Raw genomic sequence first — 72,089 nt, forward strand, 5'->3', positions numbered from 1 at the left:
TACCCGGTTTGGCTCAGTGGATAGAGAGCCGGCCTGTAGACTGAAGGGTCCCAGGTTTGATTCTGGCCAAGGGCACATGCCTGGGTTGCAAGCTTGATCCCCAGTAGGGGGCATGCAGGAGGCAGCCGATCAATAATACTCTCTCATCATTGATGTTTCTATCTCTCTATCCCTCTCCCTTCCTCACTGAAATCAATAAAAATATATTTTTAAAAAATATCCTCCCATACAATCAAGCCATTTCATACATCACCACAGCCACCATGCTGGTCTTAGTTCTTCGCATCTTGTATCTGGACCACCGTGATGGCTGCCTCCTTTGGCTCTCACCTGTCTCCTTTTGCTCCTCTGTAGCCATTCTCCATTCAGCAGCCATAGCAATCTCAAAACACAAATCTTATCATGTCTCTGCCCTGCTTCACATCTTCAATATTGTCTCCCAGTGTCTCATATAAAGAACAAACTCCCTAAGAGGAACTCTAAGGCTCTGAAGAGCACTGCCCCTTACCAATTCAGGGAAGTGACTTACCTTCCCTCTGTCTCAGTTTCCTCTTCTGTAAAATGAAAGAGCACATACCTTATGAGACATACCTGATGAAACAATCAATGAATTAATGCATATGTAGTCCTTAGTGTGGTGCCTGGAACATAGTAAATCTCAAGAAAAAAAAACATTTGATATTATCAATATTATTATTATAAATATTTCTACCTTACACTGCCTTCCTGCTTACTCTCCTCACCCAGACACGCTGGCCTTTTTTACTGTCCTTGACAATGCTATGTCTCCACCTGACACCTGGCCTTAGCACATATTTAGCATATACCTGTCAGATCTTCTACCTCATTGCCAAGTTACCTCCCACTCAACTTGCAGATTTCAGCTGAAGTGTCACCTCTTCAGAGGAGCCTTCCAGACTAGAATTAGACTTCCCATCATCACAACATGTTCTCTTTGTTACATTTACCACTCTCGTGATTTATACTTGTTTTTGAGTGATTATTAACATGTGCCCTGTTGACTAAGCCTCATGTCTAGTTTCTTGCCATTTATCCCCAATGCCTAGCACAGTGACCCACATTAACCCCCAAAGAATACTTGCTGCACATGTAAGTGAACACTCTGTCCATCCAGCTAACAACCTCTAGCCAATCTCCTCTAAATCCCCCTCAGGTCCATGGTGCTGAAATTACCACCAAGATGAGTAGGAAGAACCACTTAGGTGGAGTGAGCAACTCTGCTCTGTTCCAAGCAACAGGGAAGTGAATGTTCTCCGTTCTGTTCTGTCTCTCTGGGCAACCCATTCCAGAGGCATTAAAACCATCTATCATGCTGTTTATCACAACACATCCAGATGCTCTGAGCAATAAAGCCATTCACAATACAGTCATCCTATTTCGGGAAAATGCTCCCAGTCGAGCCTTCCCAGGGGATCTTTCAGAAGAGGAGAAACACCCATCTGTCTGGAAAGGGGCCTGCTGTCTGCAGAGCTCCCTCTCTGTGCAGTGGCATATGTCGTGGGACCTGCCTTCGGAGCCTGCAGGTAGCAGACCCTGAAGTGAAGCCTTGTCCAATCAAGCTGACAGCAAGTTCTGCATTTGTTCAGGGTATTAGAAAATGCTAGGCTTGAGTTGATTTTCAAGGAGAGTCTCCTGTTCAAAATAAAGAGGGTTTTGTAGGGTTTTTTCTTCTGCAGTCAAATAAAATCAAACTTTGCAGAGAAGTTTTCTGCTGGGAACAAAATCAAGGTCCAGAAAGAAAAGAGGCTTTAGCCTCCTGGATCAATGAGCCAAACCTAACAAGATGAAATGTACTAGAAATTACTTTAAGGTTCTCCACTTGGGTCCAGAAAGCCAGTTGATAGCAATGCAAGGGGATGGGATGAGCCTTGGCAACAGCCAGTGTGACAAAGATTGGAGGTTTTAGTTGACTCTCTGCTCAATAGGAGTCATCAGTGGGATGTGGCTGCCAAGGAGCTTAGCAGCATTAATGGAAAGATAGGACCTAGTTAGACAGAGATGACTGTCAGACTCTCTCTGTTCTGGTCATAGCACACCCAAATGCTGCTCTGGGTACAGAGCACAGAACATAATTTTTATAGAATATGATCAAGATGAACAGCATTGCAAGATGAACAGCATTTCCAGGAAGATTCACACAACAGATCACAGTGTAGGGGTCAAGGAACCAGGGCCATTTGGCCTAAAGAGCTGGTGCCAAGAAGGGACCAGCTAGCATTCAAACACTTCTGACAGGTGGGGAAGAAACTAGACATTCTGTGCAGCCCCAAGTGATTCCCCTAGAACCTGAGGGGAAATACAGAGTGAAGCAGATTTGGCTCAACATGTCAGTGTTGGCACTGCTTTGTCTTTTCTTGTTTAAATTTCATGACTAACACATGTACATTGTCAAAGAAAAATCCAAGCAATACATATATATTGCAAATATAAAGGTCCTCCTTTAACTTTTTAACTTTCCCACAAACCTGTATTTTACTGTCCCTCCCATGAGGAGTCATATTTAAGTTTAGTACGCACCCTGTCAAGCCCTTTGGAAATGCACAACACACACACACACACACACACACACACACACACACACACACCACAGTTTGAGTTTGGGGTTCTTCCATTATCACTGAGACCATACTTTACTCATTGGGGAAGGTTTGTGGGCCTCAGAGTTATGGGACATGGGGGGAGGGGGAGGGGCTGCCTCCAGAAGGAGTGAGACCCCCTCCACTAGAGATGTTCAGGGTTCTTATAGAGGGAACTCGAGCTTTCGTTAGAGCAGCGGTTCTCAACATGTGGGTTGCGAACAATGAAAATACATCCTGCATATCAGATATTTACATTACGATTCAAAACAGTAGCAAAATTAGTTATGAAGTAGCAACAAAAATAATTTTATGGTTGGGGGTCACCACAACATAAGGAACTGTATTAAAGGATCGCGGCATTAGGAAGGTTGAGAACCACTGCGCTAGAGTCTTCATTCTTTCAAACATTAGCTTGAAGAAGACACACAGAGGGTATTTTCTTAAAATTCAGATTCCCAGTCCCAAATCCAGATAACCTGACAAACTGGATTTTGGGGCCATGAATCCGCATTTTTCACAAACACCCCAGGTCACTCTAACACAAATGGCCAATGGACCACACATTAGAAAATACAGGAACAGATGATTAGGCCATTTGACTTTGGGGCCCTCAACTTGGATGGATCAAATTGGAAAGCCCTTCTCCTAAGGAATAGTCTGCAGTGTGGAGACTACCATGATGTCCCTTTATCTAACTGGCTAACTCTCTTTGCCTGACTTTCCCAGGTCCCCTGGACCCAGTGCTATGTTGTCACCTCATTCTGGAAAGTTAATTGATTCTTCCAGAGGGCTCAGCATGGAGTAAACACCTAGCCCTTAAAGCTGAGTAAAGAGCACACCAAATTGGATCTGTAGTCCCCCACCCCCACCTCAGGGCCTGTTTTGAGAAAGTCAGGACCCTGCCCTGTCCCAGGTGCCTTGAGAACAGCAGAGCATACTGGCACCCAATGGAGGGCAAGGCCCCCAGGAGGCATCCATCATCTCATGTGCCTTTTGATTCTCCACAAACCCTGGAAGCGGAGTTTGGACATGTGTTGGAGAGTCTTAACAGTCACAATGACTGGGGACGATACTATCATTCAGTAAATGAGGCCAGGGATGTTAAACACCCTACAATTTGAGAGAGAACCACACAAAGAAAAAAGTGTTCCATGGCCCAAAGTACCAAAATGACTTAACCCTCCTCCCCCCATACACACACACCCATGCACACCACCATCTAATGTCAATGTGAGCTGTATTCCTTGATTTTTGTCTCCTGCTCTAAGACAATAGGATCCAGAGGATGTCAGAAATAAAAGGAGCCAAGACCCCTGCAGAAACATAGACAAAGTGCATGGCCAGCAGCAAGGTCTCAGGCCATCCCCAGCTAATCCAGTCTCCAGACCTGAGAAATCCCCTCCTGACCAGACAGATATTTTCTACCAGGGTTTCAGCTCCTAATGAGGAACTGCCCTCAGAGCAAAGGCTGCTTGTTTCCCAGCTCTCTCTCCGGAGGGCTTGTGCACAAAGAGGCTTGTTCTCACCTCAAGGTGCTCTTGGCTGGTTCACCAGGAGTGCTTTGCACAGCAGGACCATGTCCTCAACTGGTCGAGGCTATTTGCTTTGTCAACTGACAAGTGTCATTTATCATTTGAGACAGAGATTGGATATTGGGGCCTCTGGCTGGTGAACGCTGTTGAAGTTTTTCAGGATGGCTTAGCAAAAACTTGGCAAACCGAAATGTTTTTTTGAGCTGTAGATTTAAAGGCACAGTCCTCCTCTATAGAAAAATATCAGCCAGGTTTTTTTTTGAGATGGTTAAATCCTACAATTCAGTTCAAAAACATGTAGCCCTTAACTCATGCCCTGTCTCCTCTTTGGGTGCTTTTCCAGGACTTTTTCTCACCTCTCCTGGTACTTTATAGGGGATGGAAGTCAAGCCTTTTCCTTCTTCTGATCCCCCACAGCACCTAGGACAGTACTGGAATCATCCCCTACACATTGCTAAGACTGATTGTAAACTGACCATTACTTAACATGCCTCTAGTTTCCTTATCTGGCTCACTCATTCTGTTCCAGTCCTGTAAATTGTCTTCCCTACACCAACTTGTAGCACAGGACATAATCTAAGACCTCCCTCAAGATGGCTTTTCTTGAGTTAATCCTGATCTTTCTCTTAATTTGTATTTCCCTGGATTTAAAAGCAGAACCAGCTTAGAAAGATGTCTTTGCTTATGTTCTGTGTATATTGTTTTTTCAACTAGCCTACTGTTTACTTCAGCGTGGACACCACTTTTTCTACTGCATTTTTATCCCCAATTGAAATGTCTGCCATGCTAGGTTTACAACAGGTGCTGATCAATTAATGAAAGAACAAAGGAATGAATTAATGAGTGCTTTGTTTTTATAAGTACAATCTTGAATAAAACTGCACTTTATAGTCTAGAGTGCATTTAAGGACTTTTAATGTAGATTATCTATCACCTAAAGCCACAACACAGTGAGAGTGTTTTCTCGATTTATAGGTGAGGAAATACCCAGACAGGCTACATCTTCCCCAAGATCATAGACCATGCAATCAACAAAGCCAGAACTCAAACTCAGGTGTTCCAATTCTAAATCCAATCATCTTCCCACACAAACAATCCATCTTAGTGATCCATGTTAATCTCGAATGAGTCTGATTTTGACATTTTCTCTTATAACCAAATTCATGAGGGTCAAAAAATACAACTTTAGCTACATTGCAGACTGTCTTTATTAATAATGCTTTGAGTGACTAATTTAGAGTTTATTACTTTGAGCCATGAACAACAAACAACCGCATATATAATTCATTATTTAGAAGAGTAGATTATGCTCTTGCCTAATTAGTATTTTAAGATTTGTTTACACTTTCACAGACTTTTCAATACTGACTCCTCCCTGGGGCTTTCCAAGTCTTTGCACATTATGGTTACTGTTCTTGCCTCTGAGGATTTTAGAGCTCTCTATACTTTAATTCATTGACATAATCTTCCTGGGACAGGAACACAGTAAAATAATAGCTAACATTTATTGAGCACTTACATTTTGCCAGGCATTGTGAAAACCACTCTACAGGCCTTATCTTATTTCATTTTCACAAAAATCTATGAGGAGAGTAGTGCTAATATCCCCCTTAAAGAAGAGGAAACCAAGTCTCCAATATGATAAGTAACATTCTCAAGGTTATCTAATTCAGTAAATGCAGAACTGGGACTCTAATTCAGAGTTGTTTGACCCAAAGCCCTAATTAGTAGCCACTTTATAGTAATAACTGTAACTGGAATCCAGGGACCTGGAGTCTACATAAGCCTCCGCCACTAACTGCATGACTTCAGGGAGCATGGAGGTCACAGAAAGGATGACATTGGAGCTTGGAGGTGAGTGGGCCTTTGTAGCCAAGGAAAACACAACCTAAGCAGACAATAGAGCATTTTCAAAGGCATGAAAGGTGAAAGTGCTCAGGCTGACCAAATCATGGAGGCTCTACAAAGGTATACCCTTAGGTGGCAACAAGAGATCAGTAACATAAATAGGGGGCCTTCTAAAATGTTTTTTGAATATGTTTGGAAGGCATGGAGAAACCAAAGAGGCATGAAAAACCCTCAAGAGTGACCAAATCTGATAAGCCCCCCAATTACCTGGTAGCACCAGGCTTCAATGTCCCAGAGGCAGAGTGGTGTGACCTGGTGACTTGAGTTCCATAGTGTAGAGGCCACGTTCTTTAGAAAAATAGGTCCATGTCAATGTCTTATCTGCTCCTGGTAATGGCATCCTTCTTTGTTTGGGGAATTCTTTCTCCCCTGTTATATTTTGATTGAGCTGTCAGTGTGACAGTGTGCCCCCTGACTACCAGTGTGGCCAAGTGCTCCAAGGAGGCCAATCACAGCCCTTCTCTGGGAATCTGAATCTTTGACAAGAAGGGGAGCCAAGAGGTAACCATTGCCACCAACAATCAAACTCTAGAGCATTGGCTCAATTGCTAAGGCACCAGAACTACCCGGGTCAGGTCACAATTATAAAGCTCATTAGAGACTTGGCGCCCAGAGCTACTACTCTTTGCAAGCTACCTGAAACCTTCCAATAATGCATTTTTGCTTAAGCTAGTTAAAATCTATTGCATGCAGCCAAATAATTCTGATACTCACTGATAGAGAAGATGGGGGCCTATGAATGTCCTGTGTGGTCTTAGGCTAGTCCCAGGTCAAGCCCAAGATGGCCACCATCTGGAAAGCAGTATCTGGGCAGTCCAATAATCGCTAGACTCCAAGAGAACTCTCTTAGAAACGCTTCTGTATCAGAAAATCCTAGCACCACAACATCTGGAACCAGGTACAATCTTGTCCACTATATTTTATTCCAATAAGGATGAGGTAGAAACAGTGACTTCCTCCCACACACAGGGGCAGTCTTCACTGCATCTTTATTCTCTCCATCCCCCTCCCCCACACTCCATCCAAGCACTACAGCTAAAGATAAGAGCTCAAAATGCCTTTTCCTGAAAGTCTGTAAGATTAAAGAAAGTCCTATATTATACCAATCCTTATAATCCTACAAGGTTATAATTATAACCATTTTATCCAAAATAAAACTAAGGCAAAGAAACAATCCACTGAGTAGTTTGCACAGCTGGTAGTCCCCAAGGTCCATCTGGGCTCTTTTTCTTCATGTATCAAACACATCTTTGTACCTCCTCAGCCTCCCCTGCCTCCCAGACCCTCACCCTCTTATTTCACCCCAGCCCCTACCTTGGCCAACCAGTTTCCCAAAGCCTGCTTGGTTCTTCCACCCAAGGCCAACCAGTCACATACACTGTGTCAGGGGTCTTCAAGACCACCCACAGGTCAACGATTCACTAGGATGCCTCACTGGACTCCAGCATATAGTCACACTCATGGTTATGAGTCTGGACAGCAAATGGATACAAAGCCCAGTCAGCAAAGGGAAAAGGTACATGGCGAGAAGCCCAGGGGAGACCAGGTCCAAGTTTCCAAGAGTCCTCTCCCTATGAGGTCCCACAAGACTCTAGCAAAGATTTGTGATAATAACCCACAATGGGTGTGACAATAATCCGCAATGGGTGTGACATTAGCCCACAATGAGTGTGACAATAACCTACAATGGGTTGTGATAGTAACCCATGGAGGAGGGGTCAGGTCACAATTATAAAGCTCATTAGAGACTTGGTGCCCAGAATTTGAACAGGCACCTACCATGTATGTATCCTCTGCCAGCACATCCCAAAACTCCAGATTCCCAGAAGGAAAACAACTGATCAGTATAAACTGCATCACTTGCACAAAAATGTTTAAGCACAGTGATGGGAACCCTCCTAAAATCTAAATTTCTAGATGACAACCAAGGGCCAACCTTGTGAGCAGGCCTTTTTAAGAATAGTAGCCTCAAGCCTGCTATATTTACTGCATATACATGACTTGGAAGGAATATCATACCACAGAGCCTGAGCTCTGAGTTCCTCAGTGGTTTGCAAGAGGGTCAAATAAAACAAACCATAAATACAGGGAAGTTCCCATGGGGCTTAACCTTGACCAATGGTAGTAGGAGTAGGAGGATAAATCCCATTCTCTTTCTCCTCCCAAGGACTGTTCTGAGGCATGGGCTTCTCTGTTGGGTCTCTCTAAAGACATCCTGCATGGCTGAGCAGGTACACCTGCTGAGCAAGTGACTACAGTTATTTCATTTTGTTTGTTTGTTGTTACTGTGTACACACATGCACACATATGCCATCATGAAGCAGGGCCAGCACAGTAACGCATCACCCTGAGTGGCTTCCCATCCTTCCCTGTCTCCTTTCTCTTTTCCTGCACTTTCATCGTCCTGGAATTGCACCTCCCAAGTAACACATTAGCACTGAAGCCTTGTCTCAGGCTCTGATATTTTTGGAAACTCTGCCTAGGACAACACACTCTGCTGGAAGTATATTGGCACAAAGCCGGTTTAGTTTTATCTTACTTGGGGATGGGTCACTCAAATAGGGAGAAATGGTCTGGAATCACACCCTAAAGAAAGGTATGTTTATTCTCTAGAACAGAGATTTTCAACTGGTGTGCGGCAAGAATTTTTAAAACATGCAAGACCTGACTACTTAGTCAGGGGCACTGACCTCTTTCCCCTTAGATTGTCAAATTTTAAAAAATGATAATAGCCAACACAACAATAGCTGTCCAGTGTGAATGAATCAAAATTATGCCTACTTTTTGTCAGATCAGTAAAAAATAGAATATATTTTTTCGTGTGCCACAGAATTTTAGTAATTAGTTTATGTGTGTCATGAGATGAAAAAGATTGAAAATCGCTGTTCTAGAGGGATTGGCTAGCCATTCATTTATAAAAGAAATTACCGAACACCAATAAAACTCAAAGCTCTGTAGTGGCCCTGGGGAATGACAGTAAGTTGGGTAGGCAGGGCCCTGCCCCTGAGGATCACACAGACATGTGGAGAGAGAGTTGACTAAGCAATTACCAAAAACTGGGCAAGTGCTATGGTAAAGACCAGGGTGCCACAGGAACACGGGATAGGAGACCTAACTTGGCTCAAATGAGTACATAAGCCTCGAGGAGCCAATGTAGCTGAAGTTAGGAGATGGTAAATGAGTAGGAATTAGCCAAGGGCGGGGTGAGGGAGAGGAAAAAGCTCATGGGGAATATCTGGGCTGGAGACATGAATTTAGAGTCTTCTCCGTATATAAGTAATAGGAGCCAGGGGAGTGGTTGAGAAGGTGCAGAGAAAAGTGTATCTGGCACTGATAAGGCACTTAGCGATCTCTCCCTCTTCTGAAACCCAAGGAACTCGGAACTGCCACAAACTTCTCCAAGTCCATGACATTTTTCTGGCACCTCACCTGTGAGGTAACATTTCATCTGCATGAGTCTTGTGTCTGCACCAGGTTATGGTGACCTTGAAAACAAAAGGAGCAAGAGCCTTGTGTAGCCCTGGAAAGAAGATAAGGTCGAGTGTTTGTCTAATTGCTCTCCTGAAAGGGAAGAACGTCTTAAGACTTGAGAGTTTATCTTAAACTTCTGCATTTTGCCTAAAAACAAACAAACAAACAAAAACAAAACAAAAAAACAGGAAACCAGCGATATGAAAAATTTCCCAATGTGCTAAGGTGTATCATACTGTGTACTTGCCCTGTAATTGTTCTGTCTTCTATGAAGCCACAGGAAGGCAGGGCCTGGTCTATCTTGTTTGCTCTTATATCCTAGCGTTATGCACAGGCCCCGGCACACAGAAAGTACTCCAGACACGTTTTTTGAACAAAGGATTAATAAAAGCTAGTTCAGTTCAGGCAGAACTCAAAGCTAGGAAGCACATCTTCTGACCCTTCTCTGTGTTCTACCCGTCAGCACAAGTCTCGCTTCCCCATCTCCCGCTGAACCGGACCCAGCTTTGGGAGGCTGATAATTCTCTTGTTGGAGCCCCAGGCACAGAGTCTGCCCCTGGCAACTCTGAGTGTCAGAAGTATGTTGAGAAAGTGCTTTAGTTCAAGCACAACATCCAGCTCAGCCTGAAAACTCTGCTAGCACTATTGATTTGTAGGGGGTTTTGAAATGGAATGAGTGGCTGATTTTCTCCAAATGGCACATTTCATTCATGATGCATGATTGTAATCGTCGCTGCCTGAAGCCTGCAGTCCCCGGCTCGGCGAAAAAAGAAAAATGAAAAAAAAAAAAAAAAAAAAAAAGAAATGGCTATTTTCTGGAGTGAATACACTGAAAGGGCAAGAAATCCATATTCATTTTCTTGCCTCTCGGCTGGACTCTATATTTCGCAGGCAGGTGGAACAAAAATCTTTAAATATCATGCTGATCCAGGAAACGTTTGGCAATATTTAAAGAGCTCTGTGCGCCTGCCTGGTGCCCCTCCCGTCCGCAGGCCCCTGTCACCGGGCAGGACAGCCATGGTTGCGGCTGCAGTGAGCAGGGCGCCTGACCGGGGTTCACATTAGCTGGCGCGTGACCTTTACAAAGTACTGTGGTTTATAGGAATGTTGAATTTTTCAGCAGCTAGGGAGGACCGGCACTAGTGGGAAGGGAGGAATGGGAAATGATTCCAGGCTATTTAAGCCTCCAAGGGGAGAAATGAACTCAGCTTCGACTTTAATTATGTCCCCTGCCTTCTGAGACGCAGAAGGAAGACAATGGGCTGATAACATTAATAACGATTCTCCTGTCCTCACCCGCGATAAATAACTTTAAGAAGGTCTTCAGAGTATCATTTAGGTTCTTCTCCTCCCTCCTCCGGCACTGCTTTCCTTTTTCCTCAGCAGATGGTTGGAAATCTCGGGGCTCCCGGTGCCTTGACCTCCTGCAGATGCCAGGCTGGGATGGAGCACGCGAGGAGCGCTGGGAAAAGAAAAGAAAGAACCTTAATGCGCCATAGCAGGGCGAGCCATGGAGTGGCCCGCTAACTGCTTTTTTATGATTGTCACTTACCGGCTCTGATTTACCCACATTAAAGAGTTGTGTCGGCAATTGTAGTGGGCCTCAAAGGGAGACTGATGCAAGAGAGAGCAATGTATTACTGGAAGCCAGGTCAAACGGGCGATGAATGGGCCATTATGGGTGGGGGCAAACTGCCACCCATAGAGAGGCCGTAACAAACCAGACATTGATACATCATTTTCTGAGATCCTCCAACGGGCCATTAGGGCTCCCTAATGAGATTGTCATGCATTTCTCTTTATGTAGCTATTAAAGCCCTGTCTACATCTGCTGGAGTTTCCCGGGGAGTGGTCTGAGGGGGCAGCAAGGGGGACCGTACTCAAATTTTTCCATTTTCTGCAATCCATCTGATACGCCAAAGAAGGCTGGGCAAGGCTCCACCGCAGCAGACAGACCTTCCGCGGGAAGCAAAGGACAGGAAGTGGCTTGGGTTTGGAGGCATGTGTGTGTGTGTGGGGGGGGGGGGGGGAGGGGGGGGTCAGCAGAAGCCTTCACAAAGTCTGCTCCTGATCAAAGGGTTTGCTTGGAATGGCCAACAAAATGCCGCTTGTCTCATCACTTCTTTCTCGCCCCAGATGGCGAAATAACATGCTCTGTGATTCTCTTTCACTCAAAATCCCTGGACATCAATGTGTGGGTGGTAACACAGCCAATTCCATTTAATGCTGCTCAACTCAGACACAAATACTTCATTTTTTTCTCTGTAGGATGGGAGGAGGAAATACTGGAAAGCAAAGGCCCAGACACCTCTCTGATTCGCTGCCATATAGGCTGTGGGTTTGGCCATTCCAGGGCCTGTGAGGCTGTTGGGGGGGGGGGGGGGGCGAGACAGCATTGCACATAGATCTTAATTATGCTGCCACTCAAGACCTCTGCTAAAGAACACTCTACTGCCCCAGCCCATATAAACTCGTTTCCTGAGAAGCCATCGCCAAAGGCCCTGCTGGAGACTCTGCCATGACTCAGCCATTGTGTGCTCCCAGTTCAGCTCTGAGATGTGTGAAATCTGCTGTCAGCGCCTCAGAAGCAGGTCTCAATGTATACAACTGGCTGGGTTCAAAATTAAAAAGCACTTGTTTTTATGATTTTCCCAAGAACCACCACCACCAAAGGGCACATTTAAATGTAAGCAGGGTGACTTGGGATTGGTACTAAAACATCTCCAAAGGAGGGTTTGCGATGAATGTATCAGGTATCTGAAAGTACACGTGATGGCCGAGGAAGCCCCATTGCAGTGGGTGAATACATTTTCGTGCACAATGCTTCACTGTCTGGTTTGTTTTAGAAAAGCAAAAGCCCCTTTTCCCTTTTTTTCAGACCAAATGCAACACAATAGAGCAAAGCCACATGAATCTATTATGTCTTATAGGGCTTTTAGCAGGACTATGACTGTTTAACCAGGCAGTGACACGAGAAGAATTACTATTAGACACTCCAGCTGAAAGTAGAGATTTTATTGATTCCTCACACTGGCCTGCCTTTTTATCTTTGATTGAGTGGCTTTCATGAATCCAAAAAGGTAACACTCTTGCATTGAAAGCAGCAGCAGGCAGTCCAACCCGAGCTGAAACCATCTGTCAGTCCAAAAGAAAGATGAAGGTACTTCCCAAAGTAGCATCTATCTGGGCTCCTCTTCCCACAGGGCCATCCATTGCCAGTCGAGTGCAGGACCCAGCCCTTCTGCTGTACAGCTCCTCAAGACAGCTCATCTTGACAGACAGTTTACAGAAGAGATAAGCAAAATCCACCTTCGTATAATTAGGACACTAATTGCACCCCGAGACAGAGTAATTATGTCCCCCTTTTTAGGAAAGTACTTAGTTCAGCACATTCCTATTCTCTGGGTTTTTGTGATCATTATTTTTTATTGTTTCGGAGGTCTCATTTGGAAAACAATTGGATTTGTCTCTCTGTTTACTAAATATCAGACATGATGTACAAACATCATTCAATTAGGTGTTCTGCAAGGAGCCCGCTCTACTTCTCCCTATTTTAAACAGGACTCATTTGCATTCATGGGAAAATTAGAATGCAGAAAAGCGCATAAGCAATGTGCAGGTTTACACTTCAGTGAATATTCATAAAGTACCGATTCTCCTTGCAACCATTTCCCTGCAAATGGCCCTCCCACTATGTATGCTGTGTTTGTCATTCAGGGGCTTTTTCATTTGTTTTAAAGTGCCAGGTTGGAGACAACGCAAATTCATTCGGGCAGACCCTGCAAAAGCCAGAATTGAAAGGAAATGGTATTTGTGTTTCATGCCACAACAGAGCACGCTGGGAATTCTTGCAATTGACGATGCTGCCTCCCTGTGCAGGTATGAGGGAAATAATCCAAAGTGACAAATGTATCGGGCCAAGGCTGGAGGAGAGACGAACTCTTGTTCTGCAACACATGCTCTGATCTCCCAGCATCTGCCAGGGGAAGGTCCTCCGTGCACAGTGCTCTAGGACTAGGGTCTCCAGCATGCCTTCCCAGCTGTGTCTTCTCCAAGGTTAGGTCTCCAGGGATAGCATCACCTGGATAATTCAGACTTTGTAAATAAAAATCCACTTTTGCCTGCATTGTGTTGCTCAGATAATCTATAAGGTAATTGCAGAATCTACCTCCAAATCAAATAATCCACTTGGTGAAATGCAAGGAATCAATAGGAAAGAGAGAATAGGTAAAATTAAAGATAGAGGCTGTATCTGAATCATCTGTATCTGGGAATGCAGAACACTTTTACACTGGAGCTCTGCTTCCAATCCCTCCATGTCTGCACTTCAGGTGAGGAATCAGTCAGGTGAGCAGCAGGATTGAGGCAGAGACAGCCTGTGGGACAGAGGAAGGAGGGCCTCAGACAGACAGCAGGGCCCTAAGTCCTGGGAACACAGACCCTCCTCCTCCCGCTTCCTCCCAGAAGGAGGTTACTAATCAAAAGCTTCTACAGATATGACTGGTGTTGGTGCTTACAGCTTAGTCCCTGCCCAAAAGGAATTAAAAGCAGGAGAGGAAAAAATATAGCCATAAAAATCAGAGTGGGAAGAAGCCACAGGACCTGACAGCACTAGGTGGTGAGATGCCATGAGCTTCTGCCTGACCACCTCTTGGCACTCACGGCCTTTGTAATTCAAGAGGGTATAACCATGCACAGCTTTCATGATCTGAGGTCAATGACCCAGCTCCCTCCATGGGGGAAATAGAAATTTATATGTTTCGTTGACCCCAAATTGTCAATCAGCCAACCAGATTTCCATCTTGGGGGTAGACATTTGTAGGACCCCCAAATGCCCCACTACAAAATCCCTAAAGAGAAAACCACTTCCTGTGATGGCTATTACCAATGGACAGAGGCCATCTTTTCTCAGAGTATCATGCTGCACCATGCAGACTTCCCAAACTAGCAACCCCAGAGGTGTAGAAGCTCCCTGAGTTGCCCAGTACCACACTTAGAGTTGGCAAATGGTGGAGGAGAGGAAAGGAGGAGAGAGGAACCATAGACATAGAAATACAAGCCATAGAGAGAAACCCACATACTCAGAACCCTCCAGACTCAAACGTGGATGAGAACATGAGAAGATGGGTGGAGTCACCCCACAGAGCTCTCAGATGCCACCAGAGAGTAGGCGGTTGTAAGGCTCTTTTGGGAAAAAGGGCCCGTAGATATTTTCTATAAACCATTGTTTTTCCTTCCAAACTAACCAGGAGGAATTAGTTGGCATTGGTATAGCTGGATCCTGCAGGCAGGGAGGTTTGCCCAATGTCACAGAGCTCTGTTCCCATGACTTCTCAAGAGCTTAGTGATCAGCCTACTCTCCTCCTCATTCCAGCTGGAACCCACCTCCCCTTGCCTTGAACTTCTGCAGTCTTCTCAGTCCTAGTGCCTGTTTTTTCCCTGCTCCTGCTTCCCTGCTGCTGAACAGGGCTGGAAAAGCAAAGTCTAAACGGTAAAGGCTGTGTTTGTTATTCCTTCTTAAAATCCCTGAAGTGGCTGATCCAAAAGTCTTGCCTCTCTTGTCCCCAAATCCACTCCCAACACCCTTTCTTCCTGAACATGGCCTCACTTCCTACGTTATCAAGAGACCATCTGACTCCTTTCTGCTGCAAAATCCCTCTTCTTTCTCATCCCTCTCCCAGGGAGGAAGTGCCCTTTCTTGCAGAGGCTATCCCTTTACCTCCTCATTTGCTTACATTTTCAACTTCCCAGTCTCTAGCAGCACCCCCATTCAGCCTCCAAAAGGCTAGGTCACCCAGCTTCTCACTCAGGTCCTCTTCTTTTATTCCTCCCTTTCCTTCCCTTCCAAGCATATTGAAAGAGGCATCAACATTTCTACTGCTCCACCACCCAATTCTCTTTTATTCCTTACTAGTGGCCCAGTGCAAGAAATCGTGCACAGAGAGGGGGTTCCCTCAGCCCAGCCTGCACCCTCTCCAATCAGGGACCCCTTAGGTGATGTTTGACTGCCGGCTTAGGCCCGATCCCGGTGGTGGTGAGATCAGGCCAGCAGGGGAGGGCAGTTGGGGGCAACCAGGCCTGCAGGGGAGGGCCTAAACCAGCAGTCAGACATCGCTCTCACAATCTGGGACCGCTGGCTCCTAATCGCTCACCTGCCTGCCTGATCACCCCTAACTGCCTCTGCCTGACTGCCTGATTGCCCCTAACCCCTCTGCCTGCCTGCCTGATCACCCTAACTGCCCTCCCCTGCCAGCCTGGTTGCCCCCAACTGCCCTCCCCTGCTGGTCTGGTTGCCCCCAACTGCCCTCCCCTGCTGGCCTGATCTTGCCCCCAACTGCCCTCCTCTGCCGGCCAATTTGGTTCTGATTGGTCAGTTTCTATGCCAGTCAGCGTCAAAAGCTCCACCTCCTAAGCAGCCATTGGCTCCTCACAGTTCACCCAGACTTGGTTCTGATTGGTCAGTTTCTGTGCCAGTCAGTGTCTCTGGGCCTATCAACGGTGCCTGATCAGAAAGGTAGGGCTGACCAGCAGCCCCCCCACCCCCTGGGTGGAGGCCTGGGCAGAAAGAGAGAGGCAAGTCCTGATCAACAGCTACCATGGAGGCTACAGATCAGGCCCTGCTTCACTCTTCAGGCCTCTCTCGGGGGCTGATTCGCAGCCCCCTCAGTAGTCAGTGCTGGGTCACCCTGCCTGCAGCCACAGCAGACGGTTCTGGGTCACCATGGCAACCCAGCACTAACTGCAGAACTGAGTTCCAGTTGGAGCCTCCACTAACCGACCCAGGGTTTTTATATATTAGGATTACCTGGTTACCTTCCTCATCTCACAAGGTTAAGGAATGATATTCCAAATACCATAGGAAAGACCTTTCCTGCATCATCATTCCCCTGAACTCCATGCAACATTTGACCCATTGACCACACTCCCCATCTTCAAACTTACTTGGTTTTTCTGCTATTTCACCATCCTGGGTATTCAACCACTCTCTGACTGCTCCTTTTTGATTGCTTTTCACTGGTTTCTCTCCCTCACTACCTAAATCGGAGAGCTCCCCACCCAAGGTCCACCCACCACCCTCTTCTTTACCCAGGCTCATTATTTCACCTCCTCACAGAAGACCTATAATCTGACTATGAACCCGGACCACAGCCCCAGATTTATATTTTCAGCTGCCTTTGGCTACTAGTAGAATATCTAGAATGAAAGATATTCTAGCCAAATATACTCAAAATGGCATGCATGGTGGGTGGGAAGAGATCAACCAAAGAACTTGTATACATATATGCATAACCCATGGACACAGATGAAGGCCTGGGCGGGGCGGGGGGGGGCGGGGGAGGAACGCTAGAAGGAGTCAATGCGGAAAAAAGGGGACATGTGTAATATTTTCAATGATAAAGATTTTTTTAAAATATATTTTATTGATTTTTTACAGAGAGGAAGGGAGAGAGATAGAGAGTCAGAAACATCGATGAGAGAGAAACATCGATCAGCTGCCTCCAGCACATCTCCCACTGGGGATGTGCCCGCAACCCAGGTACATGCCCTTGACCGGAATCGAACCTGGGACCCTTCAGTCCGCAGGCCGACGCTCTATCCACTGAGCCAAACCGGTTTTGGCTAAAGATTTTTTTAATGAAATACAATCTAAAAAGAAAAAAGACATCCATGCAGGCAGCACACTAAGCGCTGAAAATATAAAGATTAGTAAGATCCAGTCCTTTTCCTCAAGGCCTTCATAATCTAGTGGAATAGAGAGACATATAATCAGGTCATAGTGAAACAATGAGAAAATGCAGAAAGGTAGGCACAGAAGATTATGCATTGAAGAGAAGTACTTAAAAGGAAAACCCAACCGAGACTGGGGAGGAGGGAGACTGGGAGCCTTTTGGAAAGATAGGATGCCTAAATTGAGTACTGAAAAATAAGTACAAAGGGATGAGTATGTGAAATTCTGAGAACTTAAGATAGCAGAAGTTATTGATATTATCGTATTGTTTGATTGGATGTTGGCAGTAATAGAAAGGAGAAGTCAAGCATGACACCCAAGATTTTAGCATCACCATTCTCCCAGGTACACAGTGCTCAAATCCTAAGTGAAATAAGCCAGTCGGAGAAAGACAAGTATCACATGATCTCACTCATATGTGGAATCTAATGAACAAAACAAACTGACAAACAAAATAAATTTAGAGACATGGAAGCATGAAATAGACTGATGAATCTCAGGGGTAGGGATTGGCAGGAAAAGATTAACCCAAGAACTTATATGCATATATGCACAACCCATTTACACAGACAATAGTGCAATGAAGGCCTGGGGTGGGGGGAGGGGTAAATGGTGGGGGGGGGGGGGGTAAAAGAAGACATCTGTAACACTTTCAATAATAAAGATAAAATTTAAAATAATGGAAAGAAAGATAAGAAAGAAAGAAAGAAAGAAAGAAAGAAAGAAAGAAAGAAAGAAAGAAAGAAAGAAAGGTCTCACAGCCATGTTGACTTCTTACTCCTATCCCTTTCAACCAATAGTCTAGTTCAGAAAAGTATACTCTCATTCCTGTTGTCTCTAAATCCATCCGTAGTTTCCTTTCTCACTGCCATCCTCCTAACTCAAGCTGCCATTGTGTCTTTGCCTATCTTTCACTCCACAACATCTTAACCCTGCTCTCTTGCCTCAGTAGCCTTCCTGAGCAGCTCTCATTCCCTTTTATTCTTTAACCCTTCATCAGAAATCTTTAGTGCATCCCTTTCACTCCTTGTCAATCCAGGCCCTCTACAATCTGGCCCTAACCATTCATTCCTCCCTCTCTCTCTCTCTCCTCTCCTCTCCTCTTCTCTTCTCTCCTCTCCTCTCCTCTCCTCTCCTCTCCTCTCCTCTCCTCTCCTCTCCTCTCCTCTTCTCTTCTCTTCTCTTCTCTTCTCTTCTCTTCTCTTCCCTTCCCTTCCCTTCCCTTCCCTTCCCTTCCCTTCCCTTCCCTTCCCTTCCCTTCCCTTCCCTTCCCTTCCCTTCCCTTCTCTTCTCTTCTCTTCTCTCTCTCTCTCTCTCTCTCTCTCTCTCTCTCTCTCTCTCCCTCTCTCCAAACTGTTTGTTCTATTTATTCTCTCCTGAACACTCTCCATATTCTCCCATCAATGTGTTTCTGCTTATACACCAGTGGGCCTAGAATTTGTCTTCAACACATAACCCTGCCTAAAATAGCCTGTTCGTGTCGCAGAATAATATGGATGACATCATATGCCATTTCAGTAAAAACAGCTCCCCCTACTTTATTTGTATAAATAGATCCATGTGTTTGTATAGAATAGAACGAGATGTGGAAAGATATTAAGAGCTGACATGCAACAAGTGCTTACTCTTCTAAGCACTGAGTTAACAATCCTTTGAAGTGAGCAGCCTTTTCCCCATTTTAAAAATGAGTAAACCAACTCAAAGGTCACTGACTTGCCAAACATGATGCAGGGAATAAGTGAAAGAGCCAGCATGTGCACCCAGGCCCTGAACTCCCAACCACTGTGCTTCTCACGAGGAAGAAGGGCGGCTGGGTCATGGGAGAGATCTTTCCTTTTTGACTTTATGCCCTTCTGTGTTCAAAAAATGAATATAGAAGGGAAGCATGTGTTATTTTTATAATTGGAGGAAAGTAGGAAGCAGGGAGAGAGGGAAGAAAGGAGGGAGGGAAGGAAGGAAAGAAAGAAGAGAGGAATGAAGGAGAGATAAGAAGATAGAATAAAGGGGAGAAGGGAGGAGGAAGAGAAGGAAAAAGGAGTATATGTGTTTCCCACGCTGCTGTAGCAAATTACCACAAATTTAGTGGCTTAAATAACGCAAATGTATTACAGTTCTGGAGATCAGAAGTCCAAGTCTGCAGGGCTGCATTCATCCTGAAGGCTGTGAGAAGAAGAATCCCTTTCCTTGCCTTTCCAGCTTCTGGAGGCTGCCTGTGTGCCGTGGCTGCGGCCTCATCCACTGCAAAGTCAGCTGCATAGGATCTTCAAATCTCTCTCTCCCTGACCTCTAGCCTCTCTCCTATAAAGTTGCTAGGAATTCTATTTAGGGCTCACCTCGATAACCCAAGATAATCTCCCCATCTCAAGATCCTTAACTTAATAACATCTGCAAAGTTTCTTTTGCTATAAGAGGTAATCTAGTAGTCCTAGATTCTGGGGATTAAGACAAGGGCATTGGTGGGGGTTGGGGGTAATTATTCTGTCTATAGGGAAGGCAGGTAAGAGGGCAGGAAGAGATTATATCCAGACTTCAGGACTCCTGCTCCTTCACATTTGTCCTGATTATTCAACCGGATATTCTCTCTCTGACTTTAAACCCCAGCTGTTCTTTGCTGCTGGGCTCTTGTGGTTCTTAGAGAAGCTAGAAGGTAAGCTCCTTGCGGCAGGAACCATCCCCTACTTGTCTTTGCCTCTGCAGCCACTCACAGTGCCTCGGGCCTAGCACGAGCTCCACAGTATTTGTGGGACTGGATTGAATTGTTGAAAGCACAGCTTCCCTGCCTGGGCCTGCCCTTGTGGCCTCGGCTGACAGCCTCAAGATTAACTGCCTAATGAATAAAGTTGCTGAGCCTGGCCCAGCTGTGCCTTTCAGAGTGTGTTTGGGTTTGCTTTGCCAAGTGTAGATTATTGCCCCTGTCACTTGCTTTTCAAGAACCCAAGCTGCCAAGCGGAGGCGGGCAGAACCCCATGATTGGAGTTGCAGCTGCCCAGGCAGCCAGCGAGATGGGGCTTCAGCTCACCTGCCTTTGAGTGACATGAAACTTAATGCTGGCCTCCACGGCTGCCACCTGCAAGGCTGCAGGAGCCTGAGGCAGGGCTGCAGCAGCAATCACCTGGGTGGTTTCCAAGGGCCTCTTCCCACCCCCGCACCCCCCACCCCCCCCCCCGCACCTCCACCCCCCCGCACCCCCACCCCCCCCGCACCCCTACCCCCACACCCCCACCCCCGCACCCCCCACCCTCGAACCCCCCACACCCCCGCACCCCCACCCCCGCACCCCCCACCCCCCCGCACCCCTACCCCCACACCCCCCACCCTTGAACTCCCCACCACCGCCCCCCCACACTCCCCACCCACGCACTCCCCCACCCCCGCACTCCCCACCCTCGCACCCCCCACCCCCGCACCCCCACCCCCGCACCCCCCACCCCCGCACCCCATCCCCGCACTCCCCACCCCCGCACTCCCCACCCTCGCACCCCCCACCCCTGTTTAGCTGGAGCTGGAGGTATTTTAATAAAGATGTGACTATGCAGGCTCACAGGTTGTTTGATGTCTTTTTATTTTTGAGTCAAGAATATACATAATTTTAGAAACATTAAATCGAATGTGACTGTGAGCCCTCAGACCAGGAGCCTCACCATCACCTGAGGCCACAATGGTCTGGTGAGAGGTGCCCTAGAATCCAGCCCATAATGAGTCCCAGGGAGGAGCTCCAAGGCAGGCACTGAGGCAGCGGGCCAACGCGACTGCCTTCTTTGGATGGGGCTATATGGAAAGCCCTACAGCATCCAGGACAACCTGACCAGGAAGCCCAGTATAAACCATGTGACCCAGGGCACAGTGCCCAGGAGAGTCACAGAAAGGCTGGCAGTGGCTCCTGGCTCTGAACCCACAGCAGTTCTTGTCCACACTTCCTCCCTCTGCCCTCTGGCAGCCTCTATCCTTGACACACATACGCGTGCGCACACCCCCCACCAAGGGTCTCTCTCTCTCTCTCTCTCTCTCTCTCTCTCTCTCTCTCTCTCTCTCTCTTCTTCCCCTCCAACAACACATCCCCCCAACATCAGCAAGAAACCCAAGTGAAATAAAGAGAGTGAAAAGAAAACCAGATCTGGGAGCAATGGCATGGCAAAACAGCCTTGTGTGTTTGTGGATTATCCACGCATTCATTCAGCAATTAGGCATCGAGGACCTACAATGAGCATGAGCTGTTCTGGGTGCTGGGAAACAACAGTGTGTAAACTTTTGTCCCCATGGAGGGGAGACAGAAACAAACAAATAGGTAAACTAGATAGCACGTAAGACAGCAATGGGTACTAAAGAAAAACATGAAGCAAAGAAGGTGGGTAAGTGTGGAGGGAGTTGCCATTTTAGCTGGCTGTGGCCGGGTACAGGTAAGGCTGCACTGACTAACCTAATTCTAAGGGTCAGAATCAATGTGAACCCGTTTCACTTTTGAGATTCCTGAGTCCCACTGGTCCCAAGATTTTGCCTTTCTTCCCAGTTTTACGCCTGCTCCACCGTACTCCAAAGTTCAGTAACTAATGAAGTTCAGTAACTACAACCTGTACTATTTGTAGAACAGCCCTGCCCTCCCACCTGTCCTGAGAATGAGTCCCAAACCCAGAGAAGCCAGGTGGTAGCTAGAATCTCCCCTTCTCCCTTCCTCCTCCTCCCCTCCCCCCTACTTGAACAACCCACTGCAAGCCCAAAGCAAGGCAGAGGTCAATGCCTGAAGATGTTCACCACAATATTGAAAACCAGCAGACAATTAATGTCCTGTAAGGGGAGGACGGATGCTTAAGTAAACCAGGCATCCGCTCAAAGAACTATGAAGTCACCGTTTTATATTGTTACAGGGTTTCTCAACCTCAGCTCTATTGACATTTTGGGCCAGATAATTCTCTGTGGCAGAGGCTGTCCTGGACACTGTGGGATGTTTAACAGCATCCCCGACTTCTACTCACCAGATGCCAATGGTGCCACCCCCTACTTGTGAAAACCAAAATGTCTCCAGACCCGGTCAAACATCTCCTGCAGGGCAAAACCACCCCCAGCTGAGTCACTGCATTATCAGCGTGAAGGCTATGTCAAAATATTTTTAAATATATATAAAATTGCAACATTATAACAAAGTCTTTCTCCCTAATGCATGAATTTATTGCTATAGTAAAGAAAAACTAAACAAAAACTCCACACACACAAACATACACAAGAAGACCTCTAAACTGTCATAATAATCCCTATGATAACTATGACATAACAGCCTGAAAATAGTTTAATGTGTTGGGGTAGCAAGATTGTGGGTAATTTTTTTCTACGTCGTTATTTTACTGTCGTATGGAATTATAAAGAACAGCAACTACATTTTTTAAGTCTCTCTGCAATAACTCTCTCCGATGGCCACAGGGATGGAGATCCACGTGTTTGCCGAGCACCTGTGGGATTTTGTCAATGATGGAAGAATTCAGAGCAGGAAAGTCTGCCCTCATGGCTCCAGGGCAGCTCCCTCCTCCAAAAGAACCACTTACCAGGCAGCAGGGGGCGTGGGGGTGGGGGGGGGACTCAGGATTTAGCTAGACAAAGCAGAAATAAATGACACTACCATCAGAAAGACAGACCTCCAGGTGTGACTCTAAAGGTGACTCTTCCAAAGTCTGGAACTTTGGGACTCTATTTAAGGAATTGCACCTCTCCCCTGGACTTTCTGACCAAATTTAATGTGTTTTCCAAGGAGGCACCTCAGTGCCCACGCTGTAACTGACCCAGCGTTCACAAGTTACCTCTTTCCTGTATACGCGGCAGCACAATTGGTTCTGGTCTGGAACAATTCAAAAGGCTTCACTAATGAATGGGGATAACAAAAAGGGAAAGCGCAAAGCATACGGAAAATCTAGGTCATCTCTCCTACAAAATACTGCTCACTCCTCTTCACTTAGCAGGGCACCATAACACGCGCCTCCTTTCTGTCTCTCCTCCATCATGACAGGCACCATCCCCAACATCCACCGCAGAAGGGCCTACTCCTAAGCATTCATCGACGTTATCATTCTTCAGATTCTAGACAAAAAGTGCTCTCCGCCATCATGGTGGGGTTCCTGACTAAGAATCTATCTCTTTTAACATTAAGAGTCATCAGGAATGACCTCACTACAGATGAAGACCATGCCTACCCAGAAGGAGACCCCCTGACGTTGTGGGCCATGTCAGAATACCACACAGCACAACGGTGGCATTCCACAAGAGATGCACACACAGTAACAGTGCGCCTGCTCTGCAGCAACCTGGAAAGCAACCTCACGGTATCCCTATGTACATGGCCCATCAATTTCTATCATGTTCTCTGGCATTTTACAAAAGTCTTAACTCTCATCCAACACAGCACCTGGCAGAAATAACTTCAATGGATTGGCAGGGAATTGGTACAAGGAGGCAGGACAAGGTGGAGCAGTGCAAGACAGTTCATTTTGCCTATAGATAGCTTGAGTTCAAATCCCACCGTTTGTTAATTACCTAACTCTGAGAAAAATGTAAATCTGTTTCTTGATCTATAAATTGCAGGTTGGAATGGTGATGATGATGATAATGATGGTGATGATGGTAGTGGTGGTAATAGTGATGATAATGATGATAAGATAGTTGTAAGGAATTGTTAAAATAAATTATGAAAAGCCCCTAGCTTATAGTAAAGCACTCAAATACCACCATAATTACATAACTGCAACTTCAGAGCCAGTCCTTCCGTTAACTTGTTGTGTGATCTCATTTTAGTCACTGGTCTTTTCTGCACCTAAGTAGTTCCCTACCTAAGAAATAAAGTGGCAATCCTTATTGCTTTGAGTTGACATAAAGAAAATTTTATTACAATTATATTTAGACTCTCCACAATGAGCTCATAAATCTCACCACCTAATTGTCACTCTGAGGAGCCCTGCAGAAGGCCAACAGTCCGGGTTGGTAACAGTGCTCTAGTTAGACACACAAAGCTCATATTAAGAGCCATCAAAGTTTAGCCAGAGAAGAAATACAAACTGAAGCATAAACAATATGTTGATTTGTCTTCCAAATAAAAAGAGTCTTCTGATATAACAGTCAGAACAACCCCCTTATTCAATAGAGGCTCAGTATGTTTTACGGCCATGGTTGATCATGTACACAGCTGCCCTTAGTGTCTCCATAACATCACCCAGCACCCAGCACCCTATGATCAATGGGCCTTTGGACCCTCCTTCTGTCAGAGGGACAAGTTCTGGGGCAAGCACCAAAGCCGCATAGTTGTACAGGTAGAATGCACAATAGAGTTGGTTACTCTAGCTGTGGGTAAGCGCCCAGGATTGCCTCAGATCCCTTCCTGTCTTGGCCTTATAAATAAATGCTGAATGGTTTTAATCTAAGGTTTCCCCCTGGATGCACACAAAAGCTAACGTGTGCTGCTTCTGTTCTCTGTTTCTCAGTTCCCTTTATTGCTATGGATGAGTTAAGTTACACCTGTATCATGTCACACAACCCTGTGAGTTAGTCAGGTCAGGTGACGCCTGTTGTGCGTTTGGATGCCGAGAGAGGGGCCATGGCGAAGGTAAGGCCACACTCCAGCAGCACACTTCCCCTCCACTGTGACTGAAGGACAGCAGATGCTGCTTCAGTTTCCCCCAGGCAAGCAGAAGCTCTGGATAACATGTAGTGCCAAGAGACAGGGCCCCTTCTGCTCAAGGCTCTGTAATCACTATAACACCATTGAGAGTTCACAGATGATTTTGCAATCCTTCGTTTCAGCTTCTCCTCACAACTTTGGACTTGCCTTCCTCTCTATCAAAATACTGTGTGGACCATCTCTCACCCTCGACCTAAGTCACCACGGCCTTCTATACTCACCTCTACCACTGGTCTCCACGGACTTTGTCATCAATGTCACCTTCAAAACCCCTGATTACACCTAGAGAGGTGTTTGATGGAATAACTGGGGACTAAAGCCTAGCAAAATTGACACATAAAACTGACCATTGCAGGAGACCATATAATTCACCATCCAAGCTGGGATTTTCTTGAAAGTGAAAGGGAGAGATGTCCATAATTATGCCAGGACAAGCAGCAACTGAGATAGTCATAGGCAAATTGGACCTATGGTCAGCATATCCATGGGATGCCTAAATCTGCCTTTTAAATGTCCCCCTCTGCCTTAACAAGGCTCAGGAAACCACCAAATATTTTCCCAAATGGCGGAAAACATTGAAGCCATTATATGTGAGCTAGCAGACTTGGAAGGGTCTCAAGCTCATGACCAGGGAGGCTGCAGCAGAAAGCAGAAGATCAAAGGCCTGGGAGGGATTTCTAACACCTCAGATAGTACCAGCTCCTGTCTAGCTTCTTCCCAATTGATGTGACCTAAATGGCTCTCAGCATTAGCAATGACCTCTATATAACTAGGAGAAAGCAGCATAGGGGAGTGATTCAGGAAATGGGGTCTGGAGTCATATTTCCTCAGTTCAAATTACTTACTGTGTGACATTGGCAAGTTACATAAGCTCTCTGTGCCTTGGTTTCCTTACCTGAAAAATGGGGATGATGAGTTACACATTAAGGTGTTAGAGCAGTTCTCAGGAATGTTAACTGTCACCACCATTACATCTACCAGACACATGTAGTGCTCATCCTGCCTCCTTCAGCAGCATTTGACCCTGCTAATCACAAGCTCCTTTTTGAAACACACTCATCTCCTGGCTCACATAAAACAGCGCTGTCCTGCCGAGACCGGTTTGGCTCAGTGGATAGAGCGTCGGCCTGCGGACTGAGGGGTCCCAGGTTCGATTCCGGTCAAGGGCATGTACCTGGGTTGCGGGCACATCCCCAGTGGAGGGTGTGCAGGAGGCAGCTGATTGATGTTTCTCTCTCATCAATGTTTCTAACTCTCTATCTCTCTCCCTTCCTCTCTGTAAAAAATAAATAAAAATAAATAAAAAATAAATAAAAAAACAGTGCTGTCCTGACTTTCTTCCTCTCTCTCTGGTCACTTCCTTTCAAGCCACACTTCCTTCTCAAGCAATCTCATCCACAAACATGTATTCAGTAACCATAGCCTGACTCTCAAATTTATATTTCCAGGTGAGGCCTTACTTCCAAGCTTCAGATCCATGTTTCCACCTGCTTACTCAACACAGTCTCTTGGATGTCTCAAAAGTCCTTAAATTCCACATGTCTAAGACTGATCTTCTGATCTTCTCCCCTAAAAATCCTAGGCTCTCTCCATCGTTCTCCATCTCAGAGAATGCCACCATCATCCATCCCCTCCACTAATCAGAAACGAAGGCTGCAGTCCTCTCCATCACCCCTCCATCGAATCAACCTCCTACTTCACTCAGTTTCACCTCCTAAGTGACATGCAAGAGATTTCACATGTATTTATTCTCATTCTCCCCACTACCACTGACCTAGCCCAATATTCTGCTGTGACTATTCCAATGCCTGTGACTAGTCTCTCCACATCCACTCTGACTCATTTGTAGGCCTTACACACACACACACACACCCCTCTACACACATGTGCACACACACACACACACACATGCACACACCTAAACGCATACATATCCATGCATATGTATACACATATGTACATACCAGCACCCATACTCATAAGTGCACATACCTAAACACATACATATGCATGCACATGAATACACATGTGCACACATGCATGCATACACCAACTTTAAACATCTCATTGCTATTAGGATAAACACCAAATCCTTATTATGGCCTACAAATCCCTGCCTGCTCTGGTTCCTGCCTAATTTTCCAGCCTGCCCTCCTCCCATTCTCCCTTTAATCTCTCAGCTCCAGTCATGTTGGCATTTTTTCATCCCCTTTACTGAAATGCACTATGGACCCCACCACCCCAGGATCTTTGCACATGCTATTTTATCTACTCTTACCTATGATATCTTTCTGATCCGAGTTCAAATTTCTTTTCCTTGGGAAACCCTTCCTTAAACATTTTCCCACTCCAGCTTCTCTCCGCCCTTTCATATAGGCCAATTCCCCTGCTGTGCTCTCTCATAGAACCATACTGTTGGCCCTTAGGGAGTGCAATCACACATTCATTAATGTGATGACTTGACTGTCTCCCTCATTTGGAATGTAAACTGTATGACAGCAGGGGCCATGTCTCGCTTTGCATTCTGAGCACTTAGCACAATGCCTGCCACATAACAGGTGAATAAACGAATGCATTAAAAGGAATGAATGAATGAATCCCAACATGCAGGTCCCAGCCACTGCCATTTCAGACTGAGGAAACTGAGCTGGATGTGAGGAGAAGTGACTTGCCAATGTGCACACAGCTAGTAAGTAGCAAAGCCAAGACTTGAACCTGTTCTTCTGATGTCAAGTCAAATACATCTTTGTCACTACACAGAGTAATACTTTTCTGAGAGGCTGGTGGTATATACCTAGTAGTGGGGAAATAAAACCCTGAGAGAGCTTTTTCTCTCTGAAAATAAAAGTTCTACACTTGGGCACTGAATTTGTATCAATACACTCAACATAAAAGAATTTTCTTCTAAGAGGCAGTAATAAAGGCTCAAAGGATTCTTTCACTCAACAGTAATGTCTCCTTTCCTGACTTAAAAATAGCCCCTCTCCTTGACAGGTTGGAGTATGTTTCTCTGTACTCTCTTGCTTCATTTCCCTCAAAGCTTTATCTGAAAGCGGAGCTCCTCCATTAACTTCAAAAGGAACTTTGAGCTTCCATTAGCCACAGGAAGCAGGAACACAATGAAAAATGGGTGCTTGGTCCTGTAACCAGCACAGGCTAGCAGGAGAGCTCTGTGGGTAGGACAGACATTGAACTGCCTTGGGCAGCGTGGCAACTCTGAAGGGAAAATGACACGAGAGTTACTGTAGGTCTCATCCAGAAGGTAATGGGGTGATTTCCCGGCCACTGTCTCCTAGAAATGGAAAGGGGCGGGGCTTATTTGTAGAAATAGCAGATCATCTGGTAGCATAGATCATTATAAGTGTGTACAAAGAACAATGGTAAAGAGACCATCATTCCAGTCCTGGCTCCACCACTAAACCTTGAGTGGTGTTGGATAACCTGTTCTGTTCTTGAGATGTTAGTTTTCTCTTTGGTTAAATGAGGGAGTTGGGATAGGATGGCCTCTAAGACTCCTAATATATAAAACTAATATCTACCCTCATGTAGTGAGTTAGAAGTATCACTTCTTTCGGCTTCAGAAAAGGATATTAATATTGAAATGAATTGTGAATTATTAAGAATTGAATTATTTTCATTGCTTCTGCGTGAGTTGGAAACTTTCTAAAACTATCACAGATCTTAATATTTCACATTTATGGAAAATTGGGAAATATGAAACATATACATCAAACTCTGATATTTTTTCCAACTTTCCTCCCAGAAAAAGAACTTAGGAGAACAAAGATATGAAAAACATGAAGAATCACCTTCCGGGTGGACAGACAACAGGGCAGCGTGGATGCTGATACTGACCAGTCAGTCCTCAAAGGGATGATCCCTTCCAGACTCCTGGGCCAGGAAACAATTTGTCTGTGGGTCAAAAGCCTTCAGGCTTTGGGTCCCACTGACCCACATTTCTGTAAAATACTCTGGTAGATTGTAAATCACTTGCCATTAGGGACCACGTATTACTCCGATTTGCATCCCTATCAGAAGACTGCCTTACAAAGGAAGTTGAGCTCAGTATATTGTTCATACTGTCACCAAAGTAATATTTCTGAACACAAACTTTATCATGGCACTTCTTGACATAAAACCCTGTCATGGCCCCCACCCCTCCCAGGAGAGAGTACATGGGTATACATACTTTGTACCCATTTCACAACTTCCCTAAATGAAAAGAATCACTTAGAGAATTGTTACCAAAAAATATCCCCCCAAATATGACCAGATTCTCTCTCTGAGTGAGAATCTCCAGGGAAAAGGCCTGGAGATCTGTTTGTGCTTACTGTTTTAAAATTTGTTTTCTTAATAAATCCTCCACTCTTCAACATGGCTTTTTCATCATCAGGAAAACTAGAGACTGTCCCCTAGAGAAATGAGGATAAAGATACTGTTTGCAACATCATTTTTCATAGCATAAAACTGGAAATAACCAATATCACTATCAATAAGCAAACAGATAAATAAAATACTGTATTCATAAAATGGGATTCAATGCAACAGTTAAAATAAATGAATTGGTCTATCAACATGGATAGAGCCAAAAACAACACTGAGGGGAGAGAAAAGCAAGATATAGAATGATGTATGGTAGCATAATACTGATGTGTGTAAAATGTGCTTTAAATTATCTAAAAGGATAAATACAAATGAACAATCACTGCCTCAGGGGAGGGGTGTAGAGAAGAGTATTAGGCAAAAGGTACTGATTTAAATGTATCTATAGTGTTTGATTTCTTTTTTTTTTAAGATTAAAATATGGTTAAATGCTAATGTTTGTTTATTTGTTTGTGTTTTTTTAGAGAGAGGAAGAGGAAGGGAAAGGGAGAGAGAGAAACATCCATGTGAGAGTACAACATCAATCAGCTGCCTCCTGCACACCCCCAACCAGGGATCGAGCCCACAACCCCAGGCTCTTGCGCATGGGATAACACCCAACCGAGCCACACCAGCCAGAGCAATGCTAATGATTTTTAATTCCAGGTGGTAAAAATACACATATGGATGTTTATTAAATTATTCTTCATACTTTTTTAATTCTCAAAATTAAAAACAAAATACGAACTCTTTAACTTGACATAGAAACTCTCTGTGATTTGATGCTTGCCCTGTATCATCTACCCCCTTTTTCCTGTGTACACCCTCCATATTCCAGCCATACCAAAACACTTCCTCTCCCCCTACACCAGTGATGGCGAACCTATGAATTCATTTTTTTTGGTTGATTTTTCTTTGTTAAATGGCATTTAAATATATAAAATAAATATCAAAAATATAAACCTTTGTTTTACTGTGGTTGCAAATATCAAAAAATGTCTATATGTGACACGGCACCAGAGTTAAGTTAGGGTTTTTCAAAATGCTGACACGTGGAGCTCAAAAGGTTCGCCATCACTGCCCCGTACACAGTGGTGTGAACAGCTCCTGTGACTTTGCACGCAAGGTTCCCTTTGCCTGCCCTGCATCCCTAGAGCCCCACATCTGCTGGCGGTCTTCTTCATCCACCCATGCCAGGTCTCCTGCCTCCAGCCCTAGGAAGTACTCTCCATCCTGTTCAAACAGAGGCAGGTGCTCTTTTCTATGCTCCAGCACAGAGCTTATGCTCTGAATGTCCAGCATCTAACCCAGTGCATAGCAGACAGCCTGTGCATTGTAAATCCTAGGGATGAATAAAAAATAGATGAAATAGGACTTCCAGCCAGTTTCCTACAAGCAAGACTCATCTGCATAGATACATATTAAATGCCACTTAAAAGAAACAAGCCATTTCAGGGGCACATCACTCTCCCTCAGCTCTGTGCAACAGGCAAGAAAAAGGTAAGTGGAGGCTCAGGTGGCCATCCCACAATATACAAAAGGCTTGGAAAGGAAAGCTGAGAATAACTGCACCATTTCCACCAAGCACTGAGGTAATGAGCTTAAATTATAGCTGAAAAGATACTGATTAGATATTGATAAGAACTTAATGAGAACAATATACTGCAGTAGGAAAAAGCATGGATTGGGAGTCGAACAGACCTGGTAATAAATACCAACCCCCCTGCTCAATGACTATTTAACTCTGGGCACATTATTTCATCTCCCAAAGCCTCAGTGTCCTCATTTCCAGGATGGACACAATAACACCTGCCTTACATGCTACTGTGAGCATTTCAAAGGCAGAAAATGTGAAGCCCTTGACACATAGTAGTTATTTCCCCTGAATCATGATAGGACTGTAATAGGAAATCCCTCTCTCTTGCAACTCTTGAGGTTAGGTCACACACAGTCGTTTAGTAGAAATAATAGCTTGAAGGTGGAGGATGGATCCTAGAAACCCCACAGGGGCCTTTGATCCTTCCTCTATTATGTCATAAAGCCCCAAGAGCTACCCGCGAAAAGGGCTTTAAAATCCCTCCCTGGGGGTCAGAGTATTCAGAACAATGAGGTCACGATTTGAGGCCCCTGTTACTTTGTGGACCAGGTAGGTATTCTGCAGTGGTGTTTGTCTTTCATCTCTTTAAGAAGATGCCATTTGTGATCCTGATAGCAGCCTAGGCTAAACTGTTTAGCATTTTCATTTTAAAAGGTGATACTTAAATTGTCTTTTAAAACTTTCTTTGCAAAAGGTGATAGTTAAACTGTCTTCCTTCAGCCCTAACATCAACACCTCCCCTGTTCCGCCCTGATAATAGGCTCTGGGATTGTGCTCAAATTGCCTTTCGCCTGCTCTTCTCCCAGTTGGTGACAGAAATGAGGACCTGCTCAAGACTCGGAGATTCTTTTCTCTTCCAAACCATTCATGCTCAGATCCTGACCTGATTCTAGCAGCCCCCATTTATAATAAGATCCGTCTTTGCTCTAGCCTACTCTAAATGGAGAATATATTTTTGGACAATGAGATTAGAATTCATACCCAATTTGAAAATCACATAAGCTAGGATCAAGAGGGCCAGCAGGGCTAGAACCCTAAGGCTGGGTGTAAATCCCACAGTGTCCCCCACACCATCCCACCTCCCTCCTGCCCTCTGCTCATCCCTTCTCCCTCTCCCCTCTCTCCACTTATCCCTAGTAGAATGACAAAGGGAAGTATTTCCCAGAACTCCCAACAATATGTTCCATAATTAATACAGCTCTTCCCCCATGGAGTCATGGCTATATTTACACTTGGCTTCTCAAGGAGCAACAGAGAAGGTGGTTATTTCCTTCATAGGATGTGACAGGGTTCAGCACATAATGAACAAAATGTCATAATAGCTTGATAAATGCACTTTGTAAAATACATGAACAAGTAATTTTTAAAAACTCTAAATGAAGATTCAATTCCAAAGGGAAGAATGCCTTGGATTTGTTGAGATATATATATATATTTGGACTATATCTATATATATATAATTTCAAAATTCAATTGAATAATATGGCTTTCCCCAGCAGTACTTGCACATATTAATTCTCATTTCAAGGCAACATGTTTATTTTAGTTCCAACCTACTTTTTCAATGGTGGGTAATTAGGGAAACTAAAAGTGCATATCTTATTGCTTAATTTAGAGTCTACCACTGTGTTTCTAGGCCTTTCTTGGGATGTGTTTTAATGACACAGAATAAAGAAAGATTTTTATTCAAATTTAACTGCTTGAGAATAGCAGTGAATAAAAGTCAGGTTATATATATTCTGGTTTTTAAAAGAAACCTCATACTATTATTTTAAACACCAGCTTTTGAACATGCAAGCTCAGCTCTTGTGTAATAAATAGCACCAGAAGTTCTCTGAGCTCCCAACACCATTGTTCTGGTCATTTCTCTGAAATCCAGGCACTTGTCACATGATCTGCACTTGCATCACCAATAAAAATTGTGTTGGGTGGCCATCTGGGAAGCCACAATCTTTATGGAGTGTCTCTCTACCTAAAGAGAGGTAAGAATCCACATCAGGGACAAGAACAACTGTACAGAATCACAAACTCCTAATGTTGGCAAAAATTTGGAGCACTTCTACCCCATAAAAATACAATGAAAGCCCCATATGTAATCTTACACTTCCTAGTAACCACATTTTTTAATCATGAAATTAATTTTGACAATAGACTTTATTTGACCCAATTTTTGCAAAAAATGACTTTAATGTGTAATTAATACAAAAAATATTAATGAAATAGTTTAGAGTATTTTTTATACTATTTTCAAAATCTGATGAGTATTTCACATTTACTGACATCTCCATTTGACTGCTAAATTTTCAATGGGTGCAGTGAAATGCAGTCCTACAAAACAATGGAGTGTGTTTAACAGAAAGAATATTTTACACTGCTTTGGGGTTTTTTTTTGGAGAGGGGATTTGGTTTTTGGTTTGGGGGTGTTTTTTTTACTGCTTTGGTTTTTTAATTTAATTTTTCCCTCCAGGTTTATTATGGCATAATTGGCAAATAAAATTGTGTGAATTTAAAGTATACAGTGTGATGGTTTGCTATACACTCATACACACACACACATTGAGAAGTGATTACCATGATCAGGTTAGTTAACTCATCCCTCAACTCACATGGTTACCTTTTTTGTATGTGTGTGAGAACGCTTGAAATCCATTCTCTCAGCAAATTTCATGTATACAATACAGTATTATTAACTACTAGAGGCCCAGTGCACAAAATTCGTGCACTTAGGGGGTGAGGGGAGGTCCCTCAGCCCGGCCTGCACCCTCTCAGTCCAGGAGCCCTCAGGGGGATGTCCGACTGCCTCTCCCGCCACTGCTGCTGTGCTTGCTGGCCGTGAGCCTGGCTTCTGGCTGAGCAGCATTCCCCCTGTGGGAATGCACTGACAACCAGGGGGCAGCTCCTGCATTGAGCTTCTGCCCCTGGTGGTCAGTGTACATAATAGCCATCGGTCATTCTGTCATTCAGTCAATTTGTATATTATCCTTTTATTATATAGGATATCATCATGATGTACATTATATCCTCAGGACTTATCCATCTTATAATTGAAAATTTGTACCCTTTAACCAACATCTCCCCATTTTCCCTATGTCCTAAACTCCGCAACCACCATTTTACTCTGCATCTATAAGTTCAACATTTTTGTTTTTTAGATTTTCATTTATAAGTGATACAATAATGGCTTTTCTCTGTCTGGCTTATTCGCTTAGCATAATACCCTCCTGGTTTATCCATGTTGTAAAGGATGTCCCAAAATTCACACAAGAAGTAATTTTGATAGGAAACACAGGTTTACAATTAAAAATTGTAAATTTTTTATTGATTCATAAAGCATATAGTATAGGGTTATGTATGGAATAGCATATCAGCTAAATGGCCTCCACAGCTTTGCTGGCACATATGCACACTTTTGTTGAAATTTCCCATGACTGTTTTGCAAAAATGTGGCTGAATTTCGTTGATACAGCACTCAATTTCCTCCTTCAAGGCATGGGTGGTCATGGGCTTGTTGGCATAAACCTTAGACTTCAAAAAACCCCAAAGAAAAAAGTCCAATGGCATTAAATCGCATGATCTGGTCAGCCAATTCTGATCACCAAAACGGGAAATTACACGACCAGGAAATGACTCATGCAGTAATTGAATTGTTTCTCGGGCTGTATGGCATGTGGCACCGTCTTGTTGAAACCACATGTCATCCACATCCATATCTTGCAATTTAGGCACAAAAAACTGGATTATCATGTCATGATAGCAAGCACCATTAACTGTTATTGCCTGAGCAGCCGCATTTTCGAAGAAGAATGGTCCAATGATGCCTCCAGCCCAAAATCTGCACCAAACAGTGACACATTGTGGATATTTTGCCCTATATGCTATTCCATACATAACCCTATACTATATACTTTATGAATCAATAAAAAAATTACAATTTTTAATTATAAACCTGTGCTTTCTATCAAAATTACTTCTTGCGTGAATTTTGGGACACCCTTTAGCAAATGGCAACATTTTCTTAATGGCTGAACAATACCCCATTATATATGTGATGGATAAAAGAAGATGTGATATAATACACCATCTTCTTTATCCATTCACTCATCGTTGTTTCCATATTTTGGCTGTTGTGAATAATTCTGCAATGAACATGGGAGTGCAGATATCTCTTCAAGACACTGATTTTGTTTCCTTTGTATATGTAGCTTTAATTAAAATTTAAATTAGTTGCACTAGCCACATTTCTAGTACTCAGCAGCCACATGTGTCCAGGCTACCATATTGTACAGTACAACCCTTGAGGCCTTATAATCCAGGGCAACGGGGTGCAAGAATCTTGACCAAAGCATCACCAGGCTCTGACCCTACCACCAAGGAAACCCCTATTCCTCCTGCAAAATGGCCTAGTCAGTGTCAGCTCAGGTGACCAGGAAGCTCTTCCTATGTTGAGCTGAAAACTGCTGCCCTGTCATTTCCATCTTCAGATCCTAGTTTTGTTTGCCACGAAGTCTGTTCCCTGCCTGGGGGTGATGGAAAAGCCCGCAGTAGCCTTTAGAGGCCAGACAGGCCCGGCTGAGGGGCCTCCCTATGGCATCTGCCTGGCCAAAGGGCACTGAGCCCTTTAAGAGGAGTCAGGCTTTTAAGAAAGCCTCTTTCCTGCCTCTCTGCCTTGATCAGACAGAGGGGAGGGGACACAAGAAGAGCAGATAATAGAGGTTTTTCCCTGAGGCAAAGTGGCCCTGCTCCTTCTCTCTCAGCCATAAACCCAGCTGCGGAGCATGAGCCTGGAATGCTGGCTAAGGGCCCGCATGAAAGCCCTGCGCACCCACCGCACCTGCGGTTTTCAGAGGACGCGCGCTTTTGGAGGAAAGACAGCAGAGCAGCGTAAAACAGCGAAACTTGAATACATAGACAGTATAAATATCCGTTTTGCGTAAAGGGGGTGAAATGCTGTCATCATGGACGCCTTACCCCATCTCATATCAGCGCGCTCAGCCCGTTCTCACCCCCGCCCCATAACTCATTGTAAGAACTCAGCATGTGTCCTAGATTTCCCTCTGAACTTACATAATCCAGCACAGCTCTTCTTATCACACCCACGAAGCTGAGACTTGTCATGGTTTGTTTTACAAAACTGAGATTTTCTTATGCACACTTTCCTGCATCTTGCTTTTCTCACCTCACTCTTCCATCACATGGAGGCGCCGAGCCTTCTCTGGGTCTCACGCTGAGCCCCCTTCTGCCCCCACAATCTTGGAGGGCTGGCGGGAGACCAGGGGCAAGAGAGCTGGTATGTGCCCCCGCCAGCCTCATGCACACGCGCACACGCCCGCACGCCTGGGGGTCTGTACAGTCCCTGCCACCAAGGTGGGCCTGGCTTGCTTGGCAAAGCGGAGTTGAGGCCACAAGGGGTCCCCAGGCCTCCAGGCGGCTGAGGGGTTCTGCCAGCGTCAGCCTGGCTGCCTCCGTGAACCCGTGGAGGAGAAAGAGCGCACTCCTTTCCGCACCTGTGCGCCCTGCACCCGCGCGCCCTGCACCCGCACCCGCAGGACCCTCACCTTCCGTGTCCTGCGCTGTGAACACGCAGGCACGTTCTTCTCACCCGCAAGGTGGGGGGAGCATCGAGGAAATTGAGCCGCAAGCCCATAATTGGAAACCTGACAGGCTTGCAGGTGTGAATGGCGCTCGCTACAGCAGGTGTGCCAAGAAGAAAGAAACAATTATGCAGCGACCCGGGGAGGAGGGCTCTGTAGCTCTGGAAGCCTTCAACCCCTACCCACCCGTTCCTCTGCTCATGTCCCTTCTCCCACCCCTGCCCTCCGCCTCAGACCCAGGCTGGGTGATGCCCCAAGGACCCAGATCTGTCCTTCAGCACCATTTGTCCTCAGGAAAGGAGTGGGAACCAGGCTACCCAAAATGCTTCATGCGGCAATGCCTGGGGTACCACCGGAAATGGCGGGGAAACGTTTCCTTCATCCATTTTTAATTGCTGCCGATTGTAATGACACTTTTCGGAAAATAAATACTTAACCACCTTCCCTTAGATTTTTCAGGCCCAAGGAGGATAGTGATGTAAAGCTTTCAGTTAATAGCTTAGTTTATTCTGGTGTCATTTCTTTTATTTCCTTTCAGTTTGTTATTTATGGTTTAAATTTTTTGCACCCCAGTGCTTGGCCTGCTTTCCTCGGGAGGATAATTAAGAAAAAGAATGTAGATATTCAGGCATTTTTTTCACCATTGGGCTGGAGGCAGTAGAAATGTTTAGTGGGAGAGAGGGAAATGGGAGAGAAAGGAGCAAACACTATTGCAGTCAAAACCAAAGCCCCAGAATAAAATCTCATAAATCCCCTATTTGCATTAAGGTGTATTCTTGGCACTTGAGACAGCACAACCTATTATTCCAACACTCAGTAGGTTCCGTTAGGCAAATATCTAAATGACAGGACTCTTGTATGTGGACAAATTATCCATAGAGCTCGTCTGTGACCAAACGGTCCTATAACTGAAATGGGACCGGGATTCTCCAAAGTGTGTGTGCCCTACCACTGACCCAATCCTGTTACACGTCTGTGGGCCTGTAAGACCAATGGGATCAGGAATGAGGGCCAAAATAAAAATGGAAAAAACGCTGCTCCTGTTACATAAAGAAGTTAGTGTTTAATTGGACAGGGGTCATGAATTGCAGCCTTCTAAATAAAATAGAGGGGTGGAAATAATAAAACTTTCTCCATGAGTGACTCTTCCTACCCTTGAAGACAATGATAATGAAACTGACAAATATACCTTGGAGGCCGCCTTCAAGAACCCAATCGATTTATTTAATAATTTAGGAATCACTTCCAGCCATCTCTCCCATTAAATCTAAGGGCCATTGTATTCTCTATTTCCTTGGTTCCTTTCCCTTCTCTTAGTTATGCCTCACTGGCTTTAATAAATAAGTAATAGGAAGGAAAAACACTTATCTGGAGTGCCTCGTCTTTGCTTTCACCCTGCAGGGCTCTCTGATTCCTTTCTACCTGTAAATAAATAGAGTCGGCACAATCTTTCCTCCCCCAGAGGCTGGGGCAGCAGGGTTGGACTCAAGTGTGGTCTCGGCAGCCCAGAGCCCAGGGCACTGTTGGAGCCCAAAGAAGAACTGCAGAATAAATAACAGGTGAAGACAAGCTCGGCGCGGCAAGGGCTCATTCCGAAGGCAGAGCGTGTGCGGCCAGTGACTTTCCAGCTAGTAAATGGCAAGAAACCACAGTGACTAGTAGGGGAATTCTGAAAGCATCAAAGTAAACTGTGATCATTTGTAGTTTATTGCTCAAAAGCGAGGGCTGCTGAACCCAGCCGCAGCTATATTTCCTCCTGATGCTTTGAAGGAAATGGGAAAGAGATTGCTATTATACTAGTACAGTAGAGTAGGTCTCAGAAAGCAAACATGCTGATGGGGCAGAATTGGGGAGCCACTCAGCCACAGTCCCTCCACTTTCCCACTCGGGCAAGCATACGTCCCCTCACCATGAGGCCTCAGGGGCCTTGGCCCCCTAAACCACTGCCCATCTGGAACAGGCGAGGCCTTGCTCCCCGAGGAATCACCCAAATGATGGCACAGATACCCCAACTGGCCATTGACCGAGCAAATCCATCCACCATCAACACCCTCAGCCTCTAGGACAGCAGTTCTCAACCTTGACTGCACATTAGAATCACCTGGGAATCTTCTTAAAATCCTGATTTCTGGGCCTCATCCTCTAGAAATTCTGTTTCTTTGTTATGGGGTGGGGCCACAACATTAGTAACAAAGAAACAGAATTTCCAGAGGATGCCGGGAGCCGGTCCATGCTTGCTGTTTCAAGGGACCTGGCATATATGGCATACTGTTCTTAATATGTTTGCTCACCTTCTAGGCACTATGTGTTTTAACCAAGGTCTCTGAGAAAGGTTGTTTCCCCAGGTAGGGATTTTCCCCTGAAGTTAGGGAGGGAATAAAACCTCTTAACTAAGTGCCAGGTGGGTAATTAATCACTTTAACTACGAACAATCATGCTTAAGCTACATAATCTTTACTCCCTGGAATGGAGATAAGAAACGCCCTAACCTTTGAAATAGAGATTGATAGGATTGGAATCAACTGGTATAAATACAGATGTAAGAAGACAGAAGGAAGAGAGACAGAAATTGGCACAGAACCTACGCAGAACGTTCTCTAGAGACAGAAGAACTTCGCTGGAGAGAACATGGCAAAAGATCCTGGACAGAAACTGGCCTCAGAACCTAGAGACAGAACCTAGCGAGAGAACATGGCAAAAGATCCTGGACTGAACCTGACTACAGAAATTGGCAAGAGAACCTGACTAGAACCTGGTGACTGAACCTGGCTAGAGAACCTGGACAGAACCTGGCTGGAGAACCTAGCTAGGGAACATGGCTACAGAACCTGGCTGGAGAACCTGGAGAACCTAGCAAGAGAACATGGACACAGAACCTGGCTGGAGATCCTAAGCAGAACCTCTCTGGAGATCCAGACCAGAACTTGGCTGGAGAACCTGGCTGGAGAACCTAGCAGGAGAGCATGGACACGGAACCTGGCTGGGGCTCCGGACCAGAACTTCGCTGGAGATCCTAACCAGAACTTCACTGGAGATCCTGACCAGAACTTGGCTAGAGATCCTGGCTAGGCTGCTGATCAACTGAACGCTGTCTCCGTGTCATTCCTTCTTCACCGACTCCGTCCACACCTTTGGGGACCCCTGGACCCGCTGGGGTTGGACCCCAGCATACATGGCTACAGAACCTGGCTGAAGAACCTGGAGAACCTAGCAAGAGAACATGCACACAGAACCTGGCTGGAGATCCTAAGCAGAACCTCTCTGGAGATCCAGACCAGAACTTGGCTGGAGATCCTGGCTAGGCTGCTGATCAACTGAATGCTGTCTCCGTGTCCTTCCTTCTTCGCCGACTCCATCTACACCTTTGGGAACCCCTGGACCTTCTGGGGTTGGACCCCGGCAAGAGGATGAGGCCCAGAAATCAGGATTTTAAAAAGATTCCCAGGTGATTCTAATGTGCAGCCAAGGTTGAGAACCACTGCTCTAGGACAAAACCCAAGCCTGTAGGCATGGCCAGCATCCATTCCCCAGTTTCTGGCTGAGTCCCCACAAGTCGCCTCTCAGAGCCGCTCTTCCCACACCAGCTACATCTACTATCTGCAGGTCCTTCTCCAGACTGCTGCAGGGCTCCTCCCGATTGGAAAGCCTGTCCCTCTACACTTCTCCTACCACACCTCACCCCCTCTGATAGGCTAAATTTTTTTTCTTTCCCTGTAAGACGTGGTTTAGGCCCATAGCCAGTTTGGCTCAGTGGATAGAGTGTTGGTCTGTGGACTGAAGGGTCCCAGATTCAATTCCGGTAAAGGGCACATGCCGGGGTTACAGTCTTGATAACCAGTAGGGGGCATGCAGGAGGCAGCCAATCACCGATTCTCTCTCATCATTGATGTTTCTATCTCTTCCTCTCTCTCTTCCTCTCTGAAATCAATAAAAATATATATTTGTTTAAAAAAAGACGTGGTTTAGGCCTAACCTCCACACACACCCAGGAATTTCCTCACGCTGCATTCTTATCAATCATCACCTGATAATGTAATTATTTACATGCTTTCTTGGTTTTGTATTCCCAGCTCTAGCATATGCCCTGCACACACAGTAGGTGCTTAACAAAGGTGTGTTAACTAAATGCTGAGGGAAGGTGAGTGGGCTCACTGCTGCTAGAGGGAAAGAGAAGGAAAGAGGGGGCTGAAGCGCTCTGTCTCCCCTGGAAACCAGTGTGCGACTGTCACCCAGCTGCCATTGTGAAGGTAATTGCGCCCTGCCAGAGAAGCACAGGCACTGAGCCACGTAGCAACTTCTCTCCTTCCACAAATTAATGATGATTCCGGTGTTAATTCCATAAATAATTCATGAAGTCAAATATAAGGTGTCTCTCAGCCCTCACCACGCATACTGTGCAGCTTCATTCACAGGAGAAATTTAACACAAACCTGGAAGTCTCTTTGGTTTGCAGGAAGTCCTGACATGGCTAAACACACGTTAAATTTAGCCAAATGCCCTTTGTTACATAAATACTCACTGGGTACCTGTCCATGCTAGGCGTGAGGCTGCGTGAAACTGAATAAAGAACACAGCCTCTGTAATAAAGGACACAGTCTCTCCCCTACAGTCAAATGGAAGAAGCAAGGAAACATCACAGAGTGTTAAGCACTAAATAGACAACAAAGTGAGGCTGTGCAGCATAGTCGGTCAGTCTCTGTTCTCTGAACTCAAGCAGACCTGGGTTCTAACCCCAATTCCTCAGTGTGTAAACTGAAAGCAATTCATCTCTCTCTAAGCCTTGGTCTCCTCATTTTTTAAGTGGGCATGATGACAATAATAGTATCAATCTCACGGGGTTGACCTACAGAAGGAAAGCAATTAATGATAGAGAGTAACATTAATATTGTGATATATAATTCTAGAGGCCCAGTGCACAAAATTTGTGCACTCGGGGGGGGGGAGGTCCTCCATTAGCCTGGTCTGCACCCTCTCCCAGTCCGGGAGCCCTCAGGGAATGTCCATCAGACATCCTTAGTGCTGCTGCAGAGGGTGGAGAAGCTCCCACCACCATCGCTGTGCTCGCCAGCCATGAGCCCAGCTTCTGGCTGAGCGGCCCTCCCTCTGTGGGAGTGCACTGACCACCAGAGGGCAGCTCCTGTGTTGAGTGGGATGGGGCCAAAACCACTCTCTGACATCCCCCGAGGGGTCCCGGATTGTGAGAGGGTGCCGGCCAGGCCAAGGACCCCACTGGTGCACGATCAGGGCTGGGGAAGGATGCAGGAGGTTGGCCAACCAGGGAGGGACTGTGGGAGGGCCCCAGGCATGTCGGGCCCATCTTGCTCAGTCCAGATTGGCTGGACCCCAGCAGCAAGCTAACCTACCGGTCAGAGCATCTGCCCCCTGGTGGTCAGTGCACATCATAGCGAGCAGTTGAGGGGCCTTAGCATATCATTAGCATATTATGATTTGATGGATTGATGGACAACCGGACACTTAGCATATTAGGCTTTTATTACATAGAACTAGAGGCCCGGTGCACAAAAATTTGTGCACTCGGGGGTAGGGGGTCCCTCATCCCGGCCTGTGCCCTTTCACAGTCTGGAACCCCTCGGGGGTGACCACTGGCTGGCTTAGGCCTGCTCCCCGGGGGATTGGGCCTAAGATGGCAGTCAGATATCCCTCTGGCAGCCTGGCAGCCCTCGGAGGATGTCCACGTGCCAGCGGGGAGCAGGCCTAAGCTGCAGTCAGACATCCTTAGTGCTGCTGAGGAGGCAGGAGAGGCTCCCACCACCACTGCTGTACTGGCAGACGTCAGTCTGGCTTGTGGCTGAGCAGAGCTCCCCCCTGTGAGAGTGCACTGACCACCAGAGGCAGCTCCTGCATTGAGCATCTGCCCCCTGGTGGTCAGTGTGTGTCATAGTGACCAGTCATTCCCAGTCTTTCTGCTGTTAGGGTCAGTTTGCATATTACCCTTTTACTATATAGGATAGAGGCCTGGTGCATGGGAGGGGGCTGGCTGGTTTTCTCTGAAGGGTTTCCCAGATCAGGGTGGGGGTCCTGCTTGGGTGCCTGGCCAGTCTGGGTGAGGGGCTGAGGGCCGTTTTCAGGCTGGCGGGCGACTGAAGCTACCAACCTCTTTTTTTTTTCTTTTTTTTTTATTCTGGGATTTATTTACCTTCTATAGCTGTCACTAGAGCTGAGACCCAGCTCCAGCTCTGATGCTGTGACTGGCTGAAAGCAGGTATCTGGGTTTGCTTAGCTTTTATAATTGAAACATTGTTGCATCCAGAGCTCAGAGCTGGGCCGCAGCAGGCGGGGAACCTTGGCTTCCTCCATCACTGGAGCAAGCAGTCCTCATGTTCGCTTCAGCTGCGTGGCTGCCGGCCGCCATCTTTGTTGGCAGTTAATTTGCATATCCTGCTGATTAGCCAATGGGAAGCATAGTGGAGGTATGGTTAATTACCATGTTTGTCTATTATTAGATAGGATACTCAGAGAAGACTTCTTGGAGAAAATGAGTTTCAAAGGAGGTGCAGGGGAGGGTGTAAGACTGAGGTCCTCAAACTTTTTAAACAGGGGGCCAGTTCACTGTTCCTCAGACCGTTGGAGGGCCGGACTATAGTTTAAAAAAAAAAACTATGAACAAATTCCTATGCACACTGCACATATCTTATTTTGAAGTAAAAAAACAAAACTTCAAAAAAAAAAAAAAAAGGCTCTCCTAACTTAAAAAAAAAAAAAGGCCCTACTAACTGGAAAAAAAAAAAAATAGACCTCCTAACTTCAAAAAAAATAAATCCTAACTTGTTCTTACTTCGGTCCTCAGGCAGAAGCAGGCTCTGCACAGGCAAGCTCGTGACTCGTCCAATCACACCCAAGACTGAGAGAAGGAGTCGAGAGGCAGAGAGAAGGAGGGGAGTCTGAGAGTGCTGCGCACATTCCACACATGCGCACTGCGGGCCCTGGACGAGTCGGCTGCTAAGCAACAGGCAGCGGCGGCAAAAACAACCGGCGGGCCGGATAAATGTTTTTGGCGGGCCGCATGTGGCCCACGGGCCATAGTTTGAGGACCCCTGGTGTAAGAGATGTGCAGAAAACCAGCTACATAGTTTGCAGGGCCCAAAGCAAAGTGAAAATACAGGTCCCCCTTGTTCAGAAAGTATTAAGACTCTTAAGACAGTGACAACAGAGCTTTAAAGCAGGTGCAGAGTTCTTGTGAGCAAAGGGTGCTGGGCAGCTGCACAGGTCCTAAGCCCATGAAGCTGGCCCTGGGAAGAGGCATGTTCCCCACAACCCCCAACACACAAGGATACTTGGGCTGCAGCAGTAGTGGTTTTGGCTTCCAAGGGACTGAAGCTCAAACCCTCTGTATGAGTGGAAGGAGTATCTGACTAACTACAGCCTCAGAAGTGACCTTGTAGGGAGCAAAATGCTCTTGGCTGCTCTATTGGGTTGTGCACACAGGTAAGTGACATCATTGCTCCCTCCACTCCTCCAATACTGTAGACAAGCAAGAATATGCATGAGGCTACTTTCCCAGGACCCTTACCTGGCCTGGCATTCCTGAAAGACATCCATGGGATTCCCAGGGTCTGAGAAGCAAGAGTCCTGGTTACCAGCCCAAGCCCTATTCAGGGCAAGTCATCTCACATTTCTGCAGACCTGAGTTGCTCACCTGTGAATTGCAGAGAATAGACTTACTGAGCTCCAGGGTCCCTTCTGGATAGAATATTCTATGTTCCTGTGCAATAGCAGCTGGAGGAAGAAAATAAAAGTCTGCAAAGCCAGAGTAAAGTAATAATAATTTTAAAACAAGCTATATACCTGCTGACTTTTTAATATCTCATTTCTGGTCTGGAAAAAAAAAACATATTATGCAAAATAAAATGCTCTTGAAAACTCTCATAACATCCCCGTGTGCGTTTCATTTAGCAGCTGTGATATACTTCATGTCATTAGGCTTTGTGTAATAGGGGCTCTGAAGCCCAATCACTGATGACGCTCTATTTAGACCACTCAGCCTGGGGAGCATCTATTTCCTGCACATCACCAGCAGGTTTTATTGCTCAGAACATTTGCATGAAGTCAAACAATTATCCCCAGAAGGTGGATCGTTTGCTCCTGCTTTTCCTCACCCGAAGCTGCCATCGTTGAGCCCCTTTCTTAGAATCATCTCCCTGACTCACAACTGAAACCGTCCACTGACCAACACACTCCAGAAACTCGGGCAGACCCCAAAGCCTGCCAGGACCCAGGGCCCTTCCTCCTGGAAACTCACCTAAGGAATTTAGCAGCTTAGAACATTGGTTCTCAGACCGTAGAATGCATGGCAATGACCTGGAGGACATGTTAGACACAATTGCTGGTGGGGCCTCAGTATCCGCAGTCCTGACAAATCCCCAGAGATGTTGATGCTACTAAGTTCCAGGACCATGCTTGGAGAGCCACTCCATTTGAGAGTCAGAAGTGCCCCCTTATCTTGGGCAGATATATTCTAAGACCCCTGGTGGATGCCTGAAACTGCAGAGAGCATTATATGTATTGTTTTTCCTATATAAAGTTTAGTTTACAAATTAGGCACGGTAAGAGATTAACAATAACTAATAATAAAATGAAACAATGATAAAATATGCTGAATGAAAGTATGGGAATATGATCTCTCAAAATATCTTATTTTACTGTACTCACCTTTTTACTGGACGGAAACATTATACACCCTCTCTTTGGCATATCCAAATTGTCAGCATCACTACTCTTGTGTTTTGGAGCTATTATTATGTAAAGTAAGAGTTGTGGCGACACTGTGACAGCAGATCTGATAACCTAGCGGCCTACTAACAGGAGGGAGCCTCTACAGCACGGATGTGCTGGACAAAGGGATGATTCACACCCCCTGCGGGATGGAGCGGGATGGAGCAGGACTGCTCAAGATTTCATCAAACTACTCAGAACAGCGCACACTTCATAAATTATACTCAGAGAGTTACACCCATCCATGCCGCCTCGTCCAGACCTACGGAGCCTGATGTGCTTGTCCTATCCAGGTCTGAATAGAGGCTGCATACCTTATGAATTGTTTATCTCTAGAATTTTCCATTTAATAGTTTCAGACTGTTGTTGACTACAGCTGACTGAACCCGAGGAAAGTGAAACCTCAAATAAGTGGAGACTGCAGTAAAAATAAAAAAATAAAAAATAGCAAGTTTCTAGTTGACTGAAATTTCTAAAATAAGATCAGGTGAAAGTTCTCATCTACATAATGAATGGAGGAAGAGGCAGTCAGAAATTCTCAAAGGTTGGGCCTACTCTTAAGGGGAAGTCAGTGTCTCCTGACTATATTTCAGCCTCTGCATGGAGAGATGGGTGTTTTCCTGGTGGCCATTCATTTATGGATATTTGGTTGGAGGTAGGAGGGCCGCTCGGTGAAGAGAGCTAAGTACTCGCAGCTCACAGAAAGTGCTCAGACGGCTCTGGGAAGAGGCCTCACTCTCAGCCTCAGGTAGAAACACTTTCCCAAGGTCCATCTGCTCCCCAAATCCTTGAGCAGCATCAGGGTCACCTAAAAGCTTGTTGGAAATGCGGAATCTTAGACCCCCACCCCAGACCTCCGGAACCAGAATCTACATTTTTAATAAATTTCCTAGCAGTGTCTATGCACATTAAGGTTTGAGAGGCCCTTTCCTAAGGAACATGGGGGTGGGAAGAAACACCTCTGGCACAAAGGAGACCGATTGCCAAGGGGAACTGCCTTCTCCTGTGAGCCTGAGCTGGAGTCGAACTTGGAGAGAGGGAGGTGGACGGGAGAGAACATGCTCATGTAGTAACACCCATCCATGGGGCCTAGTCTAAACCTACAGCAGCCTGATGTTCTTGTCCTGTCCAGGCCTGAAGAGGGGCTGCAAATGCAGATGCAGGAGTGTAGCATGTGGTCAGTGCATGAATCGGATGATGACTCCTTTTCCGCCTTCTGAAGGGAGCCCTCCTTCCTAAAGGCTTTCATCTTCAAAACCGAAAACACTGAGGGGGCCAAGCAGAAGTATTAGCAGGCCGGGCTCTGTCTGCAGGGCTGCCCTGCCCTGAAGTAATAATAGTATTGGCTAACAGGTATGGGCCACCTACTCCATGCCAGGCACTGTTATCATTACCCCCATTTTTCACTTGGGAAAACAAAGACAAAGGCAACTCAAGTGACTTGCCCCCTAATTTATGCAGCTAATAGAGAGCAGAGCTGGGGTTTGGATCCAGGCAGGGTGGTCACACAGCTGCACCAGAGGCTCCTGCTGGGAAGGCCGCTGCTGTGGATAGCGAGTGGCCTCTCTCCTAAAGGCAGGGAGAGCAGGTTCTCCTGGAAGAAAGGTGGTCCCAGTTAGGAAAGCATATAATTTATCACCCACACTAGGATGTATTTCAGAATTAAAAGGGGCACTTATTAGTAACTATGCTGGGACAATAGGTGTAAATCCAGACAGTCCCCAGCTAGCCAGGTGTCTTAGAGGACCCATTGTAGGTCATTCTGATGAGAGTAAGGCTGACAGACGCCTTTGCCACGCTGATACAGACAGCGATAAACAGGGAGACACAGGAGCTGAAAGGGAGGACGGGTAAACCCTGCCTGAGAACCAAATCATCTAATTAGTGATGATGGGTGTTTTTTCCTCCATTTCTACCTGTTGTTTTTTTTTAATTGTCCTCAAACTCCAGTTAAATGTGGCCCTCGCACTTCTCACCACCCCACCCCACCCCCCAATAGTTAAGTAGAACTAACCAAGAAGGAGAACAGAGTATGAAGCAAGGTTCCGTCTTCCCTTTCTCCCCCCATGGAAACTCTTCCAATTGCTATCATCCTTGGAGGGTCGGGTCTTAGTGGGAGAAACTTTACCTAAAACCACAATTCCTCCTGAAAGTCTCTATAGCAAGGTCCTCATCCAGGAATCTATGACTCTAGACTCAAATACCTTGATCATTTTCAAAAAGCTCTCACATGCCTCTCTTTTCGCTCTCACAACAGCACAGAAGCTGGGTTACACTGTCCAATTCTATGTGGAGGCTTCACAAGAGCAGCGTCAGCAACCATTGCTGAAATTGAACCTGATGAAAAGCTGGGCTGATTGGGCTGGGTCCGTTAACTAGGAATCACTACCATCTCCTTCCTTTAGGAACTCCCACGGTGTCCACTGGTGGTTCTTCTTGAGCAAATAAAATGTTTGAGGAAGCCTTTTTGTTTTGTGTGGAACTGGCTTTAGGCAGCAGGTCCACACACGTGAGCAGTCCCTGGGTGGTGCCTAGTCCTGCCTCATCTTTCTCCCTATGCAGCCGCCAGCAGATGTCCTGCCCAGGGCAGCCCCAGCCCTCCAGATGGCTCGGGGAGTCTGACTGCCATTGTTAGTGCCGAGAGTGCATTCCAAAAGAGGAGAGCAAATCAGCCAGGAGAGAAGATAACTCTTCTCTCTGACGAGCCACCTACTGCCTGTGTTTAGCACGGTTGAGCATCCCAAGATGCCATTTTGCCATCTGTGTCTGAGGGAGATGACGGGAAGCCCCTTCTCGCTCCAAGAACATATGGAAGCCATTAACAAGTGTGCTCTTGCCACTCAGTGGGCCAACCCTCAAGAAAAGACATTAGCCTCAAAGACTAGTAAGTCTGACAAGACCAAGTATTGGTCTAATGTGTGGCACATTAGAACTCATTCTCTGCTGAGAAACCTGTGCATTGGAGGGACCACTTTGGAAATCTGTACATCATCATCTAGGAAAGTTGAAGATGCCCACTTCCTGTGACCATGCAATCACACTCTGAGGAACATGCCCTACAGAAATGCACGCCCACATGTGCCAGAATGCATAGAATAGAATGTTCAAGGGTAGCATGGCCCACAATTACCACAAACACAAAACAACCCAAATGCCCATCAGCAGTAGGGTGAATAAGTAAGTTGTGGTAAAGGCAATTACTGCCTTTACCATTGTTGTTATACAGCAATGAAAATGAGTCATCATAATCTTGAGCAAAAACAATGTGAAAGACAAAAGAGCATGCAAAATATGATTCCATGTTGATGATGTTCAAAATCATTAAAATATCAAAAACATCCACCACCACCCTATTGTTTTAGGATGCATTTGAGGGTGGTAAACATTAACATAAAGCAAGGAAATTATTATCAAAATTCAGTATAGTGTGAATATATCTGAGGGAAGGAAGGATTTGTGATGGGTGGGAGGGGTTGGGAGTCATACATGAGGCACGGGCAATATTCTATTCCTTGGCTTGAGGGCGGTGGCTACATATGATTTTACTTATATGTATGCTTTGAATTTTTCAGTTGATATGTTATACTTCATACACACACACACACACACACACACACACAAAACCTTAAAAATAAAAAGGGGTCTCTCCCCAAGCCTGATGGCAGCTGCCCCCTACTGGAACCAAGGCGCAGATGGGGTGTATTTGGTGGATGAGAGAAGGGGAGGAGCATGAAAGGAACACAAGGACTCTGGCCTCAGAAGAGTTGAACCCACATCTCTTTGAGAATTTTTCTAAATTTTATTCATGAGTTGTTAACCACTTTGTCTAGCAAATCAGTTTATCCCAATAACCTCTATGGATGTGGCAGATGGTGCCAAAGACAACCCCCTAAATGCAGCCGAGTCTGTTTGCTCACCCTCTGCTCAGGCAAGAGTGCAGTGCCCAGGCCTCAAAGAGTCTGAGATGGAGAGGAAAGGAGGGCAGGGAAGGTTGTGTCAGCAGCAGTGGAACCTGTGGGAATGGATATAAACATGGCCTTGACACAAAAAGCAGCCCAGAACTGAGCCTTTTCGGAGAAAGCCCTGCAAATGCACACAAATATTGAAGCCTGGGAAACCTGAACTGCTAAAGATAATCCATGGATCAAGAGCCAGGGGGGTGCAGGAGGGAAAAGCATGGAGAACATGAATTGGTATGAAAATCCAGCAAGTAATTGTGTGAGAGTAAGGATAAGAGCCAAGAGACAAGAACTCTTAGCTCCCCCATGTCGTCAATAGCCCCATCTGGTCCTTCCACTGCAGGAGAGAGAGTCTGCAAATCAGAGTCTTTTCAAGGCCCTGACAATTCCTCTGAAAAGGAAAAGCCAGAGCAGACGTTTTCAGCAGCTTAAGTCCCGACTGGGACAGGAAGGAAATGAGAAAGCAACAAGGAGATGTAGTTCTATTCTTTAATATTTGGTGAAATGCTAATGGGAGTATTCATTAAGCAGGTTAAAATGTGGTTTTCCTCTGTTGTCTCATGTTAGTCACAACCCAATTTGTACAAGTGAACACTTGTAGAGTCCTTGGGTCTGTGCTTTAAAATGCTATTTTGCATCTCTTACCTTTTTTAATCCGAAGACAGTTAAACCTCCATAAACTAACAAAGGCCTCCCCACAGTTCCTGAAAGACTGAATCAAGGACTTTTGAAGCCATCTCTAATTCATTGATTTGAAAGGGTTACCCCCAAGTATAATGACATTCCCAAGCCCAAAGTTTCAGGAAGCTATTCGGATTCAAAAATGACTGATAGCCCGGCCTGCATGGCTCAGTAGTTGAGCATCAACCTACAAACCAGGAGGTCACAGTTTGATTCCCGGTCAGGGTGGTTCAGGGCACAAGCCCAGGTTACAGGCTTGATCTCCAGTATGGGATCTCTCTCTCCCTCTCCCTTTCTCTCTGAAATCAATAATATATATTTTAATGACTTACAGCCCTGGTCAGTTTTGCTCAGTGGATAGAGCATTGGCCTGCTGACTGAAGGGTCCTGGGTTCAATTCTGGTCAATGGTGCATGCCTCAGTTGCAAGGTTGATCCCCGCCCTAGACAGGGCATGTGTGGGAGGAAGCCAGTCAATGTGTCTCTCTCATCAATGTTTCTCTCTGTGTGTCTCTCCCCTTCTCTTTCCCTCTCTTAAAAAAAAAAAATCAATGGAAAAATATATGAGGATTAACAAAACAAAAAAAAATGACCTCTACGAAATAGATTAAACATAACTCTTCATTAATTCACCAAATATTTATTAAGTGCTGACTCAATGCCAGGCCTACAGCTGGACTCTGTCACTCACTGTGGAGTTTACTGTCTTGTGGGGAGGGAGGGTGATGAGAACAGTGTGATTGGGGTGGCCAAGGCTCTGAAGCAGGCAGTGCAGGGCACTGTGGGAGCACATGTAAGGGGCTTTTCCCCAGGCTTCGGGCATCAAGGAAAGCTGCTCAGAGGGGGATATACAAACCAAGATGTAGGGGGATGAGCAGAAGTTGGCCAGGTAAATGGCTAAGGAGAGCAGTGTCCTAAATGAAAGGAACACACGTGAAAAGGCTCAGAAGGAGGCAAAAGATGGGGTACCTATGGTGTGGAATGTGGACCTGAGGGATGGCAAGGAATGAGGTCCAGGAAGCAGGAGGCATCCGATTGTGAGAAATCGTAAAGGCCATGTGAAGGAGTCAAACGTCGTAGCTCATGGGGAATCTCTGAAGGGTTGTGAGCAGATGTCTAGATTAGAATAATGACGTTGGCTACTGAGTAGAGCCTAGATTAGAGGAAAACAAAAGACAAGCATCAGCAAGGTGAGCTGGGTAGCCGCCTCAGTATCCTGATATGGGATGACTGTGAGCCAAACCAGGAAGTAAGGGTGGTTTGGAGATACCTGGGTGGGTCTGAGGAAAAACTGTTGGTTTCTGGAACAAGAAGGACCTGCACCTATTACATAACTTTTCTTCAGAACAGAAATGAAACACAGCAGAAGACAGCATTAATTTCCAGTGTGAGCAATTGATCATTTTCTTATAAGTGTGCTTGTCCGCCTACTATGGTCCATTAGGCGTGGACCAATGCTAGGGATTCAGCAATGCCAATGCAAGATGCTCAGCAATCATGCCATCATGGTGACATCTCAGCCTAACAGGCAAGGATGCTGAAGTGAAACTGATCTGGGTTCAAATTCTACTCCACTCATCTTCTATGTAACCAAGGACAAAACATTTAATCTCTCTGAACTCATTTTCCTAGTTATAAAGTGGGAGAGCAGTACCTCCCTTCTAGGCTTGTTGGGAAAAATTAAATGAGATAATGTATGTAAAGAATCTAGCTCAGGCCCAGCTGGGTGTGGGTCAGCAGTTGAGCAAGGACCCCAGGAGCCAAGGAGTCACTGGTTCGATTCCGGGTCAGGGCATATGCCTGGGTTACGGCCTTGATCCCCAAGAGTCAGCTGATGGATGATTCTCTCTCATCATTGATGTTTCTATCTCTCTCTCCCTCTCCCTTCCTCTCTGAAATCAATAAAAATTAGAAAACAAACAAACAAACAAAAGAATCTAGCTCAGGTCAGGCACAAAAGAGTTGTTTCATAAATGCACCTATGTGGGGGAGAAACCAAGATGGCGGCATAGGTAAACACCTAAAATTGCTGCCTCGCACAACCACTTCAAAAATACAACTAAAAGACAAAACGGACATCATCCAGAACCACAGGAAGGCTGGCTGAGTGGAAATTCTACAACTAGAAAGAAAGAGAAAAGCACACTGAGACTCAGAGGAGGTGCAGAAGTAAAGTGCAGAGGTATGGAGGCGCACTCAGAAAGGGCTGGCAACTGAGGATGCAGTTGTCTTTTTCAGTCGGGAGGGAGTCCCAAGCTCCCGACTACTCTGAACTCCAGTTCCAGGCGAGTCTCTGGGGACCCAGACTCATATGGGGAGAAACTGGACTGTCTGGCAGCAGGCAGAACTTGAGGGCGGCTTTCTCTCAGAGGTGCTTGCAGCGGTTACCATGAGACACTGAGACACTGGGACTCTTAGGTCAGGGCTGAGGATCAGCCATAGCTGTTTGCTCCACCCTGTTGATTCCCTGAGACCCCGCCCCAACCAAGCTGTACGCAGAGGCTTTTGCATATGAATGGCCTGGCCCTTTGCAATCTAAAATTACCTAACAAACTGCAGCTGGGTCAGAGAGACCCAGAACATCCAAAAGAAGGCCCAAGGCCCACAACAGCTTGCATTGCTTCACAGCTGGGCCTCATCTGGGCATCTCCAAACCCCAAACAAAGAAGAGGAATCTGCAGATCTCTCCGTAGCTCCTGCTGGGTAGCCTCAGGCAGAGGCTAAATTAGCACCTCCTCAGAGATCCAATAACCAGTGTACCCAGTGGTCAGAGTGGGGCAATCCAGATTACAACTCCTCAAATCCATAAGGGACACACTCAGGGGGCAGATTCAGAGAGCACCAAAGCCCCTCTGAAGCAAGTCTTGCCCCATAAGGGTGTCTCCAGCACAGAAGTTCTCCCACCACAGACACAGCTGATTCTCACAGCCAATTGGCCTAGACATCAATTCCTCCCACTGATACCAACAACAATCAAAGCTTAACTACAACAAGACTGTGCACAAACCCCACAAAGGGGTGCACCAAGAGTGTCCACCTCGGGTAATTGGGGAGGCTGAGCCACTAGGCCCTATAGGACACCTAGCACAGAAAGCCACTCTATCAACACAGGGAAACAGCCAAAATGCAGAAACAAAGAAACAGGTCACAAATGACAGAAATGGAGGAAAGCAAACGACTAGATATAGAGTTCAAAACCATGGTTATAAGGTTTTTCAAGAATTTTCTAGAAACCGCCAATAAATTTAGTGAGACCCTCAATAAATCTAGTGTGACCCTCGAGGATATGAAAAAGGACCAACTAGAAATTAAGCATACACTGACTAAAATAAAGAATATTATACAGAGATCCAATAGCAGACTAGAGGATCGCAAGAATCAAGTCAAAGATTTGAAATATGAAGAAGCAAAAACACCCAACCGGAAAAACAAAAAGAAAAAAGAATCCAAAAATATGAAGATAGTGTAAGGGGCCTCTGGGAAAACTTCAAGCGTACCAACATCCGAATTATGGGGGTGCCAGAAGAAGAGAGAGAGCAAGATATTGAAAACCTATTTGAAGAAATAATGACAGGAAACTTCCCCTCCCTGGTGAAAGAAATGGACTTACAAGCCCAGAATGCACAGAGAACCCCAAACAAAAGGAATCCAAAGAGGACCACACCAAGACACATCATAATTAAAATGCCAAGAGCAAAAGACAAAGAGAGAATCTTAAAAGCAGCAAGAGAAAAACAGTTAGTTACCTACAAGGGAGTACCCATACAACTGTCAGCTGATTTCTCAACAGAAACTATGCAGGCCAGAAGGGAGTGGCAAGAAATATTCAAAGTGATGAATGCCAAGAACCTACAACCAAGATTACTTTACCCAGAAAAGCTATCATTCAGAATTGAAGGTCAGATAAAGAGCTTCACAGATAAGGAAAAGCTAAAGGAGTTCATCACCACCAAACCAGTATTATATGAAATGCTGAAAGGTATTCTTTAAGAAGAAGAAGAAAAAGGTAAAGGTAAAAATTATGAACAATAAATACATATCTATCAACAAGTGAATCTAAAAATCAAGTGAATAAAAAATCTGATGAACAGAATAAACTGGTGAATATAATAGAATCAGGGGCATAGAAAGGGAGTGGACTGACAGTTCTTGGGGGGAAAGGGGTGTGGGGGGAAGAGACTGAACAAAAATCGTACACCTATGGATGAGTACAGTGGGGGGAGGGTAAGGGCAGAGGGTGAGGTGGGAACTGGGTAGCGGGGAGCTATGGGGGGAAAAAAGAGGAACAACTGTAATAATCTGAACAATAAAGATTTAATTTTTTAAAAAAATCAACTATTGTTATTACTGCTGATGATGGTGGCAGTGGTGGCGAACTTTTTAGTGTTGCTTCCATAGTTCAGTCCTACAAATCCCGTTTTATCGTAGCTGGTGAATCTGTGCAGACATATAAATATTGTTGCTTGCATTTTTCCTATGGTTGCTTTGCAAGTGAAAGTCAGTGATGTTGTCCCAAGTGCCCAGCTGACAACATAGCACAGTTCAAAAGAACATTGATCAGACACTTACAAGGGAGGCGACACAGTGAGGTGCCACCAGCATCAGTATGGTCCCTTGAACATGATTGTGATAACATCTCTGAAATATAGATAACTCTTTCCTCTCAAATCCCATACCCCAAAAGATGCACAAGTGGGTCTGAGCAGCTTCTCTGAGTCAGCACAGGCTATAAACTGACAATAAGAAGACTAAGAACACACCCCAGATTACACAAAATGCTCCATGCATGGAACTTGGAACATTCTCCGGGCACATGTTGCTGAGAGCTGCCCTGAATGCTGTTGCCTAGGCAGCCAAGCATCCAATGATGGACTGTGGAAGGAGGAAATAGGAAAACAGATCAAGTGGCCTGGCCTTTGGGAGACTGAAACACAGAATGAGGCCAGAGCTGCATTTAGCTCCCCATTAAACAGACCAGGAGTTGTGTCAAACTTTCTTCTTGGCATCACTATCTGCCTCTTTAATTTTTCTTTTTTTTTTTAATTTGACCAACAACAGGTCAAAGTGAAATCATCCTTGAATGCTCCAACACTAAAGCAAATCAATCTGCAACTCAGCCCCATGGGGCTAAAACTGTGTGGAGGATGCATATAATAATAACAGTGTAGTGGAGAAATATTTGGAGATTTTAACCAAGGTTCTCATGCCCTGAAATACCCTCGTTCCCTCTACCCACCTCTCTCTCCCCAGGCAGACACTTCTGAATCCCACACTCAGTGCCTCAGGAAATGGATGGCACAACAGAAATGCTGAGAGAAAGAAAAAGTCAATTCTTGATTTGGGAGTTTCAAATTTGAAACTCACAGCTGAGCGTAAGGCAAAGATTTTTGCATTCCAAGAGCTCAGGAGAAAGCTATTGTCTTAATAGTCTCACAGAAAATGTGTGCAGGCAAAGGGGTGGTAAAGGTCAAGGACACTGGGGTGTATCTCCACCACAACCCCAGGCAGGTGCAGTGGAGGGCCCAATGAGGACCTCCAGGGATTCTATGGGTTGAAGCACTTGCCGGGGAAGCCAACACAGTCGTCCGTGATAGCCGGGGGTGGCTGGGTGGGGACTGTAGGCAACCAGACCAAGAGAGCCTTTCAACACTCCCAGCATGTTGTGGGGAACAGGCAGGTTTTCCAATTGTCCAAGAAAAGAGCAGAAATAACCACATAAAAGATGGATCTGAAGAGGCCTTGAAGATGGGAGGAGAAAATGCAGCCTCCGTCTTTGCTGACAGAAGCCCAGAAGGTTGATGGGAACATGGAAGGGGAAGTAGGCATGTGGCACAGTGACCAGTGACCAGACCTCCCCCAGGAGGCCAGTGGGCTGAAATTCTGAACTGATGGAGAATAAATTTCCTGGCAATCTGAATAGTGGCTTAAAATAAATTATGGTATAAAAGAACATTTTACATCATTGCACACCTGACTGTGACATCACTGCCATTGATAGTGAGTATTGCAGCTCCTCCTTTGTAAATCACCTACTATGTGCGAGCCACTGCGGGTGGCACAAGGTACCAAGCACTTTATAAAAATTGTCCTACATATTCCTCTCAATAACACTCTCATTTTTACAAATAAGAAAATCAAAGTAGAGACTTAAGCACCTTGTCCAAAACCTCAGGGCTATTAACAGGCAGATCCAGGATTTTACCCAGGTCTTCCTCTCCATTAGGGCACAGCCAAGTGGCTTTTGCATGAATAATGAACCTTGAACAACCATTAGCAGCAGAGGTGGGAGAAGGAGGCGCCCAAATTTCCTATCACACAGGGAGGCAAACTGCCAAGGCTGTTTCCAGCCTTCACCCAGGTAACTGTGTTTGTTTCCCCGTGGTCCACACTCTTCAGGATCAGCGCTGGGTCTCAGAAAGCCTCGTCCCTGCCTGCACATAGATACTTGCACATGCTAAGCCTGGTCTGGGAGGAGTTAAGCCTGCAAGCCTCCTGATGTCCCCCACAAGACCCGATGACTCAGGCACCAGGAAAGGCAGACCCAACCAGAGTTTTGTTTGTGTTTTAAGAGATATCACAAATCCTTGCTCAATATGCATTTAGGAGTGATTTATCACTTGCTCAATGGGCTGATGGCTTCCTGCACTCTGATCTCAGGCCTCTCATCCTGCTGGTGGTACTGATGATGGGAAGGCAGCAGAGCCTAACAGCGGGAGGGAAGGAGCTATTTCAAACTTTTGAATAAATAATCCCTTAAGTAACAGATTTTAGCTAAAAGGGGAGTTTTGCCCCAAACAGTCTCATTTATAGATAGTCGTCAGCTTCCATCATGTACATCCTCTCCTCACAGAGTAGTAGTCCAATTAGGAGGTGTTTTTCCCTCCCACAGGGACACTGAAGGGCCATCTGAAGGTTGCAATTCAGACTGTGTGATTTCAGTGTTTAATTGTCACTATATCTAACAGTAAAGCCCTTATCTTCCAAATTAAATCCTCCCTTCTAAATCCTAAAACCAATATCTTAAATCCTTTTTCTTCTTTTCCCCTCAAAACCCATACTTTGTTCATTCTTCCTTTTCAGTAATCCCCAGAAGTGTCCTTTCCCTGCTCCGAGTTAAACCCTGCATTCAAGTGTAAATCTCTCCCTGTAACAATGGGTCTGGCCTGTCCCTCCCAAGGTTTCTGCTTCTGCAGTCCTTTCCCTTTACCTTTGTTGTAGAGCCCACTTTACCTTCCTCTAGGACTGCCAACGCCCAGATAAGCAACCTGTTTCTCAAAAAAGCAACACATACTTCACCATGTGCTTCTTCTGAATCAAATTCAATATGATGATTCACCTTCCAAACTGCTCTACTCCCTCCTGCCCTAGACTATGGATTCATTGTTGGTAAAGGAGATAAAATTTCCTCCTTGATACTTTGAGTCCAATAATATCAGAAGCATTTATTGAGCTCCTGCTCTGTGCCATACACACACTGTGCATGATGCCAGGATGGACAATGGATTTTCCATAACTCTTCATGCCCATCCACAACCACGTACACATGCAGTAAACCTGGTCAGGGAGGGATTAGGCCGACAAGCCTCCAGACACTTCCCTCCATGCTTGGCTGAACGTACACAGTCTGAATTGCAGCCTTCAGATGCTCCAGTGTGCAGGAAAACCACCTCCTAATTGCAACACTATTCCTTGTGAGGGGAGGATGTGCATTATGGAAGCCAGCCGATGGCTGTTTACAAATGACTCTGTTCAGGGATATAAAAATAAAAATAATAAAACACAAGCTCACATTTAATTTGCAGAAGAGGAGAATGTTCAGAACAGTATATAAATTCTAACTCCAGCTCTCAGCTCAGGAAGATAATCTTCCTCACCCTCTTTCCTTGCATTTCCTCTTATTCACAGTGAATTGTAATTGACAGATAACTTATCCATTTCCCCCACTAGACATGAGTTCCTTGAAAGCAGAAACTGCTTAATTGACTGTTGAATCCCCAGTCTCTGGCACTGTGCTTTGTTCCTGGCGTGGACCTTAAACAAATAGGCAGCCAGATATTTCTCCAGCAAAAGGGGTTTATTTGGGAAGAACAAAGAATTGTCGTTTGGAACATATGGTCTAATGGTGGGCCACACAAGTCCAAAGAAAGAGAAAAACACTCTTAAAGACTTGGAAGAGGCTTGTAAGTGAAGAGTCCATTGGAGGTATGGATGAAAGGGACCACACGCTAACCTGAGGAGCTCAGGGAAGGCCTGCATGGCGGTCTTGCAAACTCAGGGACCTAAAGGAACCACAAAGGATGGTCTGAAATTAAACTTTAACTCAAAGCAGTCATGGTGGGCAGTTACGTCCTAGGCCGGGATCTTCACTGACAAGGCCAACCTTTACCTTAACTGAACCTATCTGTCTTTTTGCATCTATGATAACATACCCTTGAAATGTCTGGGTTACTTGTAACTTCCCTTTTTCTGGATTCTAGACCCCTTGGGTCACAACCTAATGTGCCTGGGTGCCAGGACAGATACCACAAATTCTTTCATTATTATCATATTAATTGTTCCTGCACCTACCTAAGTATGTGTCTATCATTTTACTTTTTATCCAATCCTAGGGGTTTCACCCCACCCCTACCCCTGACGCTTTGCTTTCTCCTGCCTCTCCTCTAGTCTATCACCAACAGATTCCATGTAACACACCTAGGTCCCCGCCTTTGATTGCAATGTATAAATACAGATGTAACCCACCATTCTCCAGAGCATTGCCTCAATTTGTTGAGGTTCTGCTTCCCAGCATTTGTCCACAGTTTGGCTCAAATAAACTCACAAAAATTCTTTACAGGTTTGAATGTTTTTATGTTGACAGAGGAAACTGAAAGTTGAAAATATAGTGACTTTTGATTTGCTGAGTATGGCAGTCTCCCATTGGCTGAGCTGTTACTGGGCAAGGAGGAATCTTTTCTTCTAATGAGATAGTTAACTAGTATCACTTCCTGTTCTAGATGCAAGGTACATGTCTTCCTGTTGGGGTCAGGAGTGTGCACTGAGTGACACTTTTGTGACTTCTAGCCTCCAGACTCCACTTTAAGTGAAGTTTCTGCTTATTAATTTTTACGCTGGCAACAGTATGTGCTCAATGAACATTTCCTTTTTTATTGAATTCATTGGGGTGACATTGGTTCACATAAACATACCGGTTGCAACTTTACAACTCAACAAAACATAATCTGCACACTGCATGATGTGCCCATTGCCTCAAGCAAAGTCTCTTCCATTCCCAGTGTGCAGGAAAACCACCTCCTAATTGCAAACTACTCCTTTTGAGGAGAGGATGTGCATTATGGAAGCTTTTGCCCACCTCTACCTACCCCCTTTCCCTCTAGCTAACACTACACTGTTCTCCTTAGCATAATAATCTCCAGGTTCACCCATGCTGCCACAAATGGTAAGATTTCCTTATTTTTTACAGCCGCATACTATTCCATTGTGTAAATGTATCACAGCTTTTTATCCACTCATCTACTGATGGGCACTTGGGCTGTTTCCAGATCTTGGTTATTGTAAATAATGCTGCTATGAACATAAGGGTGCATATATTCTTTCTGATTGGTGCTTCAGGATTCTTAGGATTATATTCCCAGAAGTGGGATTGCTGGATCAAAAGGCAGTTCTATTTTTAATTTTTTGAGGAAACTCCATGCTGTTTTCTACAGTGGCTGTAGCAGCAGGCATTCCCACCAACAGTTTTATGTACATTTCTTGAATGAATGAATAAATGAATGAACAATTGATATACCATAAGAACAAATGAGGCAGAGCAGGAAAGTCTTCACAGGGAAGAGGAGTTCTTCAAAGGTTTGGAGGTGTGAGTTGTTTGGGCAGGTAAATGAATGCAGTGGACCGCTGGGCTGGTCAGGGCAGGAGTTTGGACAAGGAGATGGGGCTGAGTTGGAAAGGGCCTCATATGCTGAGGAAGTAGGATATGATCCTATGCAATGAGAACCTTGGTGATCTCTCTTCTAGGAATCCTCCACCCTCTTCAATTACTCTCTTCTTTTAACAAACATATTGATATATGACCATATTTATTAAGGAGAAGAAAGAGGAATGGAATTTAAAGTTTCTAAGGTTTACTCAACAACAAAAAAACCTAATTTCACAATTTTTTAAATGAGCAAAGGATTTGAATAGCCATTTTTCCAAAGAAGATATACAAATAGCCAATAAACACATAAAAAGATGCTCAGTATCACTAATCATTAGGGAAATGCAAAGCAAAAGCACAATGAGATGACACTTTATACCCACTAGGGTGGCTATTATTTAAAATACACACATAGAAAATAACAAGAGTTGGTAAGGATGTGGGGAAATTAGAACCTTGTGAGTTGCTGGTGGGAATGTAAAACGATACAGCTGCTGTGGAAAATAGTATAAAGGATACTTAAAATGTTAAACATAACTTCTGGGAATATATCCTAAGAATCCTGAACCACCAATCAGAAAGAATATATGCACCCTTATGTTCACAGCAGCATTATTTACAATAGCTAAGATCTGGAAACAGCCCAAGTGCCCATCAGTAGATGAGTGGATAAAAAAAGCTGTGGTACATTTACACCACGGAATACTACGTGGCTGTAAAAGAGAAGGAGGTCCTACCCTTTGAGTCAGCATGGGTGGACTTGGAGACTTTATGCTAAGGGAAACAAGCCAGTTAGAGAAGGACAAATATCACATGATCTTACTTATATGTGGAATCTAATGAATAAAATACATTGATGAACAAAACAGGTCCAGAGGGAGGGGACAGGAAGAGATTAACCAAAGAACATATATGCATAACCCATGGACGCAGAAATTAGCATGGGGAAGACTTGGAGTGGGACAGGGGTTGGGTGGAGGGGGGTAAAAAGGGAGAAAATGGAAGACATATACTAGTATAATACTATCAACAATAAAATAAAAAATTTAAACATAGAATTATCCTATGATCCAACAATTTTTCTTCTGGCTATATATCCAAAAGAATTGAAAGCAGGGGAGGGGCATAACTAGACATTATACACCCATATACTTAGCAGCATTATTCACAATAGCCAACAAGTGGGAACAAGCCATATGTCCATCAACAAATGAATGGGTATATAAAATATGATATATACATACAATGGAATATTGTATGTATATACCTTTAACAGCATAGATGAGCCTTGAAAAAAATTTGCTAAGTGAAATAAGTAAGACACAAAAGGATAAATTTTATATTAATTCCACTTACAGGGGATACCCCAAATGGTCAATTTCATAGAAACAGATCTATAATAGAGGCTACTAGGGGCTGGAGGTGGGAATGAGAGTTATTGTTTAAAGAGGCCCGATGCATGAAATTTGTGCACAAGTAGGCCTTCCTTCCCCCAGCTGCCGGCATCGGCTTCCCTCTGGCACCTGGGACCTGGACTTCCCTCGCAGCCCCAGCTTCATCCGGAACATTGTCTGGAAGGACATTCAGTCTAATTAGCATATTACACTTTTATTATTATAGATGGGTACAGAGTTTCAATACAAGCTGATGAAAAATTTCTGGAGATGGACAGTGCTAATGGTTGTACAACAATGCAAATGCAGTTGATACCTTTAAAATATACACTTAGAGCCGAAACCGGTTTGGCTCAGTGGATAGAGCATCGGCCTGCGTACTGAAGGGTCCCGGGTTCGATTCCAGTCAAGGGCATGTACCTGGGTTGCGGGCACATCCCCAGTGGGAGATGTGCAGGAGGCGGCTGATCGATGTTTCTAACTCTCTATCTCTCTCCCTTCCTCTCTGTAAAAAATCAATAAAAATATATAAAAATAAATAAATAAAATATACACTTAGAAATTATTTAAGTGATAATTTTTGTTATGTATATTTTGCAAAATAAAAAAAATTAAAATTAAAAAGTTCCTGAGTCCTTGATTTTCTCTTGAAACAGCAAATTTTAGGGACAGGAGAACATCCCCTGGCTGCCAGATCCCCTTCTTTCTCTCACAATTATAGTGCTGCCACACCTGTCTCAGGTGCTCCCTCTGCTACTCACTGGCCTTCACCTCTTTCAAACTCTTAACGAATGTGTCTTTCCATGGCACCTTCCAATCACTCCTGGGCCTGAAAGACTTCCCCGGAGTTCACCGAGCTCTGAGAGGGAGTCACAGCATCTCTCCTGGTTAGGCTTGCCCGGCTCCCACTAATGTTTTTACGGAAATTATTGCATCCACCTGAAATGCTAAGTCATTAGCCCGTGGTATTTTTGAAATCGCAAAAAGAACTGTCAGCAGCCCATAAATAAAAAGTGCGGTTTGCCTGCCTGTAGGTGCGCAGGGGGCTGTTGTGAATCGTGAGGGAAGACTTCCAATGTGTGAGAAGAAGAAATGTCTGCTTCTTGACCAGCTTTCTTGGTGAGGCTCACAAAAGCAGGAGCTAAGACGGTGGTGGAGGCAAGCAGGGAGGCAGAGATGGCCTCCAGGACCTTGGCACAGCACTTCTGGTTCTTTCTGCTAAATGTTCGTCAGTCCCAGGTAATCATTTGAAACATGAACCGGTGTTCACCAGTATTTCCAGCCACACTTTCTACCACTCGGGCAGATGAGAATTCAGCGTTTGTTTCCTCAGGGAAGGCCTGACACAAAAGAAAATGAGAGCAATAGTTTGAGAAAAAAGAGTTTTAAGTTTCAAAAGCCTAGGACTTGGGGCATAAACAAAAGATTTGGAGTGAAATGTGATCAGTCAGAGTCAGTGTTCCTGAAAGTGGGTGAAGTTGGCCCCAACTAGAGAAAGAAGAAAGAGCTCTCAGAAGTTCAGAAAACTCTGAGCCTCTGAGAAGGGCTCTGTCCCCTGCCCCTGCCCCTGCCCCTGCCCCTGCCCCTGCCCCTGCCCCTGCCCCAGCCCCTGCCCCTGTCCAAATCAACCAACTCCAGGTATCCCCAGAGCCCAGCCTGCCTTGTGCCCAAAGGTCTGGCAAGGCCACCAAGTGCCTGCAGAGGCCAGGAGCACATGCCTGCTGGGGTGTGAAGGTGGAAGGTCCAGGTCAGCTTTGTGAGTTTCCTGTGGCCCCAGTGGGACCAGGGAGAACAGTCATGCCCATCCAGAGAGGGCTAAATGCAGCTAAAAGAGAGGCAGACTGGGAAAGGATGTGGTTATGACAAAGCTCCAAGGAGTGATCCAACTGGACAAACCGCTGGTCACCACGTAAAATGAGAATGAGAATGTCCTAGCAAGTGTGTGGGCAGGGGGCAAATAGACCAGAAGTTCCCTCCCACTCCCCGGAGGACCCAAAGCCCCTCCACCCACAGCCCAAACTTGGACCCCGACTCCAGGAAAGGGAGAGGAGACTCTGAATTGATTCAGACTAAGTTTCTACTTGGGTGTGACAGGGATACAAATGAGAACTTCTGCAGTGATAGTGATTTGCTACATATTAGTGTGTTTATTGCTTGTCAAGTAATATCAAGTGGAGGGATATTTCACTCGAGTGTTCAGTCCTGAAGTTAGCCCATAAAGTGAAAACCGGGTCTCAGGTGCTCCCTCTGGTACCTGCTGTTATCTCACCGCTTCAAGCTCGTAATGAATGGGTGTCTTCACGACACATTCCAATCATCAAGGGATAGGGAGACCAACCCTGAGCAATCGAAAATCCTCATATAACTTTAGACTCCCCCAGATCTTAACTACTTATAGCCTACTGCTGACCGGAAGCCTTACCAATAACATAAGCACTCGATTAACACATATTTTGTGTGTTATATGTATTATATACTGTATTCTTACAATAAAGCTGGAGAAAAGAAATCTTACTAAAAAATCATAAGGTTAATCAAAGAACTTATATGCATATATGCATAACCCATGGGCACAGACAATAGTGCTGTGAAGGCCTGGGGAGGGTGTCAATGGGGGGTGGGGGGAGACATAGGTAATACTTTCAACAATAAAGGTAAATTTTTAAAAATCATAAGGAAGTGAAAATACATGTATAGTATTGCACGTATTTATTTATTTTTAATCCACATTTAAGTGGACCTGTGTAGTTCAAACCCATGTTGTTCAAGAATCAACTGTACATTCACAAGTACCCTTGAAAATCTCTTGGCTTACTCATTACTCAATGCATTCAAAGCGGCCAGCTTTTCCTCCAGCTTTGAAACAGATTGCTGGTTTGCATTTTCCAATCAAGCACCAAATATAGTAATTGGCTTTTGTTTAGAAGTGTGTTGTGCCAAAAAAAACTAAAAAACAAGTATTTTATTTTCAAATGCTAAAGTCACACACATGTTATGATTTGATCACGCAGAGAAACTGGGACCTAGGAAGGGCAGCGCCAAGCCGTGTCTTCCCATCTGATGGGAAGACCCTCATGAGTGGTATGGAAGGGGAATAAATCTCACCCACAACTTAAACTGTCATTTTCTGTTTCTCAGACAACCAAACGCTGAATCCACATGAGTCCTTTCCATATGCATTCTGTGTGTCTGTCACCTGTAAACCTAACTTACTTAGTGATGGGACCTGTGTGAAATAAATATTCCAGAAACTATGTGTCAATTGTAGCTTCCTACCAGCTTGAGGTAAGCCCTAAGATTTCTTTACATTCGCCTAAAGATTAGTCAGACATCTTTTCCAGAAGGTTCTTCAGGTGAGTCAGAAGGAGGGTTTACATCATGCACCTTGCATATTTCTGGCAAAATTCCCCATTAGGCACCCTTCTCAGGCCTTCCTCTGCACCTTGCAGCTGTCAGGTCGCCTTTCTCTCACCACCATCTCCATCTAGCGTTGCTTCTGGGCTCCCTGCCTCCTCATCTGGGCTCTTTTCCTTCCCACATTTCTCAATTTCTTCACCTTTTGTCTACAAACTTTGTCCATTCAAACTTACATCCTCCTGATCATTGATCCACTCAGCAAAATCCCACCAGAATCCACTCTCTTAAAAGGTAAAGGGTTATGTGTAACCATTCCTTCCCATCACACGTTAGCTCATTATGAATGCAAGCTGAATTCAATTCACCACCTTAACAGCTACTACTTATTAACGAGCTAAAAAGATAAATATGATGAGCTAGATACTTTAAAAGTGTTACACCAAGTACTTCCTAACAATAGCCTCCAGGACATTCTCTAATTCACAAATAGGGGAACTCAGGGTCAGAGAGGTGAAAGCCATGTGTCCAAAATCACATAGTTCAATCTACAGTCCATAGGTTTATTCATCACACGACCCTACCTTCGGTCTAGGAACAGTAAAATGGCTTTATTACCTAACTTTCCTTTGTCAGGGAAGCCAAACATCAGATTTGTCTAGGCAGCCAAATGTTGTCTAGGCAGCCAAATTTTCAGGTGAGCACCCTAGAGGGCAGGTAACTGAGGTTACAACCTCATTCCCAGGATCATGGTTCCCAAGAAAAGAAGCATAACAAAGACTGATCCAAACTCATCTATGACCTTCCAGTTAGGGGCAGCCATTTGACCCAATTCTGATCGATGAGCTATAAATGGAAGTTCGAGGAAACCTTTTCAAAGGAGACAGACTGACTGACCCTTTCCTCTTCTTCCTGCCTCTTCCTGAAACCCAGGAGCCACGCCAGAGGCCCAGCAGCCGCCCTGTGCCACACTGACGGAAGCCACCCACTAAGATGATACAATGGAAAGATGGAAAGACCTCAACAACATGGTGGAGACACGTTTCAGCTGTGGACCACCTACCCGGTCTGCTTTTTATGGGAGAAAAATAAACTCTTTATTTGCTAAAACCACCATTTGCAAGGTTCTCTGTAACCTGCAGTCAAAAGCAGTTCTAACTAATCCACTTTCTGTGCATGCTTTCCAGTTAATAAATGGTGTCTCCTGCCACAGAACACACCTCAACCGCACTCACTAACCAACAGCTGGCAACTGGTCTGTCCCACTAAAACATCTGCATCTTCCCTCCTCAATTTACAGTCAGAGCTCTCCTACCTGGGGTGCAGAATGAAACTCAGTTAGCAAAAATGATATCTGAACGAATCACAGTCATACAGGCCATACTCATGGAGTGTGTGATTAAAAGAAGCAAAATAATGATACCTTCCTGGGGGAAAGTTCTTTTCATTTTTCCATAAATGTTGATTTTAACGGCCAGATCCCCTTGGGTAAATGGTGTTCCTCCCTGGTCTCAGGAGGGCTGCTGAGGCACAGTGAGCTCTGAATAGCAGAGTTAAGATCGGAAAGGAAAAATTCTGCTGTGTCACTTTAAAACCACTAAATGGATTCCCTAATGATTCTGGGCTAGGAGTTTCGAACATCTAAAAACCAAAGGAGACACCAAGTCTGCCAAAAAGAATCCAGCAGGTCGGCAGGTCTGCAGCAGTGTTCATCTCACGTTGAATGTCCGTGTTAATAACGACACCGGCAAATGGTGGGGTCTGCTGCATTCAAACGGGCATTAAAGGGGCTGCTCAGAAGCCAGGCTAACAGTGTCGAGGGACTTGCTGCACCACGTCGAGGTTTATACATATCAAAAATTTAGACATTAACCCCTATTTACAACACTTGTTCACAGCATACGGCCGAGAACCTTTTTAGTAAATCACTTGAGATAAGCTGTCTGGCCCCAAATAAAAGATGTTTGCCAATTTCTTGGTAAGGCAGAAGAAGAGCTCTTTATCAGAAGCATATTAGCATATTTTGCCTCATTAATAACTTCACTGCAGCATTAATTTGCCTAATTATCACATTTGGAATTCAACATGGTATCTAATTAATTCAAAACTTGAAAAACAAGTCCAGAATTATAAAGCACACGAACACGCTTCTGCTTCAGCATTCCTTCCCTTTGTGCGTGTGTTTGTGCAAATAAGTGTGTGTGCCCGGGTGTCTACTCGGTGAAAATTATATTCTTTATTCTGTGCCATGTAACAAAAAATCATTGTTTTGATAAAATGTTTTCTTCTAACGCGGTGATTCTCCCTGAGGCACAGCAGATGGTTTTCTAAGTTACCTTCAGCCCTCTTGCCCTCATTTCCTTCTTCACCGGCCTTTCCTAAGGCTTTCAGGAATATATACTTCAAGAGCGAAAAGATCATGACTTTTTGGCTCACAGAACTGTCATCTCCTTTCTTTACCAGCTAATGCTTTCAGCACAAAGTAAACTAACAGTATTTGTCCACATTTTCTCCTCCAGGAAAGTCGACTGAACCAATTTTCAGGAGTCCGGAGTAAACATTAGTCCCACACTATCAAAAATAAAAATCAGAGCACATCAGCCAAACCTTCCTGAAAGGCTGAGGTTTTAAAAAAATGAAACTGCAGAAAACTTTAGTTCAGGGCTCAAAACAATAGCTTTAGACTAGACTAGACAATAATATCCTCTCCATTCACCCATGGCCTCTTGCTTCCCACAAGAATATCTGATTGTAACAATAGACCATATGCTGCCGTTGTAGTGGAAAGGTACAGAAAAGGCTTAGATCTACATGACATTACAGGGGGGAAAAAAATAGTTGTTTAAGTAAATGGTCTCTCCACTATGCTGGCTTCAGGGCTATTTTTAAAGCATTGTTAAAGTTGTGGCTAAGAACAGGCAGATCAGGTCAATGTACTAGGAAAAGGCAGATTTTAAAAGGCGCTGTGAACCACCCAATGGGGAATGCAGCTCTGGCAATTTAAGATGTAAAATGTGGAGCCTGCCGTTTTCAGGTAATTCATTCCAACTCAAAGAGCGGCTATTTATAGGTGAGGAGGCATCTTGTGCTATAGGTCAGACCCCCACCAACAATAGTCTACTTCCCTTGGCAGGTAAGTTCCAATACAAATGCATTTTTCAAGCACTCAGAGGTTGTATACCAAGTGTTTTTTTTTCCTCTACTATACGCATGGCCAAGAATAGTCCAGCCCAACAGTTTACCCCATGAATATCAGCAATGACCAAGGACAAAATGTGATTGCTCTGTTGAGTTTTTCCTTCTGCTATATCTACTGTCCACGTATCCTTGAACCTTCTGAGACCACTTCCAGTCTGCCCAAATGAACAGCCTTAAAATCAGCAGAACAAACTTTCACCTGCATGATCCTGAGGTAGAAGGAAAACCTATCTATGTCCCGATATCTTATCTTCCTATCTTAAGATCCGGTATAGATCACACAATCCAAGCCTTTGGGAAATCAGGAGTCAATAAACCTTCAGCAGAAGAATGAATTTGTTTCAAGACAGCCTATACAATAACACCACAGTCAACCCTATCTGCCCTGTACCAGAGATGGGCTGAACCACCAGCCTTACCCCGCTGACAGACACAGGTTCTGGCTAAATCACCAGCCAAAGGAGAGAAAATACATTAAAGCCTCTCCCATGCTCCTCTGAAAACAGGCAGGAATCCACATCATAAAGCTGCCATGCCATCAGGAAAGATTTACTGCTTATTCAGGAGAGATGGAGGCCCAGAATAACAAGGGTCTGAGGTTAAATAGCATCAGCAAGGAACTGTGCAAGCCACTCTGGACACTCCCCACCTCTGAATCTTCCCTTCTGTGGCCTGAGAGGCAATAAGCCCGGGAGGCATTTATTTTATTTTTTTTTTAAGAAAAGAAAAAAAAGCATTTTTTTAATCCTTCATGCTCAATAAAGGTTGTGCAGACATAAAATCCCTCATTTAAATGGCTGCAGTTTTCATATAAAATGTATTATACAGGAAAAAGATTTTATTACCATTAAATGCTTGCTGTAATCCAACAACCGAGGAAACTGACCTTGATTCTGAATCTCCTGCCTTTTTTCCTCTTTATTATCCTGCCTGCTACTTACTAAACATACTTTCATTATTTCCCTTCTTTTTTGGAGAAATAATAATTTTCCCTAGGAGGTTAGAAAGTGTGCATAGTTTTTTCAAGACTGTTTTCTCAACAGACTATTTTGCAAAGAAATGCTTAAACAAGAATAGAGACAAGGCCCTGGAGACCAGAGGAACTCAATCTTAGAAAATAATAATGAAACTGGCTTTCCCTGGGCTTGCAGACTTGATTTGAGGGGAAAAGAGGAAATTCAGAGAGCAAGTAGTAAGGCAAAAAGGAAGGTGATAGATGAAAGAAAAAATAGCCCTTCTGAAAGTTAAAAATAGGAAATCCTTAGGGAAAAAGAAGAGACAAAAATCACCAGCACCCACCCCCGCCCCCCATATGAACACGCGTTAATGGGAGCAACACTAAAACATTGACTCCACAGCACTAAAGTGATGTATACCTGAATCAGTCAAGGTATCAGACAGTTGCAAATGACAAACTCAGACCGAACAATCCAACTGTCTTAATGCAGGGGCTCATTTATAAAAGTGTGGGCAGTGTTTAGGAAGGCATGAGGTACAGTGCAGCTGCCAGGAGCTAGCACTAGCGGAGAGCTGTTCCCTAATGTTACCACCTCCCAAAGCCTCAAGGGGTGAGAGCTGTTATTTAAACCCAGAGAGGGGAGCTGCCCAGAGAGGGCTGCCTGATAGGAGCTGCAGCCTCAGTAGAGAAGCCAACAGAGAGAAAGCTGGGGAAATAAACACCCCATCCCACGTCCTCCCACCTGCTGCCCATGCCCTGTCTGAGCCTCGCATTGTGCAGACCCAGCTGTAAGCCAAAGAACAAGGGCGCCAGTCAAGATAGGTCGGCCTTCCAGCTCAAGAGCAGAGTCAAGAGTGGATCTGAAGGGACTAACAGAAGACATCAGCATATAAAAACCAGGAGTTCAAACAAGAAGCAAGGGCAAACTCTGTCAAACCAGAACTCCACAGTAAGAATGGTAAGTGTGTATAAGCCTCTGAGGTCAGACCGCTCTAGGTGCAAATAAAGCCCGCCTTTGTCAGTAGCGGTGATGTTGGAAATCTCACAGGCTGAGCCTCAGTCCCTTCCCCTGTAAATGCGAACGACACCACACACCTACACGATGAATCTTAATAAGACAGAGCCAAGCACTTAATGGCTCTCAATAATTATGGGTCTCTCCACCCTCCTCCCTTCATACTCCTTTCCTTTCTTCAGAGACTATTAACTGAACTGTGTTACACAGAAGACAGAAGAGGAGATGGAGTTACTCGTCTCTGGGGGTGACTTCCCATTGGCGGGAAGCTGTGTCTCCCCATTACAGGGCACCTCATCCCACTGTTAGGGCCCGTGATTTTGCCCAGTAATCTATAGCCAGAGAATGAGCCAGGAGTGGCCAAGCCCAAAGCTTTGAAAGAGCGTCCGCAGCAGGTGCTCTAGGGCACTCTCCCAGGGCACTGGTTCTGGTGAAGGTCATGTGGTCAGGCTACTGTGGGGCTGGCAGATGTCTCTGTCCTTGTGGGCCCAATTGTTCTTTGATTCACCTGGAATCAGAAACAAGAGAGCACTGTAACTGGCCAGGGCTGCACAAATCCCTTATAAGAACCTAGTGCTGGGCTCTTTTTCAAAGAACAATGTCTGTCTGTTTCCTTTTGTCTTCTGAGAGACTGCCTGTCATTCCTCAGGGCGGATCCCCCAGCACAAAGATCGCCTGCACTCTCGTTTTCATGAGACACAAGGAAAGAAACTTTACAGCTCCTCTGCACTAAAATGTAATAACTTTCTCCACACGGCTGCACAAAGGATTTCTCTGGGAACAAGGGAACAAGTTTCACAGTTGCATAAATATAAACTAAAGTAGAAATCCATCTCGGAGTCTGCAGACACCGCCAACATTCCCATTTTTCAAGAGTCTCAAGGTCATTCTTCACTATGTGTTCTTTCAGCTCAGCTTTAAAGTTAAGCTAGTTTAATAATTCATGACATCATACCCATTAAAATATGAGTATTTTCTTCCAAAGGAAACAGCCTGGTGTTGTTTTTTCCCCTTTCACGGTGGAAGAGGCCCAGACGAGCTCCTGCATAGGAAAGCAATGTTGCTGTGCAATCGCAACTGATGAGGTTTCAGAGAGAGGCTCGCAATTTTGTGTGCCGCTGCACACAACCAGTTTTATCATGAAAAGCCTGTGCCATATGCCGGAGGAGACAGGTTAAGCCTCTTAAATGTTCCTGACAACAATGAGCTTTCATTTGTAAAAAGTAAACATCTGCCTCATGGGGAAATAATCCACAAAACAATGGAGATGGTTATTTGTTTGTTTGATTTATTGTGACAGCAGGAGGGGCTGGGAGCTTCAGGTATCTCTGATGTGTCAAGATACAAATAATTTCTTAAACATTTAAAAAAATATTTTGAAACCTTTTAAAGACATCAAGGAAACACCTGAATGCTATAGATACTTACACGGGAGGAGCTGATGGCTTCAAGGATTAGGAAGACCAGAATTCTGCCTGGACTAACTGTGAATCTTGGCAAATTTTTTAAGTTCTCTAGGCCATATTTTCCACATCTATAAGAAAGGGTCAAAATGAAAGTTGTTCTACTAGGTCAAAGGTTATTATGAGACACGAATGATTTACGGCTGTAGAAGTACTTTGTAAACTGTGCAGAAAAACAAATGTTAAGGTGGTGGTTGGTATTAACAGACAAAAGGGACATTTGGCTGTACACTTTTAAAAGTCAATAGGCAGAAGATTTATTACCTACATGGAGAAAGAAGTTTTCTTTTACTTATGGATCTTCCCTGGAAATGGCTGCAGTGCCCAGCATTTCTTCATTTGGCTCAGTGAGTAGGTGACAATGATCTGTTGACTGTCTCCGGGGGCGGGGGTGAGGGTGAGGGGGGTAGAGGGGGTGGGGGGGTGGGGGGGTGGGAAATGGATTCCTGGCTATCACTGGTGTGCCTGGGAAGAAGGAATGATAGTAACAATACCCATTATCAACTTTTATGGTTTGCAAAAATCTTTCTAGATATTTTTTAATATGACACTTCTAATAGCTCTAAATAGGTGTACTCTTAGTCTTACTTAAAAATAAGAAAATTGAGATTCAAAGATACTCTAGATCAGCGGTTCTCAACCTGTGGGTCGCGACCCCTTTGGCGGTCAAACGGCCCTTCCACAGGGGTCTCCTAAGACCATCCTGCATATCAGATATTTACATTATGATTCATAACAGTAGCAACATTTCAGTTATGAAACAGCAACGAAAATAATTTTATGGTTGGGTCACAACATGAGGAACTGTATTTAAAGGGCCAGAAGGTTGAGAACCACTGCTCTAGATTATGCATAGGTATCAAGGACAGTATGAAAACCCAAACCCAATGAGAGAGAATTTAGTAATGACTGTCCATGCCTTCCTTATGCCTCACTGGTCCCTGTACAAACATTGAGCATGGCACTTGTAAC

Source organism: Myotis nattereri (genome assembly GCF_964212035.1).
Source record: "Myotis nattereri genome assembly, chromosome: 2".
NCBI classification, from domain to species: Eukaryota; Metazoa; Chordata; class Mammalia; order Chiroptera; family Vespertilionidae; genus Myotis; species Myotis nattereri.